General features: G+C 39.3%; 2 protein-coding genes across 3 annotated transcripts in view; both read left to right on the top strand.

Annotated features, from left to right (window-relative positions):
- Positions 1-26561: 26561 nt before the first annotated feature.
- FAM241A (family with sequence similarity 241 member A) lies at positions 26562-56620 on the top strand. Its single transcript, XM_069459081.1, has 2 exons — positions 26562-26825; positions 55971-56620. The coding sequence occupies exons 1-2, from the start codon at positions 26664-26666 to the stop codon at positions 56214-56216; spliced, it is 408 nt and encodes a 135-aa protein (XP_069315182.1). The 5' UTR covers positions 26562-26663; the 3' UTR covers positions 56217-56620.
- Positions 56621-68566: 11946 nt separating this feature from the next.
- The window catches only part of AP1AR (adaptor related protein complex 1 associated regulatory protein), a 22724-nt gene continuing 19201 nt past the window's right edge, over positions 68567-72089 (top strand). For both annotated transcript variants that reach the window (XM_069459094.1, XM_069459093.1), the window contains exon 1: positions 68567-68929. In XM_069459094.1, the coding sequence (XP_069315195.1) occupies positions 68844-68929 (86 nt within the window). In that variant the 5' untranslated portion in view covers positions 68567-68843. The remainder of the gene's footprint in view (positions 68930-72089) is intronic.

Genomic DNA, 72089 nt, shown 5'->3' with positions numbered 1-72089 from the left:
GGGCAAGCCTAACCAATCACTTTCAGGACTTATTAAACACCATGATGGGGAACGTGGCATTTCTGCCTGATCAATATTGGCGAAGGGGAGCCGGATATTAAAATAGGACTCTTTGGTCTTGGAGTTTCTTTCACCTGAGGCTCCGAAGTCTGAGAACAATCTGAGCTGATGTGCTAGACCACCGAAGCGATACAGCCTAAGGATTGTGAAACTGATTCCACCAACGTTGCCCAAACTCCGAACCATCTCAATAAATGCTGAAGCCGAAGAAGATTCTAGAGAGATTCCTTTGGAAAGACTTCCGAGGAGATGGCTGGGGGAATGGAGGAGAAAGTTCTTTCCCTCACCTCCATCCTGGCGACAGGGAGCTTCCACGAACCTCTCAAAGAACTTGGCCTACAAGCTCTGGAGATGGAAGACCCCAAGAATGGCCCCTGCCTTTGCTGTGAGAAGTCTGCAGACGCAAGGCTGGGACTAGAGCAGCCTGACAGTGAAGAGCAAAGAGCAAAGGGCTCGGATAGATGAGACTAAGTTTCCAAGGACAGTGGGCAAAGGCGTCTGTCTTTTGGGACCCAGCTGTGGATCCTGGGACAAAGAGGCAGCCTTAGCTCGGAGAGGTCAACTGGAGAAGCCAAAGGTTCGCCATGGAGAGGTGTCTTATTAGAAGCTTAGGGCTAAAGACACAGAACATTCCCTGTTTAAAGGCAACTGCAGTTTAAAGGGACAAAAAGCACCCCAACAGAGGGAGTCCACAATTGTGTATCTATCACCGTTGACACTTTTGTTTCTAATCTGTGTTTCCTGACCTTGACTCTGGGTGTGCACGTGACTCACTTCTCTCCAATAGAATGCAGCATCGGTGACATTGCAGGACTTCTAAGCTCCCTCTTGGTCACCGGAGACACAATATCGGTCAAATAACACCTTTCTTCTCCAGAGGAGGAGGAGGAAATCATACCTAGGAATAGAAGAGGAAGCAGAAATAGGATATCAGGAAGGGGCAGAGCATGCTTCTCCCGGTCAGGCCTCAACTGGCAGACAGGAGATCATAAATTAGATAAGAATCCTAAATTTTAATATTATACCTGATTGGAATTTTTATCGGCTACCATGAGACTTCCTGGTGATTGAAGCAACCCGCAAGCTATCATACCCGCCAAATATTTCATCCAGGGCAGGATGAGTAAGTCCAAAGGTAGGTTTGAAAGGGAAGACTAGAAAATAATTTGTTTCCTACAGAGTCCAGCCTTGTTTGATAAAATGGCTACGCAAGTTATAATGTGTTCTGAAGCAGAGATAAGAAAATAACTACGGAGTCAACAGAGAGCTGGAATTACATAGAAAGTGAAGGCCATCTGGTGGCTATAGCAAAGCCAGTTAAAATTCATAGTCTGTTCAGGGTTTATACGAAATAAATAAATTAGCTAGTGCAATCATTTGGACGAGTCATGAAACCTCTCCCCCGCAAAGAAAAAGCCTGGGGTATACTTACTCTTCTTTATTTTATATTTTTCTGTTAAAAAGTTATTAGAGGCTGGGCGAGGTGGCTCACACCCGTAATCCTAGCACTCTGGGAGGCCAAGGCGGGAGGATCGCTCGAGGTCAGGAGTTCGAGACCAGCCTGAGCAAGAGTGAGACTCCCCCCCCCATCTCTACTAAAAATAGAAAGAATTTATATGGACAGCTAAACATATACAGAAAAAATTAGGCGGGCATGGTGGCGCATGCCTGTAGTCCCAGCTACTCGGGAGGCTGAGGCAGGAGGATCGCTTGAGCCCAGGAGTTGGAGGTTGCTGTGAGCTAGGCTGATGCCACGGCACTCACTCTAGCCTGGGCAACAGTGAGACTCTGTCTCAAAAAAAAAACTTATTAGAATTCTTTTTTCCCCCCACCCCTTTGCTGTTTGGTTTCTTGTAATTCCTAAAAGCCCAGGGGATGTTGAAGAACATGAGATTAAAGGCAAAAATTACTCTATGTTGTGGGAAGACACACATGACCAGTAGATGAACTGGCCTTAGGAAGCCAGAGGAAGCCCTACGCAGGCCTCTTTTTTCTGCACGAAGTCTGTCTTCTATTGCTTCCTGAAAGCAAGACAAGCAGAAGCTTATTTTTCTCTTAGGAAGTCTTCACAATATGTTCTACAATTTACATTCTCTTTAAATAGAGATGTGTTCTTTTTTTGTCATCGTCAGAAATTCTCTTGTCAAGAGAAACATGGGGCCTATATTCGTTCTTAACCAATCGAATGCAGCACAAATGGCATTTTGTGACCTCCAAGGCTAGGTTAGAAAAGACAACGCTTCCTCTGTTTTTTTTTTTTTTCTGAGACACTAACTTCGGAAGTCCTGGCTATTTGGAGGTTGCCGTACTTTGAGGAAGCCCAGGCAAGAATAAGAGGCCACGTGGAGGTATTTTAATAGATGCTTCTACTGACGTTGCAGCTGACACGTGACTTCAACCACCAGACAAGTGCATGAAGACACCTCCGGGTGAGTCCAGTCCCCAGCCCTTGAGTCTGAGCAGGGACGAGTCATTTGAACTACGCCTTGTCCAAATTCCTGATCTACAGAATCAGTGAGGACAATAAAATGTTTGTTCTAAGCTGCTAATAGTAAATACAACAATAGAAGTTTTGCAAAATTTTGACTGGCCGGGATAATTCCTAGCATTCATGAGCTCTACCAGTCTCTTTATCCTATTAGTCCAATTTTCCCTCATACATCTGTTATGACTTGAATTGTGTCCCCCTCCCACCCAAATTCATATATAGTCTTAACCCCTCGGACCTCAGATTGTGACCTTATTTGAAGATAAAGTCCTTCCAGAGGTAATCAGGTTAAAATGAGGTCATTGGGATAAGCCCTTATCCAATATGATAGGGTCCTTATAGAAAGGGGAAATTTGGAGGCAGAAGGCCATTGAACACAAAGGTAGCTGTCTATAAGCCAGGGATAGAATCCTGGAAGAGATCCTTCATTCGCAGACCTCAAAAGGAACCAACACTGCCAACGACTTGATTTCAGACTTCTTGCCTTCAGAACTGTGACACAAGAAATTTCTGTTGTTAAGCCAACCAGTTGGTGGTCCTTTGTATCAGCATCCTGAGAAAACTAATCCGACACACAATCTAGGGCCCGCAGGCAGGGGGGATCCCCAGGGGCCGGGAACAGATGGAAGTTAGAAGAAGGCAGATCTCATAGGGTCACGTAATCTATTGTTGGAACTGGACCAATGCATGAGCATCATCTACAGTAGCTCCACCGAGTGGCCTGCTACCCTGCTTCTCCCTGCTGTGGTCAGGATCTCACTATTGCCCAAAGCAGCCATCTATCCTTAGCTGATTCTGTTAAGAACACCTTTAGTAAGCCAAAGCCACCTTTGGGATCCAACAGACTGGACTTAATCCACCTTACATAAGACGATCCTTTACATACTCGCAGATAGCCGTCTGCTTCCCCTGAGTATATACTCTTCAACAAAAGAAACATCCCCAGACTCTTGCAAACATTCTTTCCACGATGTGACCCCATGTCCCTCCACTATCATGATTATCCTCCTCTGAATTTGAGTCCATTTAGGCCAAAATGAGAAAGACATTTCGTATATAATAAAAACGGTCTGGCACTATCATTGACTCACCTTCTAAAGAAGAGAGGTTACTGTCCCTGAAAAAAAGAGCTTTGAAGACTCGTTTAAGGATGTTGTAAAGAGATTACTAAATCAGAAAAGACGTTAGACTGATTGTCCTAAGGATGCCTTTCAATTTTATGATTTTGTAACAATTCATGCCCCTGAAACTCTGTTTATATTCTCTCATAAACTGCGTAGTAAATGAAGTACAGCGGGGACGCACACGAGAAAACTTGGATACTAGTATATTTTAGTAAGGCTTCACAGAGAGGAAAACTGCAGAAAAAGTACCAAGAGCATTTTGAACAACAAGCAAGCTAGTTGTTTATCACAGCATCTCACCTTCTTGCATAAGCTAGGTCTTTACTTAATCCTGCTACCATAGAGGCTCATGAGACTATTTTTACAAAAGCAAGTTTTATGAAATTATATCTACTTGCTTGATTCTTTATGTCAATATTGAGGTAAGAAGTCTCCGAGGAAGATTTCTTTCGTATGGCTCGTCCCATGACATTTTCATACAAAACCTGTCTACAGATCAATCTCTGAAATATGGTTCTTTTCAGTATAACATATTTGAACAAAGATTTTTATCCTTGAATAAATAATGAAAAGGTGAAAAGGAAGTTTCCTGTGCCCGACCCGATGCCCAACTAGGCTGTGAGTGTTTCTAAGCTGCTCAGCTTCCTACCAGTTTTCGTAAGCGAGCCGCTAAACCAGAGAGCTAGTCTACAGACTGGAGATTTCTGAGATTCTATGTGTCTGCATCCAAACTTTTATTCTACTTATAAAGTTCATAAATGAGCTTCCACTGCGACCTACAGAAAATGAATTCCAGATGGATTGCAGAGTTGACTGAGACACAGGAAAAAAAAGTAAGCTTCTAAAGAAAAGCATGGGAGAATATCTTTGAAACTTAAGAGTAGCAAAAGATTCCTTAAACAGGACTTAAAGACTATTAAACAATTTTTTGAAATATTGGATAATATTAAAATTAGGAACTTTTCTCTTTCAAAGACACTAGTAATAGAGTAAAAAGACAATTTATGGACGGAGAGAAGATATTCACAATGAATATATCTGGCAAAGGATCAATATCCCGAATATATAGAGAACTCCTGCAAATCAGGATAAAAAAAATCAGACAACCCACTGGAAAAATGGACAAATGGCCTGCACAGACATTTTACAAAAAGCTATACCCGAGTAGCCAATAAATTTATATAGATCTGCTGAACTTCATTAGTTGTCAGGGAAATGCAAATAAAATCACAACGAGATGCCACTGCACACCCACGAGAATAGCTAAGACGATAGCATGTATGTGAAGCGGCTGGGACTTTCATATACTTCTGGTGAGAATCTATAAGTTGGTGTAACTTTGAAAACTGTTTAAGAATATCTACTGAAACTAAATATATGCATAGTCTGTGAACCGGCAGTTATGGTCCTGGATATAAACCCGAGAGAACTGTACACATGTTTACCAAAGTGCATGTACTAGAATATTCAAGGCAACACTATTGATGCTTTGATCAGGATGTTTGTGTACCTTGAAAGTTCATATGCTGAAACCTCAGTGTGCTGGTATGGAGAGGCAGGGCCTTTAGAAGATGACTAAGTCATGAGGGCAGTCCCTCGTGAATGGGATTAGTGTCCCTATAAAGGGGCCTGTGAGAGCTTGCTTGTCCCTTCCTCCATGTGAGGACACATAGAAGGTGTCATCTTTGAAGCAGAGAGAGAGCCCTCACCAGACACCAAATCTGTTGGCGCCTTGATCTTGGAATTCCCAGCCTCCAGAACTATGAGCAATAAATTCCTGTTTTCTATAAGTTACCCATTCTCGGATGTTCTGTTATAGCAGCCCCAGGGGACTGTGACAATTGGTAGTAGCGAAAACCTAGAAACCACATTGCGCTGGTTTTCCAGTTAGTGTGTTCAGCTCCAAAACTACCACGTTGCCTTGTCACGCTAAGGCAGGAATTCCGCAAACCGTGTGTCTACTCTGCTGGGTAAATCTATGTTGGGTTCTACCAATGGAAATGGCAAAGAGAGACTAGAGGACTCGAAGAGGGAGAAGGGACTAGATTCCTTCCTGTTTTGCTCCCTGTTTCTGTCAGCATCATCCCAACAATGATTCTTCACTCTGGCATTGGCAGTCGGTTGCAGTTGCTGGTGTTTTCCATACTCCCAGAGCCAGCGTCCTCTTCACCCTCAGATACATCGGCAGCACTCAGGTCCCTTAGAGTCCCCTTCTCCACGGGCTTGAGGCACCAGCTGAGCCACAAGCCTTCTTCAGAAGTCTTGACTGCAGCCCTGGCAAACTACTCCCCCAAACGTTTAGGTTCTAATAATTTCAACTTCTTTCCTTTGTCTACAAGCCTTCCAGGTGCTCCCTGCAGCTACTATCTTTGTATTACCTTATTGTTCCCTTTGTCTTTTCAGTTCTCCGACACCCATTTAACCAATTCTTTATATTAAATTTTCTCTTTTAAAAGAACTGGTATGTTTATAGTCCACCAACAATAGAATGGATAAAGTATAATATATTCTCAATGTGGGAAACTATGCAGAAATGAGAATGAATGATCTATACTGTGACTAACGACACGGAAGAATCTCATAAACAATGGAGAGTGAAAGAAGCCAAACACACGAACAGTAGCGAATATGATTCTATTAATACAAAATACAAAAACAGGTAAAACTAGAGCACAAGCTTTACCAGTCAGGATAGCATTTGCTCTTGGTGGGATGGTGGGAGGGCGGGTTAGTGGCTTTAGGGCATAAGAAGCGCTTCTGCAATGCTGGTACTATTCTGTGTCTTGGTCTGGGTTTCATGAACAAAAAGCATTCAGTTTGCAAAAATTCACTAAGTTTTACAATTATAATATGAATTGCTTTTCTGTATGTTTATCATACTTTCATAAAATATTTAAACACTAATGCAGCGATCGGTTGTAAGCTAAAGTTTGCAATCCTATTAGACATTGTCAGTAATTGCATTTATGTTGCAAAATATTTTTATGTATTTGAAAAAGTGAAAGGATCATAAGTAAGTTATATTTTTAAAAATTAAAATGGTCTAAAAATTAAAAGAGTACATAAAAATAAGCACAGAACTTTCTCTTAACAGTCTTCCACTTAACACATCACGTTTGTTTTTGTCCTCTTGTCTCGTTTCTTTTATAAACTACGATGTATAAACTAAAACATCCGTCATACCTTGAGAGCACCCAAGCTAGTTTTAGCACCACAATTGTACAAGGATAGGAGAAAACTTGAGATGGTTGAAGAAATTAATCATAAATTTATTTTTGAAAGCCTACCAACACCTTAGATCTTATTTCCTGTCTTCGCTTCCAGGCTGTAGACTCTAATATCTGCTAATATTGTACAATATGTGTTTTATCTGCTTTAATTCTAGCTTTTTATATTCCTTTTCCCCCCACTCCACCTGCTTAACCACACTTGTGACATATTCAGTCTCAATGGGCCTAGAATACGTTATTTAAACTTTCTGAGTCTCAATTTCTGCACATGTGAAAATGTATTAAAATATTTCCAAAGTGTCCCAATGACCTAAAGGAAAATCAAATGAGCCTTACTGAGAAAATGCGGGTTGTGAGGGAAAAAGCACAAACGTGCAGTTAGTACAGTTAATTGAACGTGTTTCTATTTCTTCTTTTTTCACAAATCCCACAAAAATGGAGGAAAAAAAGGGAAGGATTGAAAGGCGATAAAGTATAAGAAAAAAAGAAAAGAATGGACAAGAGGAGATGGGAAATAGCAAATTCAGTGGAGAAGGGGCGGGAGCAGAGGTAACTCATTTATTAATAGCAGTGTGACCTCGGGGTCCACAGAGAGGGACACTAGCAGAACGAGCCAGTTTGTTCCCTGAGCTCAGGGCTAGGACATGAGCGTTCCCATGGGAAGTGGGGGAAGGCTGAGGCTGAAATCAGGGCCACCCTGGAAGTCTGTCTAGTAGGAAGTCCAGGTCCCCTTTCCACCTGATCTCACCCACCCAGGACCAGCAATTGACTCCGAGAAGCACTAGACTAGTGAAACCAAAACACAGCATGGGGGCTGGGCAGCTGGAAAGAGAAGAGGGAATTAAGTGAAAATCTGAATACTGAAAGTGGAGACTTTCAGCTGCTTTTTCTGCTCTATTTCCAGAACAGTTGTTCTCAAAACAGCAGTGAGACTTACGCACCACCTCCCTCACGTTTATTCCTCCGGCCCTAATTCACGCTGCGTTTCAGTCTATTCAAAACCTTGTGTTGCGAGGCATGTGACAGTGACTGCCCTGAGATTTGGAAAAATCAGCAAGAAGATCTTAACGGACTTGGCAAATGACAAGCTGAGAGAATTATTAACTGCAGGGAAAAAAAAAAGCAGTATGTGAGAGAGAGGTGTGGTGTCGTGCACAACAGCGCATAACATTTTCACAGTCTCCATAAGGTACACAATGAGTGGTGGCTGAGCCAAAAATGGTAGTGTAACTATGTTGGGGGATGGGGGAATGTTCTAGATATGATCACTTGGCCTTTAACGTATATTCTCACCCTTTTCATGTCCTCCTTTAATCACAGAGGCTGGGGAGCTAAAAACACCACGTTTCCCCCAAAAGTGGGAAATCCTGTCCCAGCTACAGCTCTGGACAGGATTTAAATTCTGTCGTGAGATGCAATCGTTGGAGATTTGGAAGGCAGAAGTGAGGCAAAGGCCGTTTCCTTGTGGCTGTGGTTGCTGGTAAACAAGGTTAGACAGATAAGAATGTTTGCTGTGGGCAAGCTGCACATTCCAAAGTCTCTCCAGGGCGTCTGCAGAGGTGACAGCAGCACCTTTTTGAGCTCTGTGTCAGCAGGACACGGTATGGACCCAGTAGCCCTGTGGCAGCCTTTGCCCCCCATTCAAATACTGCTTTCCCCAATCCCTCACCCCCAACCATTTGGTAATCGCCGAATTCCCTACACTGAATTCCCACAACGGTTGCAGTTCCCTAAATTGAACACTCACTGATACAGAGAGAGAAAACTAATTCCCAAATGACAAATTGAGAAACGGCATTATGAGCACATGATTTAGAAATCCAGAATTACCAGGGAAATGAGCTCGCAGACCAGACATGATTAACCTAGGAGAGCAAGACTGGGAATAGGGAGAAGTGAACATAATTTATAAATTATATTAATTACATTATAACTTATATTTAGGTATCCTAAAAGGATAACTCGGATCTGACCTCATTCATGTAATCTTGTTGTAACGTTAAATATAATATGACCACAGGGCAGTTTTAAACACATTCATGTATGTCAATTTTCTTCTGTAAAAGTTTTTCTTACGTCAGGTTTATTGTAGGAATATGGCCTAAGGAAGAAGTAGATCCAAGCCTTTCACAATATGCGTCTTACCATACATTCCTTTACTGGCCTCTGAAAACAAAATAAATAATCAGTCTGTGTTAATACAAACAGGATGTTTTGATGCTTTCGTTTTAACCTGTCTACAGGTAGTCTAACTCTTCCTCCGTCATTTCTAAGGATTTTCAGGAAGCTTACGTTTCTGTGATCACTTTTGGTTCTGTTTCCACTGAATGACCATTTTGCATTCGCTAACTCTTGCCAGCCTGGATAAGTTCACACAAGGAGCTCAGCTACTTTTCTTACTTTTCTCCATCCTACCCCTTAACCCCCAATAAAAAAAAAACACATACTTTCCCACAAGCTTTTGAGAGAAGTTGACTTTGCTGAAGTTTTAGGAAAAGGGAAGGAATTTACTTTGGAGAAATAGAAACATCTAGAACAATAAAGTTTTAGATTCCTATTCCTAAAAAGTCTTGTAATCATTTCTGCAACTTGGCCGACAAACTCCTGCCGTGAGAAACTTAGGCTTCTTAGCTATTCTCTCTTCTGGACTCCACCCCTCATAGAAAAAAGAAAGTCATATTTTCTTATACAGAAAAATTGGAGTCACTCCAACTTTCTCCTTCAAACTCACCCGATGGCCTCCCAGTACATAAAGGGTGAATAGAAACTTTGAAATTGCTGCTGTTGGGTCAGCCAAAGCACATTCTCAGAACAGATCCAAATCTTTTCCCATTTTTGATCCCAAGGTAGGTTACAGGAAGAGAGGTTTTAATTCAAATTACATGAAGACTGACCTCCTGGTTATCAGAAAAATCAAATAATAAAAGTAATGCCAAGAAGAAATTATAATGTGCCATATTTGAAAATATTATGGGAAGATAAATAGCAATCTCTCCTACATGGAGTACATAAAATAAGATTAGGTAAAGAAACCCAACGTTACTCTCAAAAATAAACTTCTTACTGTATGTGTGCATGCATTTCCATGTGTTTTTATTTAATCATGTCTTTAGATCATTAAAAGTTCGTCCACTTTGGCAAACATAGCATCGACAATATCTCTCAATTTTGTTTGTGATGGTTACTTTCCACGTAAACAGTCAGTGGACTATAACATAACTCTAAAATATTTTCATTCGGTAGGCTAGATTCTGAAACTGAAGAAGAGTAAATATCTTTGTCTTTTGAAAAGTATACACATGCAATATTTCTGGATTCACTTTCCTCATCAAAGATTGAGGCATGCAGATGAAGGCAGCTGAAAACTGAAAGCTTAAACTCCTCGAATACTTATTAATTCATTTTACTTATTAGTGAGAAATATGGAAGTGAATTTGTGACTTTTGGGCTTTTTTTTTTTTTTGAGACAGAGTCTCACTCCATTGCCCGGGCTAGAGTGTCATGGCGTCAGCCTAGCTCACAGCAACCTCCAACTCCTGGGCTCAAGCGATCCTCCTGCCTCAGCCTCCAGAGTAGCTGGGACTACAGGCATGTGCCACCATGCCTGGCTAATTTTTCTATATATATTTTTAGCTGCCCATATAATTTCTTTCTATTTTTAGTAGAGACGGGGTCTTGCTCTTGCTCAGGCTGGTCTCGAACTCCTGAGCTCAAACAATCCACCCGCCTCGGCCTCCCAGAGTGCTAGGATTACAGGCGTGAGCCACCGTGCCCAGCCTCAAATGAAATCTTAATAGAAGCCTTCTCAAACTTTAGTGTGCACGTGCATTGCCTGGAGAGCGAGTTAAAACATACATTCAGGACCCACCCCCTCAGATTCTAATCCAATAAGTCCAAGATGGGGCCCCCAAATTTGCTTTTTTAATAAGCTCCCAAATGATGCTGATTCTGCTGTTCCAAGAACCATGCTTGGAATAGCCCTGCAAAGTATAATTATTTATTAGATATTTTTGAAGAGATGAAAGAAAACCAAAAGGCTTTGGCAAGCAAAAAGAAGTGAAAAGTAATGTATACTTGGCATTCGTATAGGAAATAAGATAGTGTCATGACTACTTCAAAGGGAAAAAAAAATCCTTCCAAAATATAGACCACATCTACCCAACAGTATGAAAACATTTGGAAAGGAAATTAATTGGTACATATGGCTGTGGGTGTTCATTTCTAACCACACGAAACATTGCATCAAAGCCTTTCTTTCAAACATTTGATTAAGTAATTCCAAGAAGACGATGCCATTTAAAAATCTTCTGTTTGGGGGTTAGGGACCCACTCGAGCTCAGGTATCTCTTCCACTTGTCTCTAAGACCTTCTCTAGCAACTCCACCCAGACCACCGACAAAACCCACGGTGAGCTTGGCAGTTAGGAGTGAATGAGAGTTTTTTGCGACAAATAGTACAATTCAGTTCGTGACTGTCTTTACCCTTGAAGTGGAGATCTGAGGAAATCATCTTAAAAATATAAGCTCTTCAGTGTCAAGTTCAAAGGAAATCCTTACCCATCTTTCAAGGTTCATCTTAAAGTGCACTCCATCATTAAACCCTTCCTGATTCCATCAACAGACTGAGCTCCAAATCCTAATCTCACTTTCAGATCTCTTAAGATGGTACCTACTAATTCTGACTTTTAATGTTATATGGATCTAATCATGCAGGGCGTGAAACAGACGTATAATACAAATAATTATTAAACTCTGATAAATGACTATACAGAAACAAATACAGTATCCGAATACTATGAGGTACCCCAGGGCTGACGGAGAGTGGCCGAGAAGGAACAAAGTTGGAAGGGGCCCTCTCCCCAAAGCTGGGGTTCAGACCTCGCTGGGGAAAGTGTAGTTCAACCTGAGGGCGGACACAGAAAAGTTCAATATCATTAATTATTAGGGAAATGCACACATATCAAAACCTCAATGATCGGCAACTTCACATCCACTAAGATAGCTGTAATCAAAAAATACTAACAAGTGCTGGGGAGAGAAGTTGGAACCCTTGTGAATTGCTGATGGGAATGTAAAATGGTACAATGATTTCAGAAAATAATCTGGTGCTTTCTCAAAATGTTAACCATAGAATTGCCATCAATTCCATTCCTAGGCATATGCAACAAGAGAATTAAAAAAAAATATGTCCACGCAAAAACTTGACGTGAATGTTTGTAGCAGCATTATTCACAATAGTCAAAAGTGGAAACAACTCAAAAGTCCGTTAACTGATGAATGGCTAAACAAAATGTTGTGGCCGGGCGCGGTGGCTCACGCCTGTAATCCTAGCACTCTGGGAGGCCGAGGTGGGCGGATCGTTTGAGCTCAGGAGTTCGAGACCAGCCTGAGCAAGAGCGAAACCCCATCTCTACTAAAAATAGAAAGAAATTATATGGACAGCTAAAAATATATATAGAAAAAATTAGCCGGGCATGGTGGTGCATGCCTGTAGTCCCAGCTACTCGGGAGGCTGAGACAGGAGGATCGCTTGAGCTCAGGAGTTTGAGGTTGCTGTGAGCTAGGCTGACGCCACGGCACTCACTCTAGACTGGGCAACAGAGTGAGACTCTGTCTCAAAAAAAAAAAAAAAAAAAACAAAATGTTGTAGGTCACATACAATGGAATACCTTTGTGTGACCATTAAAAGGACTTAAGTCCTGAGACATGCCACACCCAAAAGGCCACGAATTGTATGATTCCATTTCTATCAAATGTGGCAGGAGGTGGGGAGGGAGAATGACTGTCAGTGGATTTGGGATTTGGGGAGGGAGAGACAAAAATGTTCTGGAAATTAGAAGAAATGATGCCTGTACACTAACAACTGTTGAATTGTACACGTTAAAAGAAGCCCTGGGCTTCCAATTTCTCAACTGTGAAATAGCAAAGTTGGGACAGATGACGTCAGTCCCAACTGAGGTCATTTGCTCTAGAAAATTAGCTTTAAAATCAAAATTGCAAAGCCCTTTAATGTTTATACAGACATAAATTATAACAGGAATTACTTTCTGCCAAAAATAATTCATATTAAGTGTGGGTGCAACTGCATGCTATGGTTTTCTTTTCCTCCTGATACAGCCTGTGTCTCTTTCTCACTGGGTGAAAATATATAATTCTGGGTGAAATATTATTATATGGGAATTTTTCGATATTATTTGAAGGAATTCTTTACGCACTTAACAACTTAGGCCCTCTAATTCTATACATACTTGTATATACTTTGATTATACAGAGTTCATTTTTCTCTGAATAAAGTTAAAAGACAGGCAGTTAAAAAAAGCAAGAGCTATTTCTGGCAGCCATCTCCTGGGACTCGGCTCCCTCGTTAGACAGTTATTTAAAATTGAGCAATTTCACTGTCTTTTCTCCTAATAGCTATCATTTTTAAAACTCGTCGCACTTTTCTTTAAAGAAACACAGACGCTCAAACAAATCTCGCTCAAGCGGTCAGTGTGCTCCGCTGAAACCCAGCAGATACTCTTCTGCCTATCTATATTTGGATTTAAGTATATATTTAGAGTCTTTATCCTAGGGAACTAAGTGATTTGCACTCTGAAAGCATGTGCTCTTCTGTTAGTCATTTTTTTTTTTTTTTTTTTTTTTTTTTTGTTGAGACAGAGTCTCACTTTGTTGCCCAGGCTAGAGTGAGTGCCGTGGCGTCAGCTTAGCTCACAGCAACCTCAAACTCCTGGGCTTAAGCGATCCTACTGCCTCAGCCTCCCGAGTAGCTGGGACTACAGGCATGCGCCACTATGCCCGGCTAATTTTTTTTTTCTATATAGATTTTTAGGTGTCCATATAATGTCTTTCTATTTTTAGTAGAGACGGGGTCTCGCTCAGGCTGGTCTCGAACTCCTGACCTTGAGCAATCCACCCGCCTCGGCCTCCCAGAGTGCTAGGATTACAGGCGTGAGCCACCGCGCCCGGCCTTCTGTTAGTCATTTTAAGAAACTTTTTTTTCCTGCCCACTTCAAAAAAAAAAAAAAACATATATATATATGGGGGCTAAGAATGAAGAAATAATTTGATTAGGAGCAGGAAGGGAGGGTAACCAGAGAGAGAAAATCACAGCAAATCAAGTTCCTCAATCTGTTGTATCCATCCATCTGCTCCCCCCAATCCTGTTGTTCACAGCCTGCTCATCAAGCCCCCCACCTTTCCTCTGTGTACCCACAGATGCTACTGAACGTTTGCTTTACTCTGCTGTGCGTTATATTAGTTAGATGTCTGTCTCCCCGACTAGAACTGTACTTCCTTGAGTATTGACCAAGATCGCGAGCCACACTGAATAAAAATCTGCCCATTTCCCAATTTAAAACACTCCTAATTCTCCTAAAACGGGAAGGGACATATATTCCTTGAACAGCCCTTTGTACAATGATTTCATAGAGTGGGGTTTCGATATGATTTGTTGAATTAAATTCACTCGTGAGATCACTCAGTTAAAACATAGGAAATGGTCATATTCTCAGGTCAAAATCTGGCAAGAATTCTATTTCCCTGGCGCAGAGGAATTTCAGAAACCCGTTATTCAGTGTTGCCTTCTTCCTCTCTTGGGAGGGAGCTCTCCTATCAAGCACCTCAACTTCAAGGGATTTTGTCAAAATTCCACACGGTTCATTTTAATCATTTTCACTGAAGAGTCTTAAATTTATAGATGTATATTAACTATAAAAGCACTCTTTGAAATTAATTTTCTCCTGTCACTTACAGATTTGACGATAAAGACCAAAACAGGGCAACGGAGGCTGGGAATTTGTGAAAAGGAGCATAAGGTAGAGCAATGGTTCTTAGTCTTTACGGTATCACAGAACCTTTGAGAATCTAACAGAAGATATGGACACACTTGCCAGGAAAAATGCTCACATACACACTCACCATGTTGTATTTAATTCCAGCAGGTTAATAGAACTTTCTATCCCCATCAAGCCATTAATGAATAATCCCTCTTCTAGAAGACTACCCTCAGAAGATGAAGGAAGTGTTGAGCAATTGCCCAGTAATTGCAGCTATTCTCCAGTTTTAGAACATGAAAAAACACAGTCTATTTTGGGATCTACCCAGTCCACAATTTACCAGATGGTTGCTATTCTTTGCCCGTATAAACACAATCCAACAGGAAGAGCACATAATATATTACCCAAACTGGTAATAGTTACACCAAAACAACAGAAATACGGTCTATGTAAAGGAAATATTAATTATTTGGAGAGTTTATTTTGAAAACATGTATCATATCTCTGTTTTCCAGATGATTGTCCCATTTTTCCACTTTCCATAAGGGGCTAATATCCACGACCAAAAAAACAAAATAATGATCAAAGTCATATATTTCTTCCTTTTAGACTTCAGTTTTGAGTAAGTCAGTTAAATACTACAGGGCTCAGCCTCCTCACCAATAAATGCATAGGCAGAATAAATGTCCTTTTAAGGCTTTTCTTCAAGCTCAACCATCCTATAAATTCAATTTTTTTATTAATTTTTATTTGTATTACTATTATTATTATTTTTTTTTTTTGAGACACAATCTCACTCTGTTGCCTGGGCTAGAGTGCCTGGCATCTGCCTAGCTCACAGCAACCTCAAACTCCTGGGCTCAAGCGATCCTCCTGCCTCAGCCTCCCCAGTAGCTGGGACTACAGTCATGCGCCACCATACCCGGCTAATTTTTTCTATATATAGTTTCAGTTGGCCAGATAATTTCTTTCTATTTTTAGTAGAGACGGGGTCTCACTCTTGCTCAGGCTGGTCTCGAACTCCTGACCTCGAGCGATCCACCTGCCTCAGCCTCCCAGAGTGCTAGGATGACAGGCGTGAGCCACTACGCCCGGCCTATTTTGTGCGTTTTATCTGGAATGTAACATACGATCACATAAATCCTAATAGTAATGAAAATTATAACAAATTTATTTCCCCACACAGACACACAATTAGGGCAAGAGTAATAGAAACTTCTATTGGGAAATCACTGGATTTGTACCAAATTGCATGATCAAAACTAAAAATAGTAGACATTTGCATAAAATGTATCTAATGAAAACCAAAGCCAGAGATATAACTGTCTTGTAAACTGCATCAAAATATAGGCCCCAAACCAATGGCAATCTTTAACGCAGACCATTGGAAATCCTATTAAATCGATGGTAAAACTTGAAGGTTGTTTAGCGCTACCATCCGGAAACTGAAAACCAGCTGGGTACAGGAGAAACAGAGGGAGATTTCTTCAACACCACCCACACAGGGGCTGTCTTCCTGCTCCTAGGTCTGGCGGTGGAGACCAGCTTCCTGCTCAAGCATGAGGAGCATAGGGTGCATATGGACAACCGCGGAGTCAGCCAAATTACCACCCACACGGGCTCCTCTCCTGGGAGTCACCCTGACAACCCACAGAAACCAATCAGCTTCATGTGATGGCCAGAAGAAACCCAGGACCTGCTTCCCTCCTAAATGGAAATCTTTGGGTGTGTTGCAAAGACTCAACCAACCCACAGAGCAGTTGAATGAAGTATCACAGGTTCCGGAAAGCAAAGACTGAACAGATACGTTTCATCAGGAAAAGAGACTTGAGATAATAAAGGAATGGAGTTTTCCTAATTACAGGAGAAAGGGGCACAAGATGCTAAGCAGCAGTTGCACAAAGACAACCAATAGAAGAAATGAAATCCATCCCAGAGGAGCTAGGAAAGGAAGAAGTATACATAATTGAGTGATGTAAACACAAATTAAAATCTTGTCTCCCCAGAATCCTGAGCGAATGAATTAGGCTGACGTGCAGAGTTTTCTAGAGAGCTGAGGTTTATCCTTCAGCTCTGCGGTCCCCAATCCCCAGGCCGCGGCTGGTACCCTGAGCCTCTAAGCGAACCTCTAATTCTAAAAGTCTATGAATTATTACGATACCAGTTACTACCTTACTCAATGATGTCCTCAAAGCTTTTGAACGTTGGCCCTACACTTAGTGGCTCCTGGACATTTTAAGTTCAGGTCCCTGCCGTCTTAAAGTGCTGCTGAATTCTCCCTTGAGGTTAACTTGTCAATGGTAACAGCAGCTGCTGGTGGCACGCCTGCTCACGGCCGTCCCCTCTTCTGTTAATAAATTTGCTATTTCAGTTGCATTCTATAGGTATGGACGTTAGGTAACGAAGCAGTCTTGCCCTCTTCTGCACTACGAGGCACTTCATTTGTAATCCTCTGTGAGACTCTCCTCGTTCTACACTGCTTCACTTTTAGTTGTGTACGCGCTTTCTATCTCCTGTTAGGGCTCAAGCATCTGAGAACAGAAAAGGTCTCCTTAATATGCTTTGTGCCCCTTCATATAACTCGTCCCATACAGTGCTTTGCATGCAGGACTTAAACAACATATAGGTGTCTTTTTGCACCCAGACTGTTAGGATCGTGACTAGATTAGGAAGAAACAGACTCGGAGTGAGGACCCAAGAAGCATTTTTTTTTTTTCTGCGTAGATGCATAATGCTCAGCTGGTTCCAAAGTCATTCAGAATACCTTTCGCTTAGTTCCTTGTTCTTGACTTTCTTCTAGATAGATAAGGTATTTAGATAGATTAGAGGCAGAGGTATGGAACAGCAAGATATTATTAAAGCAGGAAAAACTGACGATAATTCAAGTACATTTTGGCAGCTATCACAGCAAAATAAAAATAAGCAGTCATCTACCTTTTAATAGAATGGATTTTGGACGATCTATGTGAGAGTCAAATGTGTACACAGTCAGAAGGCTAATAACTATAAAATCTTTTAGGGAATCTCATGGGTGTGATTTGGAGATACATATCTAGCAATTTGTATCAGCTCTTTAATTTCATTATCTTCCATAATAACTAAAACACATAGATAAACAAATTAAGGCGAAAGAGTGTATGTTAACGCCAAACTTGTGTCACTGGGGACAGCCCTAGTGATTTTGACCTTTGCTCAACTTCAGTTAACTTTATGGGGCCTTAACCTCTTACACATTTCAACAGAATTTTTATGGCACATTTCCTTGTATATCTATAAAAGTTTATGACAAAATTAAATTAAATACTTAAATTGTCACTATTCAGAAAAAGAAGGCTGTGAGGCCAAAACTGAGCAATTGGCTCCCTTCCTCTAATGGCTCAAAATAATCATTCTGCACCTGCTGAATACAATGGTACACATTTTTTTTTTTTTTTTAGGAGTGCCAATTAATGATGTGGAAATGCTAAGTTTGACAAAATTTTAGAAATTGAGAGTAAAGGACTGCTTATAATTTAGATATCTGAGAAGACAAAGAATCATAGAATTTTGACTTTGGTTTTTAGTTTCTAACAGGTTGCAGAAACAGAAAGGAGCTGGTTAGAATTCACAGAGGACCTAAAATTTATGTCTCTAGGGGATCTTTATGTCTCTCTATTCCCTACCAAACTTCTACCCTACATGAGTTCTTGGCTTAGCGATCATGGTCTAAGCACATATTGCTCTTTCTCTATGTTGATTCAAGTTTGGCACGTATCTTTTTGCTCTTCATTTACTTAAAACAATATTGGACTTTTCCAAAGATATTTTTAATTGGAAATTAAGCAGAGTAGGAGGCTTCAAAATAAGCATAAAAATGAGATGCGTTTTACAAGGTAAGGACTTTCAACCCAAACCTAATCAAAATTCAGATATAGCTGAATCAGCTCCAATATTGATTGTATACCTACTACGTACCTGACACTTTGTGAAACAAAGGAATGGTAGTGGATCCTCCCTCCAGAAACTTATAGTCTAATTAGACAGGAAAACAAAACCAAAGGAGTTACTATAATGTAGTAAACACTAGGATAGGTGTATACACATAGTACTGGTTTCCTAAGAGGCTTGATGGAATACTTTCTTGCAACCTACCAATTTTTTTTCTCTCCTCTTAGCCTTGACAGCATTTACTAGCCAGTAGTCAAGTTCACTCCCTTTTCCTGAAACTTGCCTTCTTTGCCTTCCATACCTAGACTAGAATTGGCAAATCCATGTGTCTTGGTCCATTTGTGCTGCTATAACGAAATACCTGAGACTAGCTAAGTCATAAATGATAGAAATTTATTTCTCACAGTTCTGGTGATGGGGAAGTCCAAGGTGAAGGCACTGGGAAGTTCGTTGTCTGGGGCAGGCCCAGTCTCTTCTTCCAACATGGTGTCTCGAACGCTGTGCGGCAGAAGGCGGAGGAGCCAAGGGAATGAACCCTGTGTCCTCTCCTGGTGGAAGAGCAGAAGAGAACAAACTCACTCCTCCCAAGTCCTTTTATAAAGGCCCCTAATCCCATCCACGAGAGTTCTGCCCTCATGACTTAATGGCCTCCAAAAGGCCCTCCCTCTTACTACTATCACATTGACCATTAAGTTTCATGAACTTTAGGGGACACATTCAGACCCTAACAACATGCATTGTGCCATCACTTCTATCTCTATACCATGGCAATCATCCTTTCCCAATAAACTCTCACAAACCCTCTTAGACAGCGTGCCAGGCAACCGCTACCGTTAATTGGCATACGAGATTAAACCCATCTGCCTCCCTGGGTCTAGACTTACGTCTGCTGGTACCATGTTGGCAGATACTATTTGGGATCTGATTTCTTGCCCAGCTAGAAATACGTACAGTATTCTTTAATCTTGTTTCAGCTTTTTGCATTCCCTTTGAAGTCAATCACTAATTTATTTCCTATGTAAGGAAACTCAAGATCCAAACTCATTTGCAGAGCAGAGATAAATAAGTTTTCCCATATAAAATTAAAAAAAATCAAGAACACCTCATGTTATCTGCTCCACTCACATAATATTAATGTTAACTATTAGGTTTTGAGTATGAACTTAGGTAGAAATAATACCTGTATTTGCATGTAAGAAAATTGAGGATTAGAGAGAGCCAGGATTGGAAGGCAGAGTCAAGTCTTAGAATTGTTTTTTTTTTTTGAGACAGGTCTCACTCTGTTGCCCAGGCTAGAGTGCCGTGGCATCAGCCTAGCTCACAGCAACCTCAAACTCCTGGGCTCAAGCGATCCTCCTGCCTCAGCCTCCCGAGTAGCTGGGACTACAGGCACACCACCACGCCCACCCAGCTAATTTTTCTATTTTTAGAAGAGGTGGGGTCTTACTCTTGCTCAGGCTGGTCTTGAACTCCTGACCTCAAGGGATCCTCCTGCCTCGGCCTCCCAGAGTGCTAGGATTACAGGCGTGAGCCACTGCACCACTTCCACTTCTCCAGATCCTTCTAAATGTCCCCAGAGAAAGGTAACACTCCTCTCAAAAGTGCAATTTTCTTCATACACGCAATTTTAAAAACTCGTTGAGAGTAACAGACTTAGGAAAACACACACGGGAAAGCAAACACAGAAAAATATTAACAACTGGCCATTCTAAGTGAAAACTCTACGAGTGTTCGCAGTGCTATGCTTGCAACTTTTCTGAAGATGTGAATTTTTTCAGAATAAAAATTTGCAGGTAAAAGAGTAATAAACCTAATTGTTATTGAGTAAAAGGGTTTATTTCATTGCAAAGTATTAAAATTACACATGCCTTAGAATTATAATGGGACAGCTTATATGTACATCAAAACATTTAGAAAGATCTTTGGGGATGGCGATAGGGGAAAATAACCCTAGATAATTTAATTGTGAGTGATAAAGGAAAACACTACAGGAGAAAAGGAGTTATCCTTTTAATTTTGAGAATTAACATCTCCAATCAGAACTCAAATAATTGGAATAAATGTGAAGGATTGCAGCCAATACATTTTAGATCTAATATTCAGGTTAGATCTAAAAGCAAAGTCATAAAGAAATCATAGAATTTTAAAGCAGAAAGAGATTTTTTCAAATTGTCTGGTTCAACCTGCTTATCTTACTGATGATGAAATTCAGTAGCAGAGACTTTGAATGAACTGCCCAAATTTCCGCAGCCTGATAGTAGCAGAACTATTTATTTCTCTTGTATCCCAGTTTAGAGCTTGTATCATTCTGATTCCTTTTGTAAGTGATGAAAAGTCAACAGCATGGCTTATAAGGGGGGAAAAAAAGAGGGGTAGCATTATGATGATAGAGTTATTGGCTGATGTAACTGATAAAAGCCTACAGGGGTAACTGTAACTTTTGGAGTAGCTGGCTAGAATGTTCTCTCAATCATGTATTCTGCTGTATCGACTTCATTCTTAGGCCTTACGTGGTGGTCCTCCTGCAGTTCCAAGCTCATATCATCACAGGCCAATCCCACAGACAAGACTTTGCTTTTCCTACAATACAAACAAAAGTCCCCAAATTGAGTTTCATTGGCCCTAATTAGCCTGACTTGTGCCCATTCTTGCACCAATCACAGTGGCCATGGGAGGTGCGGAGTGTGAAATGCATTTGATTTACTAAGTAAAGATCATATTGTCCACTTCTGGACTCAGGAATAGAGTCATTTCACTGAAATCACAGACTGAGAGTGGAAGAGAGATGGATCAATAAGAAGAGCTGGGGTACCGTTAACACAAGAAGTAGGTGCATCTTGCTGCATATCTGTAATAAATACGCATTGCCCCAAAAAAGAAAGTAGGTACACATAACAATAGCAAAAGCCAAAGTCTATCCATAAATAACAGTTGAAAGAACGAACTCTAAGAAAAGACAGAATCACTTTGTAAAAAAAATTTCAAAGGACTATCACGAGGGGGGGGGGAAGGATTAATTTGTTCTCTTGTACTTCAGGAATGAATTAAGAGCAACAGGCAGAGGAAATGAGGATACAGATTCAATTCAGTAGATGGAAGGAACTTTCTAACAAGTAGCGGCATCCAGGAATTGAGTAGGTGGTATCATGAAATAATGAGTTTCCCAGAGTTGGAGGCCTTCAGTCGGAAGGAGGTGACCATCTGCCAGAAATGTTACAGAAGGGATCCCTGCATTGGGTGGGAGTTTGCTCTAAACTGCCTCTGAGTTTCCTTCCAAATCCAAGATTCTAAATTATTGAGAACAGCATGAATAAAAGATCCAAACTCACTCAAGAAACTAAATCATTCAGCAAAAGGTAATAGAACTTACAGCTATGAAGTTGAAACAACCAGCGATCCCATTTTACAACGAAAGCAGATGCAGATCTTTAGAAATGATTTATTTTTAAGTTGCGACATTACAATTAATTTTACAAGAAAACAGATCACCCACAATTACATCAGCCGAAAAACGTTTTAAAAATTTGACCTATATATTCACATAATTTCACTTCTGTAATGCTTATTCCCTTAGCGGAGCAAAGACGAAGTCCCAGCTTACTCTTTTTACGTGCCTTGCTCCTGGGGTACAGGATAGCTGAGTGGCTCTGCCACTATCAGTCTTCATTTTTCCCTTAACATTATGCAAAAAATATGTATTAATGTTTATCACATTAACACAAAATCTTTCCTGTTTTAAGGCCTTACACATTTGTGCTGGTATACCATAGTTTACTTAGGCATCTTCCTACTAGAGGACATTGATGCTACTTTTACCTTTTCTCTACAGTTCTGCCTTGAACATCTTTATACAAACAACTTTTTCCCTCCTTTTTTGATAATTTTTGTTTTTAATTGACAAATAATAATTGTATATATTTACGAGGTTCAGTGTGATGTTTTGATATATGTATACATTGTGGAATGATTATAGCAAAGTAATTAACATACCCATCACCCTCACACACTTACCATTTTTTGGCAGTGAGAACATTTGAAATGTACTCTTGTAGCAGTTTTGAAATATACAGTACAATATTATTAAGTATGGTCGCTACACTATTTAATAGATCTCAGAAACTTATTCCTCCTGTCTAACTGAAACTTTGTACCCTGAGACCAATATCTCCCCATTCCCCACCTCGACCCCTTTTGAATTATTTCCTATGTCTGGGGTTAGTGGGCCAATGGGTATGGATATCTTTACGTTTCAAAATATGTACTGCCAAAAGAATGCTATCAGTTTGCAGAACAACTAGCAATGACTGAGTTCAACCATTTCCCTAAAGTATTGTCCACATTAGGTTTTATTCAAAATTTAAAAAATTGCCAACAGATATTAAATAGTGCTTTATAATTGTTTGCATTTCCATTTTTTTTCTCTAGTAGTGAATTTGAATAGACTTCTTAATTTTTTTTTTAATGAAAACAACTCTTAATCTACGTTCCTTATGTAGGGAGAACTAACTCAATAGTGCATCTAGACACAAAGAAATCTCAACAGAGAAAGTGGATAAAGCAGAGAAGATGAAAATTAATTTCAAGAGGGTTAGCATGCCCCTGATACGGCTTCCTTAAACTGAAGGGACACTAAAAGAAGTGAGGGTTCCCCAATAAGATCTTTTTCCTTTAAATTCACATAAATTGTGCGAAGACCATAGCGTTTCCTGGATTTTTGGTTAAGATTTCAAACATCTCAAAAATAATTTCCCATGCCGAAGGCCCTACTAAATAGGAAGGAAGCAGATGAAAATTACATGAAAGGCAAAAATTACAGCATAGGAAGCTTATAATAAAATAACATCACAATCTGTCAAAAATCTAACTGACAAACGAAGTTTGGGGTAGTTTTCACACATGGCTGCATTTGTTTTTCTAAGATTATACTTCTAAGGGAATACAGATCTCTCTGATTTGATCATTTTTCCCTCTGAAAAGATGTACAAATGAAACGAGTAGAAGAACATTAAAAATTAAGAGAATAAAAACATGAAAGTGAGGCATTAAAAGTCCTTGTTTCCATAGTAACCGCACAAGCCACCTTTGCACTAGACAGGCCACTCCTTAGACATGCATGTGTTTCCTGCCACTTGTTAAATCCCCGGAAAGCGCAAGATAAATACACTAATATAATCACAATTCAACTACATACAATTTGAGACCAACATGTTACAGTTGCCTAGGTAATAGTAATCTTCTATTTCCCATGGGAAACTGGCAGTTCTAGCTATACGTGTATATTATTTATTAATACATTGTGCAGCAGAGTGAAAACAGCCATCTCCTTCTGTAAGATGTGCTTGAAAGTGTATTATAATCTGAGTAATATCTTTTGTGTAAAATGCTATTCGATTTGCTTAAAGAGGTGGTTCTCTCTAGATCTCTAGGGAGAACCAAAGTCTCCATGAAAAAAAGAGTAACAGTTCAAAGAAAAACTCACTCACTAAATGAAAGGTAGATGATACTAGGAAAAAGAAGAGGTCTGACTTCAGTTCTAGGAATCACAAGATTCTGGCCGCTCCTTGGTGAAAGTTCTTGGCTTTTGCCAAGAGAAGCAGACAAGAATTAGGAGGAGATTAAAACGGAAGCTTCATGAGAGTAGGGACCCAGAGCTGGACCTAAGGCCTAGTAGTGTTCAATAAATACCTGCTAAAACGCTGAATGAAAATACTTCTCAAAGAATTGAGAATCCCAAATCTACAAAAGACTGGACAGTATATTTTAGACTAAAGGACTTCTGTAAGACTTGTCCCCTAAACTGAACAAAGCTAAGTTCTGTATTACTTTTTACATTCCCAGATATATATATATATTCTGTGCATTCTAAATCCTCATACATTTAAGGAGTTTCTGTTCACTTTTTAGCCTGAATGATCACTTATCGAGTTAATAGACATGAGCCAAAAGACAGAGAATTTCAAAATGCTTCTTAAGTTCACAGGATTGGCAGCAAAGAGCTGATGTTCTCTGTGCCACTGTATACAATCGTAAAGTGTTGTATAAAAACATAAGGTCATTTTTATAAGAAACATGGAGAATAGACAAACTAAAATTTCAAGAATGAAAATGGTGTCATTAGAGGAAAAAAGTGAAGCCCATCAGGGGTGTTTCTGTGTTCCCCTGGGGCCATTTGTTCCTGATCATTCATATATATTAAATACTGTCCTCTGGGGTCTTAAAGGCTTTTAATAAAGGAAATACACGATATTCTTTTTTTCTGGTTTGTGATATCCAAAAACATAGCTTCTAGTCCCTGGGGAGATTGTGCGTGGGGGAGAGGTAATTAGAGAGGGTTTGTGTGACACAGAGTGACTACGTGTGAGAGAGGCTGTGTGTATGTGAGATCATGATCATGTGTGTGAGAGAGAGATTGTGGGTGTGTGAGATCATGATCATGTGTGTCAGAGAGAGATTGTGGGTGTGTGAGATCATGATCATGCGATTGTGGGTGTGTCAGAGTCTCCGGACTACAAAAAACAGGAAACAGGTCTATAAAATAAGCCTATGGGCCGGGCGCGGTGGCTCACGCCTGTGATCCCAGCACTCTGGGAGGCCGAGGCAGGAGGATGGCTCGAGGTCAGGAGTTCGAGACCAGCCTGAGCAAGAGCAAGACCCCATCTCTATTAAAAATAGAAAGAAATGATCTGGACAGCTAAAAATATATAGAAAAAATTAGCCGGGCATGGTGGCACATGCCTGTAGTCCCAGCTACTCGGGAGGCTGAGGCAGGAGGATCACTTGAGCCAGGAGTTTGAGGTTGCTGTGAGCGAGGCTGACGCCACGGCACTCTAGCCCAGGGAACAGAGCAAGACTTTGTTTCAAAAAAAATAAAAATAAAAATAATAAAATAAGCCTACGACTTTCTGCCTATTTCAATTCCCTCTCTGAGCCTAAAAAATTTTACTAGAAGACCCTAAATAACTCTTATCCTTCCTCACACCAATGCATATTTACTTTGCATTGACAGATAGCCTGATATTTTCTCTAAATGATACTCATTTTCTCAACATACAGGTGACAGAGAGACACAAAAATTTGATATTTTATTTACATTTCGATCTCCCACCATTTCCCTTAACAAAATGGATGGCTTAGTAAAAAAAAAAAAAAAAAAGAATTATAAATTGGATGTGGCCCCCTTGCCACGCACTAAGACATATTCTTGCCCGTTTCTAGAAATATATACGAAGTCAGATACACGATCAAGTAATCCCAAGGCTCCAAAACCAGCACGCGCCAGGAAGCGTCACAGACCTCCAGGGGGATAGTGTGAGGGGAGCCACAAGGAACAAAAGGGACAGAGAGATGTTTTCCTTGCAAAGGACGGACAGCGATGGGGACAGGCAGACAGGACACAGCCGGGTGCCAGGCGACACAGAGAGACCCCGCTGGGGAGCGCGACTGGGGGGGTGCGTGTGCGTGTTTGCCTCTCTCACACCACACGCCCTCTCCTCCCCTACAGATGTCGTCTCTGTCACACGCACTGTCCCTCTCTCACGCACTGTCCCTCTCACACAAGTACATTCTAGTCTCCCTCACGGCCTCGCTCTTTCTCACACACAGTCTCTCACACAGTCTCACACGCGTGATGTCACCTACACAGTCTCTTGTGCACACTCTCTCTTTCACAGTCTTTCTTATGTAGAGTCACACACAGTGTCTCTTTGTCCCTCATACCCGCAGAGCCTCTCATCATACACAACCCCCCTCACACACACACACAGTCTCTCACACGCCCCCCACACGCCCCGCTGGCCCCGCCCCCGCCTTGGCCCCGCCCCCGCCTTGGCCCCGCCCCCCGCATGGGCTCCGCCCGGCGGCCGGGGGCGGGGCGAGCCAGTGACAGGAGGGGCCGGGCCGGCTGTAGAGGCGCCCAGGCCGGCGGCGGGGCGCGCTCCGGCGGTTCCCGTCAGCGGCCGGCGCGGCGGATCCCACAGCGGCCCTCAGGCGGCGGCGCTGCCCGGAGCGTCGCGGCGTGGCCCTCCGGTGGCCGCACCGGGCGGCCGGAGTTTGGTGGCGGGATGTGTTCAGCCGGGGAGCTGCTGCGGGGCGACGGCGGCGGCGGGGAGCGCGACGAGGACGGGGACGCGCTGGCGGAGCGGGCGGCGGCGGCGGCGGGGACGGAGCGGGAGCCCGGGGCGAGCCCGCGGCGGCGGCTGCGGCCGCAGGAGGAAAGTGAGCAGGTGAGCGCGGGCGGCGGCGGCGCGCCCAGCCCCGGCGCGAGCCCCACCCGGCGGCGGAGGGAAGTGGCCCGGGGCCGGGCGCTGCCCCGCGCGGGGCTCGGGCCGCCGCGGCGCGCGGGAGAGCGGCCCGCGGGGCGGTTGGACGGCGCGGCCGGGCGGGGCTGCGGCGTCGCGCGAGTGCCGGCCCGGGTCGCGCGTGCGGCGGGGGCAGCACGGCCGTTCCGCTGCCGTCGGGCGGGTGGTTCCCGGGCCGGCGCCGGGGGCTCCGTGCAGATGCCCCCCATAGCGGTCACCGGTTTAAAATCCTAACTTGCGAACGCTTGTTTCCAACTTGGAGCGGGTCCCCTCCGCCCTCCATCTTGCGTCCGCGAGCGCTCGCCTGGGGTCCGCGGGGGGCGGCGGCTCCTCCCCGGGGGGGTCCCGTCGCGGCACGTGGGGGAGCGCGCGCCGCCCCGGGGGCCGCACGGGGACTCGCCCGCGCCAAGGTCACGTGAACACAGCGAGCGCTAAACTTCATCTTAGAAGTGAAGCAGCAAGAAAATTGCTTTCGGTTGACGCCGAAAGGAAAGCAGTGGAAGAGGCCGGGCGTAATAAGGAAAAAGAGAAGTTGAGTCATTATTTTAAAGTCTTCAGTTTGAGCTCATTAAATGAGGTGTGATCGTGGGCATTATGACATCACATATATTCAAGATTAGGCAAGAAATTTAATTTAGAAACTTCAATTACATGTGGGGTGAATTCTCGCCAGCAAATACAGGAATTGTTTTGGTTTTTTTTTATTCTTATTTCAGCATATTGTGGGGGAAATAACGGGAATTAGACCTTCCAAAATACCCCAGATAAGCCCATCTTTAGAATCACGTTAAGGAGTAGGAATTCAAGTGATTATTGGCCTTAATTGCAGCCTGTGCTATTGGGACAATCCATTAATACCTGTCTCTTCTCGTCCTTCTCCATCCGTCCTTCCGGTCACATTCCATAAACTCCAGTGTCATCAGTAAATGCATCAGTAAAAGAAGTATAACTTCTATTATTGCAATGTTTACTTAGGAAACAAACTACAGCATGTGGCCCACAAAATATGCCTTGGCATTAGGTTTGATCACCATAGAGGAGTGTGATTCTTCACGTGTGACAATGTAAGAGATGGCAACTGAAGCAAATAATTGTAGCTAGAAGATCTTCCTGATGCCCTTCCTGGTGGTTTTTCCGGTTAACTGTACCATCATGACTCAGTAGCTGAAAGGTTGGGTTTCCTCTTACCTAAGTTGCTCAACTGGAAAAGTGAAGAAAACAGCAACAAGAACTCCTTTGGTGGTGGGGGGTGGTAAACGTGAGCAGGAGTTTCCAAAGTACATTTGCAAATGACTGTAAAGGAGCATGTGAAATACGAAATTTAAGCTGTGGATTTCACCAGTATGACAATGTGTACATCATCAGTAGCTGTGGTCTTTCCAAAATTGCGTATGGTACAAAGAAAAAAGGATGAAAATAAAAGGATGAAATGTGTATCCTAGAAAACAGATACCACTTTGCATACCTGCTTCCTTCATTGCATGTCATGAAAATTCGTTTTCCTAAACTCCTTTGAAAGTGTTATTGTTATTTTATTTTGACTTCATGATTTACTAATGCACTCTAAGCCTACATACACAATAATTGAAAATCACACCTGAGATATGTATTTCCTACTGCATCAGCACCAAAGAAGAGCTTCTTATCAAAAAGCCAAAAAATAAGCAAAAAATTGGTGCAACCCAAACCATCGGTGTAAGAAGCAAGCTTTTGTGATAACTCATTTCTTGGTAAAATTATCACTAAGCCTTGTTTTCTAGTTTTTTTCAAGTTCTTCCAATGAAATTTAAAATTGTTATGCACTGCCATGTAATGATAGTGGAGAAAATTTTACATGTATAAAGATATGTGAGGGAGAAGTAAATGAAATTAACTATAAAACATATCCCAAGGAGTTGTGAGATGACTTTTTTGTTTATTTTTGTTGGTTTTGTTGGTTATTTTAAGGCTACAAGGGCTCCAAATTGTAAATGGAGTGTTTCTGAAAATTTGATTCCTAAGCGAGCGATTTAGAACTTCAAGTGAACCTCTCCATAAAAACAATGACATACACAGAAACAGAACCAAAACTAATTAGCTGGAAATGAGGCAGAGGCTGTCTTCCTGCTGGCCTTTCTGCTTGTCACGCTCACTTGGTGTTCCAGAGTCTCTGTAGCCTCATGGATGTCGAGAGGGAATCGTAGGCAGCAGCCAGCAGAGCCTCCCTCCAGCCTGGGTCAGGACCGCGGTGCTGGTTGTGCTCTTGAGCTCAGCAACTGCAGAGGCACCTGACTTGTGCTCCTTCAGCCCTCTCAATTTTGTCAGCACCTAATTTCCTATACTAAATCCCTTTGTATTCGTATGTCCTTCACAGAGTTTTGCCCTCTCCTGATAATTTGATGAAGCCGGTTTCTTTCTTGGGCTATTTCCCAGGCTAAAGGCTCCTCCACATACTGATTTCCTTCGCTGATTTTTCTTTCCACTCCTATCCGAAAGGCTCATTCTTTCCCATCAATCCGGAAGCCTCTTGTGTCAGCTTTGACTATACAGAATCTATCTCTGGCTCATTGTTATTATAATACCGGATCAAAATGTATCTGTATGTTGGTATTTATTTTACGTATTAATAATACTGAGATACTGGTATTAATACAGGTGCTCTGTTATAATAATAAGATACGTCATTTTTTACAATCTGTCCTTAGATGCTACTCCATTTGAGACAAAACTAAGGTTCCTTTGTTCTTCTGGCCAGGGTCCTTCCAGGTAGGATGACTGACACAGGAGGCCTGGTTAAAATCAAGTATCCGAAGAAAGGAGGCCTTGAGAGAACAGATCAAGTACCCTAGATGAAGGAACTGTGTCAGGTTTGAGGTAGGAGTCAGGCCTCTGAGAGGGATGAGCAAGGGCGAGAAGCAATTTCAGGGGATGCCCAAGGAACTGCAGGGACAGGACACAGCTATTCCATATGTGTGTTGGTAACTGCGTACATGAGACATGATCCAAGTATGTTCACAATGGTGAATGCCAGGTGGTTTTGTGTGAGAGATTCCGTGCCCTGCTGCATAGCTGGAAGGCCAGACATCACCAGTCCCTTTGTTGTAAGTCTGTCATATCAATGGCATCTGCTCAGATGAGGCAGGTCACAGCGTGAATAACCTAAGGTGGCCCCACTTACGGAGAGCACAGGGAGTTCCCATTGTTCTTAGATTTCTTAGATTGACTTTAGAATCATTAACTCTAGCTTTACGGTCTTTCTTTATGATTGTAAAAAGTAATATATGCTTTAGAAAATTAAAACTGTAGGACGATATAAAGAAGAAAATAAAAGCATTTGAAATCCGACTCTGGGTAATATTTTGATATCAAATATCAAACATTTGGCATTACTACAGTATAGTCATATATTAATATCTCTCCATAGGTATATACACATTTATACACACATATTTTTAAGATGCTTTAATATAAATAGAATTTTGTATCTTCTTTTATCTACTTGGAAGGTTGTGTCATTTTCCATGTTATGAAAATTCTATGTGAAAACTGTGTTTCTTAGGGCTGCCTAATATTCATTCTCCTAACAGTGCGCATTTGAGTTGCTTCAAACTTTCTTTTACAAATAATGCTGTATGAAAATCTTTGCTTACAATTCCTCACACTTACTCCTCGGAATAGATTCCTAGCAGTGGAAGAACTAGGTCACTGAGTCAAACTCTTTGAAGCCTCTTAAACATTCTAAAGAATTTTGTTCAAGAAAGGTTATACCCAAGTACACTTCCAGCATTGGTGTGTAAGAATGCCAATTGGAAACCATCCATGCCAGCAATGAACAATAAGATTTGTAGATTAATCTTTGTCAATTTGATAGGCTAAAATTTTATCTTATTGTTGTAAGATACTGCCGGAGAGGTTTACTAAAACATTCATATATTTATTGGGTATTTGTACGTCTTTTTAATCATGTTCTTTGACCATTTTTTTCCTTTTGGTATTATTATAAGGATATTAATCCCTTATTTCACATTAATTGTAAATATTTTCCCTGCTTGCTATTTACTTTATAATTTTATTTATATTTGTAATTTAGAAATGCTTTAAATTTTTATTAGCAAAGGAATTTCTTTTTTGATAATTTCATACACACACATGTACACATCGCACATATCTCTCTATATATTTGTTTAGAAATTCTTTCTAATCCTGCAATCAGTTAAATATCTACCGATGTTTTCTTTTGTATATGTTCATTTATGGTTTTTGTTTTTTTTTTAACTCTTAAGTATTTAATCTCTTTAGAATGACTTTATGTATTGTGTGAGGTGTGGAGCTAGTCTTTTTTTTTCTAATCATTGACTAATCTGTTTTCTCCCTTGCTTGGCAATCCTTTATAATAGCTATACATATGCTACATATAATCTATTTAGGGCATATATACATACATGCATTTATATATATATTCACTATAAGTCTGTATTAAGTTTTTATATTTTTGTTGGCATCATGGAAAAGATTTTTTTCCATATCGCGTTTTCTTGCCACTGGTTTCTAGATATTGGCTTTTATGTACTCAATTTTTAACTGGTTACCTTTCTAAATTTTATTCCAATACTAATAAATAATAATATCTCTTAGACTTGATTCTTTTGCATTTTCTAGGTACATAATCATCCAGTCTATAGATAAGAATGCTTTTGTTTCCTTTCATTACATCTTGATGCCTCATTTCTATTTCTTGCCTTTTGCAGTGCCTGGAACTTTCAGAACAATGCTGGTTCATAGATATTTCAGTAAATAAGTGAAAGAACTTCTATAACAGCATTTATCAAATTGTGTTCCACAAGATGATCTGTAAAAGAAAAAGCTAAAAGCAAAAATCAAAATGGTGGAGAGGGGTTACGTATCCTCTTTGATCTATCAGTAGAAATATGATTAGCAGTGTGGAGTCTAGCTCAAGAATACCGAGGTTTGCCACTTACTAACTGTAGGTGATTTAATTAATCCCTCTGGGCTGCAGCTTCTTCAGCCATATAATGGGAATAATAATTATATCAACCTCATGGGATTATTGGGAGGATTACATGAGTTAATAAAACATAAAAAGTGCTCAGAGAAGCTAGCATGTGAGTGTTGGCTGTTGGACCTAACTGAAAAGAAGTCTGAGGAAGGCACTTTTAAGTTTCACAGCCAATGCAGTTAGAAAGGCACCCTAGGAGGAAAGCAGAATAGAACAGTGCTTCTCAACTTTAACGTGCATAGGAATCGTCTCTTATTGAATGGAAATTTTGATTCAGTTGGTGTTGGGTAAGGTTTGAGATTTTGCATCTCTGACAAACTCCTAAGTGAATCTGATGCTGTGCTCACAAGCCATACTTTGGCAAGGAAATAGAGGGTGAGCAAGCTGATAGATACACAGTATTCCCCATACTTGCCCTTCAACATAGTATCAGTAATAGATAATATGTAGGGGAGTTATTTAACCGTTTCCTCAGAAGCGTATATGTGAACTCTTGGTAAGGTATGAGAAGCCAACAGTTGTTCCCTTAGGCCAAGTGATTGGCTGTAGCTCCTACAACTCACTCATGCTAGAGCAGACCAGAACCAGGTCTCTGAACTCCAAAGCCAATGTTCTTTTTATATACACAAAGAGCCCATCAGACGACGGAAGAACAGTCACAGTCTGACAAATCTGCTGCCCTCCTTTAGATTGTGTAGTTCAAAGCTAGATAATCATTTATACCTACTTCCTTTCACATCTTTTAAAAGTCGTTTGCAGGCAATACTGTAAGTGATGCTACCCTAACTTAATCTCATCTTGTTCCAGTCACTGGAGTAACTCAAGTAATAATTTTGCATGGGGTAGGCATCCTTTGTTCATTTTTTACCCTTTCACTTTCCTTTTCTGCCTCGCTTTCCTACTGTGCCATCTCTTTTCCACCCCTGTTGAGTCTCATTCTCCCGCGTGCTTTATTCTTCCCCACTCATCGCAGCCACTTTATCTTTTTCTCCATATCTTCCCCCCCCCCCCACCTCTTCCTCTTCTCTGTAGAAGCAGAGCATCATGGAACAATGAAAAAGGTTTTGGGATGTGTGACAGTTCTAATTTTGAATCTTGGCTTTACTATTAGACTTTATCAGCCCTGTGATCCTGATTAGTTATCCCTCAGAGACTCAGTTTCCCCATTTGTTATGGGTATACTGCTCCCCACCTCTTTATAGGTCTTGTGAGGATTCTGTGAAATTTTGCATGCAAAATGCCTAACACGTAGTAGGTGTGCCCTCAGTAAATGTTAGCTCCCTATTTCTCCCTCACGTTTTCTGTTTCTCATCTTCTTCTCTGGTTCTCCTCTTATTTTCCTCTACTAACCACATCATCAACTGTATTTTTAGTAGCAATTCTCAGATTTATAGAATAAATATTACTAATTGAATAAAGTATTAATATTTTCTATTCTAAAATTCAGATACATTGTTTCATGTTAAATAATTTCTAAGGGGAAAAAAAACTGAAACCTAAATTATGTTCCTTTTATGCAGATCTTTGGTAGATTTTTTTTGTTTCTTCTTGTGGGTCACTGATTCTTGACAGGAAAAATAATACCCACCCTCCTTGATAAAAGTTATTCTGAGTCTCCTGTTCAAAAGAAGTGATAAAGCAATGTTCAAGGGAAAAATTCAAAGTACCGTGACATCAGGCTTGCCCTAAGAGGCTTAAGTAGAAACTCTGCGTCTTTTTTGTTTTTTATTTCAGCATATTGTGGGGGTACAAAAGTTTAGGTTACATATATTGCCCTTACCCCCCTCAACCCCCCAAGTCAGAGCTTCAAGCATGTCCATCCCCTAGACAGTGCGCATGGCACTCATTATGTATGTATACACCCATCCCCTCCCCCCACATCTGCCCGACACCCGATTAATGTTATTCCTAAATGTGCTCTTAGGTGATGATCAGTGAAACCAATTTGATGGTGAGTACATGTGGTCCTTATTTTTCCATTCTTGGGATTCTTCACTTAGTAGAATGGGTTCCAGCTCTACCCAGGAGAACATAAGAGATTCTATATCCCCATTATTTCTTATAGCTGAGTAATACTCCATGGTATACATAGACCACATTTTATTAATCCACTCATGTATTGATGGGCACTTGGGTTGTTTCCACATCTTTGCGATTGTGAATTGTGCTGCTGTAAACATTCGGGTGCAGGTGTCTTTTTTATAGAATGTCTTTTGTTCTTTTGGGTAGATGCCCAGTAATGGGATTGCTGGATCAGAGACTCTGCATCTTTATTTATACTTCCTTTAAGCCCTGTGACCACACTATCTTCAGTGTCTGTCTTCTCTACAGTCACAATCTTATCTTGCAATAGCAGCCACCTATTTTCAAAAACCGTTAAGAGTTCCTCCTAGTTATATTTTGGTACATTAAGTGTGTTTGTGTGTGTTCAAGGAAATTAATAAGACATTTGAAGTATGGCTTCATTTGAACAGAAAACTGAATTTCCAATTAACTTTATGCAGGGGATACTTTCTATCTTCTGATCTAATTTTTTTCCCTATATGCAGTGGGTGTTTTTGTTTTGTTTTGTTTTGTTTTTCATTTAACTTCATTGGCTGCTAAGCCTTATTTTGGCATAGGAAGAAGAAATGACTGGCTTAATTTGGTGTTGCTGGCCGGGTACAGGGGCTCACATCTGTAATCCTAGCACTCTGGGAGGCTCAGGTGAGAGGATCACTTGAGGTCAGGAGTTTGAGACCAGCCTGAGCAAGAGCGAGACACCATTTCTACTAAAAATTAAAAAAATAATAATAATAATTTGGTGTTACTGTTTTCTTCTAGCAACAATTGTAGCTTATAGGAGTTCTGATCAAAGAGAAAGCATGGTGCAAATATTTTGAACTTCGTGGAAAATGAAGGATAAAATTATTAATAGTTAATATCTAAACAATGTTAAGAAAAATAAATTCCCATTTGTGGCTTTTACTGTATTTTCTTTGTTATATTGTTTCTAATATCTATGTTTGTGGATTTTTTCATTCCCTCTTCCAGTTAATCCAAAAAATTTGTTTTCTGTTTTTTATTCTTTTTTTTTTTTTTTTCCCTCTCTTCTGACTGTCTTTTTTTTTTTTTTTTTTTTTGGACAGAGTCTCACTCTGTTGCTCGGGCTAGAGTGAGTGCCGTGGCATCAGCCTAGCTCACAGCAACCTCAAATTCCTGGACTCAAGGAATTCTACTGCCTCAACCTCCCGAGTAGCTGGGACTACAGGCATGCGCCACCATGCCCGGCTAATTTTTTCTGTATATATTTTAGCTGTCCATATAATTTCTTTCTATTTTTTTTTTTTAGTAGAGACGAGGTCTCGCTCTTGCTCAGGCTGGTCTCGAACTCCTGAGCTCAAACAGTCTGCCCACCTCGGCCTCCCAGAGTGCTAGGATTACAGGTGTGAGCCACCGCACCCGGCCTGTTTTTTATTTTTGATCAAAATTTTACTTGGATGCCTGCAGACCATCTACAGAGGTATAAGTTTGATGTCCCGTGAACTGCAAATTCTGTCAGTCTGACTGAATTCAGAATTCCATATTCTGTGATTTTTAGAGATAGTAACATAGCAGAAGCAAAATTTTCACAGCTACAAATTGAACATTGAGAAGGAAAGTCATTTTTCAGGAAAGATGGTTGATTTGGGCTACTTTCAATAGATAAGCTCACTCATCTTGTGGTAGCGTCACCCTGCACACACAAGGTACTCAGTAATGTCATCAGATATTTAAAAAAAAAAAAAAAAGAAGTAGATTTTTGGAAAAGTACAAAATATAGAAATTTTTTTAACCTGCAGTTTGAATTAAGAGAGAGGCTTGAAGTAGTCATATTCTTTACTTCATGACCCACTGTTGTCTGTCATTAGTTCATGCAAAGCCCTTTTCTTACTTAATTTATTTTTCATTGCCTAACTATTTCCTTCCACTGTCGTAGCCAGCTGTTTTAATATGCTTGATAGATATCACTGAAATTGAGTGTTTGCCTTTTTTAATATCTGGTGGTTTCATTTGTTTGTGTTTGCATCTATCACTTGTGATTGATAACATTGAATTATCTTAGTTAAAATGAAAAATGAATAAAAATTTTGGTATTTTTCAGTTTATGATCATTTCAAAGACTACGTTTCTTTTCCTCATAGCTCTTCTCACTATTTGAAATTATTTGTTTGTTAATATTGTTAATATTGTTAATTGTTTGTTAATATTGTTTGTTAATATTTGTTTGTTAATATTTATTCTCTGCCACGCCCTGCCCCCCCACCACAGGCATACTCTAAAACACAATCTCCATGAGAACAGAGATTACATTATACAGCAAATGCTGCAGAAAATTATTTTGGCATCCCTGAGGTAGTAGAGATGAGTTTGTAAAAACTTCTGTCCAAAACACACTGCTGGTAAAAACTCAGTTGATGTTTTCTGCTGAAGCAGTACGTCTTCCCACATGAAATTACCATGACAGAAATTAGTTTGCAAGAAGGAGAAACTTGAAATTTGTATTTAACAGGGACATACTCTCTTGTCAGAATCAACAGAAAAGAACTGGTGATGTTAGTTGTGCATTGAGCTTAAATGATCCCTATGAAACAGTTATAAAAATCTTGGCAAGGATTGTAGTCCTTGATATGCAGTATTTAAAAACCAGCACATGTGAAGAAGATGAAAGGCTGACAAACATAGAAACTGGGAATATTAACTGGTATGTAATTGGTCTAAATTTGCAATTCTGATTTTTATTTTTCTTGAACACAGGATAGTAAGAAATCCCGATAGTCAATGAAACCTAGAGCTAAGAGATAGTAAATGAAACCAAGAACTAATGTAAAGTAAAATTCAGGTCGGCCATTTCAATTGTGATGATGTTAAAGCATAATTTTCAAAAAGAGGTAAAATTATGGCTCCCAAATATTAAAATGAACTTGTGTTAAAAATTTTACTTAACTCATCATTAATGAGGGAACCCAGCAAATGTTACAACGGGGTCAAAGGTGAAATCAAAAAACCAAAAATGTTTACAGAGAAGATATGTCAAAATGGATTTACAAACTGGCCTTTTCCACAGGCAGAGGAGGAAGTCAATTGAACCTCCACTGGAACAGAGTTATTCTTATGGATAAGAATAATTTTGCATTGCTCTCAATTATCTGTAATTTACAGACTGTGAAACAGCTCAAAGACTATGAAGGCTAAACAATGTTCTAAACAATGCATAGTTTTCCATGGAGACAATCACTAGTGTTCCCCCCACCCTTTATTCTAAATAGAGAAGAAAGAAAGACAATACAGTAATAGAAAAAGATAATTTCTTAAATTTGCTACCCAAAGTAGATTAATGGTGGATAGTGAGGGTACTTAATCTCTTCCTCTACAGTGTCTTGAGCTACTAGAAAATATCAATTCTATTTCCATCTTCTTCCCTGGTACCATTGAATGCATACATTCAACATACATGTGAAAATACATGGTTGACATATGTGTGAAAAGCAAGTGTTGATTTCTTTTTGACATTCTTTCTGTTGAGTTATATAACTAAAATTAACCTGACACTGAGATCACTCATGAAAAAACAAATGTTGGTGAGAACAGGATTGCTGCTCCAAGGATTCCACATCTACGTCTAGTTTTTATATTTCACAGAAATCCCAATCGCTTGTTCATGTCATCCTAAGTGTATTTCTTCATGTGTTGAGTGGTAACTGGTTTCAGAGACAACTTTGTCTCCTCAAGAGTTTCACAGGAGTGTAGAAGCATATTTAGGTTAAGCTTGTAAATTTAAAAAAGGGCAAGAACGAAGTGATTTTTTTTCATAGAGAATTAACCAATTAGCATGACTGTCCTTGCTATCAATAAAAATACCCAGTATGAAACACTTGATGAGAAAAATTATATGAAGAAAAAAATTAAATACCAAACTTAGTTCTTCATCATTTGTTTTATTAGTTATAATTATTATAGTTTAACAGTAATGTAATGAAAAGGCATAATAGTTCTGCCATTTCTAGATGATAAAACTTATTTCTTGAAGTTTAAATAATTGGCTATTGGGAATTGAAAGTCTTTGGGCACTCTATATTTGGCTACTATTTTAAGACTTCAGTTGCTCTAACAATCTGGACATATACTGAAGGTATTTTCTTTCTTCATTTATATCATGTTGAACATCAATTGCTTTAACAACTGATTATAACCATTGTATTAGAGAAAGGTTTTTTGTATTTACTATTTGTTCATTATTTTTTTGGCTAGCATGTACTTTCTTAATAGTTTTTCATCCGTTCATTTAAGAAGTTCATTGAGCTCTTATTATTTTCCAGGCACTGTGCTAGGCCAGAACACAAAGAAACAAACAAAACCAGGCCCAGATTTCTTCTCTCATTAATCTTGTGTTGTAGTTGGGAGAGAAAGACAATGAATAAATGAACAAGTACATCAGCGAACAAGTACATCAGCGAACAAGCACATCAGTGGGGTTATAAGTGCTATGAAAAAAACTCAAAGCAGGGAATGTGGGTATGGGGTAGAGTTGCTATTTTTAAATTGTTATTTCTTTTTCTTTTTTATTGATACATAGTATTTCAACATAGTTGTAGGGTACATTTTGATGGGGTGATATTTTGATACATGCATACAATGCATAATGATCAAATCAAAGTATTTAGGATATCTGTCACCTCAAACATTTATTTCTTCATGTTGGAAGCATTCCAAATCTTCTCTTCTAGCTATTTTGAAATATACACTACACTGCTGTTAAATACAGTCACTCCACAGTGCCACTGAAGACTGGAACTTATTCCTTCTATCTAACTGTATGTTCATACGCATTAACTAAACTCCTTCATACCCCCTACACACACACACACACACACACACACACACACACAGTTTTGCCAGCCTCTCGTAACCATCATTCTCTCTACCTCCATGAAATCAACATTTTTAGCTCCTGCATATGAGTGAGAACATGCAATATTTGTCTTTCTATACCTGGCTTATTTCACTTTTATGTAAGGTAGTCATGGAAGAGCTCACTGAGGTGATAGTTGAGCGAAGACCTAAAGGAAGTGAAAATTACCTACTTGCCGATGCCCCTTGTTTTGCTTTGACTTGGAAGAGGGTAGAGCCAAGTTTGAGCCCCAGTCTTAGTAATTGTGGTAACATATCTTTCTCCAATCTAGATTCTCAATTCTTTCTCACCCATCCCCACTTCCAGTTCTCTATATTTTATTCATTTGTTCCTACTGTAAGCAAATGCAAGTCCTTTGTGAAACAATGAAAGGAAAAAATTGATTAATTAATTATGGACTTATTTTAGTTAGCAAATTCCATCTTTTAAAAAGTATATTTCTTAAGGAGGATTATATAATCATACCTTATAATGAATTTATTTAAAGATTTTGCTTTGTTTTTAATACTTGGTTCACTTCCTTTGCAAGGTTTGATTACTTGATATGAAGAGGTGAGGATAAGAAAGACGATGTAAGTTATTTAGATTAAGCACATTTTCCAAAAAAAGGTATTTTCAAAAAAGCTATGGTAAAGTTTATTAGAATGAGCTCAGAATTTGTTGTCAGAATACTCCTGGCTGGCTGTCTGATTCTGGAGAAGTCCCAGAGTCTATTAGCACCAACCTCACTGCATTTTTGTGAGGAGCACATGCTTGGAATATATGTATTTAATAAGTTTATTGAACAAATAGGTAATAAGGAAAATGGGGGAAAAAAATGAAACTAAAACTACAAAGATTTTTTTCTGAAAAGATCACTACTTCACTGAAGCCAAGGGGTTTGAGGCCAGTTTGGGTGATATAACAAGACCCCATCCCTCCTCCAAAAAAAATGAAAAAAAAAAAAAAATAGCCAATGTGGTGGCATGCACCTGTAATCTCAGGTACTTGGGAGGCTGAGGCAGGAGGATCACTTGAGTCCAGGAGTTTGAGGCTGCAGTGAACTATGATTGCTCCACTCCACTGCATCCTGGGTGACAGAGCATAGACCTCATTTCTATTAAAAAAAAAGAAAAGTACTTCACTAGTACTTTTCTCTTGGCCAAGGTATGATTTCAAAATTAAGAGTCTTTAGCATATAAACTATATATCAAAAAAATCATTGGAGAAGGTGAAATCTCCATCAGAAGAGAATATAGAGTAGAATGATAAGGTGGCCTACAGATAAGTCCCTGAGAAGTTTTAACACATAAACTCAGAGGGAAATGAGCCAGCAAAAATAAACCAAAGAGGACAAAGGAGATGAAGACATTTGGAACGAGTAGCGGTTTTTAGCTTGCCCTGTGGGTTGTGCCATTCATGGAGGCAGCGGATCCTAGAGGAAGACCTAATTTAGGGCAGGTGATTATGAATTTGGGACTAGGCATGTTGAATTTGAGGTTCCTACAAGACATCCACGTGGGAATGTTGAATTTGTAGCTGAGCATACAAGTCTAGAAACCTGAAGAGTTGCCTGAGCTGAGAAGTAATGCTGAGAAAGATAAGAAGAAAACTATGAATCTTTTCCAAAACATGGGTCATTTTAATTAGGAAGGGATAGTGCAGCAGTGTTTTGGGTACGTATCTTTCCTTATACTTACTAAGCAGCTTAATAGGGAATATGGGTTATTTATTTTGTGCTACTGAGAACCACTTAGCTTGCTCACGGTAGGCATTCAGTTATTATTCGTTGAATTGAACTGAATTGACTAACGTGTTTTGCAAGCCAGCATGTTCTGTAAATCAAGGATTATGAATTATTGGAGTTGGAGTTCAGTAATCAAAGATCCGTGGTACTCAGGGAGGACGTGACTCATACCGAGAACCAGAGTGTGGTTTCCTGAAAGTAAGCAGCCACCAGTCAGTCTGGCAGACCAGTCAGGTCTGCGCTGGCTTGCCACAAGCAGGGCACAACACAGCTTGCATAAAACGCAGGTGCAAAACTTGCTGAGAGGAGAGGATCATCTGATCACCTTGGAGTGTGAGTGCAGACTTTATCACAGTAAGCAGAAAACTTCTAGTAATTTCCACTGTGTCACCTAATTCATCTAATATTAAAATAACTAATACAGTTTGTTATAAAATAAGGCTTTATGTAGGTATACAGTTTTTCAAAGAATTTCTTCCATAAGAAATGTCATAGACACACATCCTTTTTTAATCTAGAAGACTAGATTCCTATAGATTCTTCAGTGCTATAAATAATGAAAAGCAATTAAACTTGTTTCCTTACTTAGTCCAAATGATTGATAACTTTATAATAGACATTTCATTTAATAAGAATTACACAGCGGTGATTATTTCAGAACTGCAAAGAAAAAAATTAGCCAACTCACTAGATTTGACAAAAAGTGCAATGTACAGAACAAGAAGCTATTATTGTACAGGACACAATAAACAACTCCCAAACATTTGAGATATATGAATGGCATCTTCATGGCTTTTTGAAAAATTGTCAAATTCATATGTACTGTTAACTTTGCTATGAGACAAAATTGCATTATAGATCTTAGTAAGAAATTAATGGCAAGTTAATTTTAAAGGAAACTTAATTCTAACAAGCATAATTCTTGTATTTCCATATGGGAAAAAGATATATAACAGCACAAGCAAATAGAGTTTTCAAACTTCCATAAAGCTATACTTCTTTGTCCTAGATACAAACTTAAAACTCCTATCCTAAAATTTAATTTAAAAGAGAGTATTTACAAAGTCGTAAATGTTGATGATTCTTTCAATAGATTATTGTCAAACAACCAGAACAGCAGCATCAGTGATACACTCACTGTTTTAAAAACCAGTCCTCATCTAGTTAGCACCTCACATTCTATGTGGTACCTATGACTTTGACTATCTTTGCTTTTCATGGTTTTGTCCTAAAAGGAAGCATGACTTGCCTAATACACAAATGTTCCAGTTCCAATGAGGATCTGTATTTTGCTTCTTTTTCTTAGAAGTTAAAAAGTATGTGTGACAGTATAAAATCCTTTTTGTACTTAGATGAATGAATAAGAGGATTTAGGATTATGAGTAAAAGTTAACCTTGAAATGAAATAGCAATCTCTCTAGGAAGGAGTAGATAAAAGAGTGGGAAAGATTTGACACTATCATCAGAAATTGGATGCACAGTTATCCAGAGGTGACTGAAAGGATTCGGGAGTACAGAAAGAATACCAGGAACACTGACACGTGATTTTATTAGGAGGCACCCAAGTTCAATATTTATCAACACTTAGCAGCCTGGAAGAGGAAGGAGGAAACCTGGAGACTGCTGAAAGTCAGGGACTGGGGAGGAACGTGTGGCTATGAATTCATGATTGAAATTGTAGACTATAGATTCTACACTGCAAGGAGAAAATAAAACCCAAAGGGCTAACTGTAATATATAACTAATCCGGAGGCTTTTAAAATGCATAACTGCTTCTTTCTTAGTATATATTTTCATGTATTTATCTTCCCTTTCCTGTATGAGACCGTCTCACTGGTGTTTCACAAATGTGAGACTCCTGCCCTTTTGTAAGAAGGTAACAAGGCTTTTTTCAAAAACCTTTCATTTGAGAGGTTGAGTGGGATGGTGGAGTGGATTATATGGAGCTAAATTCCAGTTATTTTGGAGGAAAAGACTTTTTAGTCTAAAAATTCCTCTGAGACTGACTGCCAACTTCTTTCTTTCTGTCATTCTCCTTCCTCCTCCTTTTGGTCTCTCCATAACTATATTCAGTCAAAAATCGTATTGTCTATAAAGGCAGCCTTGCCATGGTCATTGGAGCACATTCTGCTCGTATTACTACAGAAGTTCATTGTTCTTTGTTCCGAGTCATTACTGAGTACAGGCAGTGGTCCTCCCTAATTCACAGCTACATGGTCTCCCCACCCCCTGACCTTCAGCAGTCTCCTGGTTCCCTCCGTCCCCTCCCAGGCTGCTAAGTGGTGATGAAAATTGAACTTGGATTCCTCATAATAAAATCATGTGTCAGTGTTCCTGCTACTCCTGTATTCCCAAATCCTTATCAAGGGATACATTTCAAGACTTTCATTGGATGCCTGGAACTGAGAATAGTACCAAACCCTATATTTACTGTTTTTTCATATATATATACACACACAAACCTATGATAAAGTTTAACTTATAAATTAGGCACAGTAAGAGATTAACAACAAGAATAATAAAATAGAACAATTATAACAATACACTGTAATAAAAGCTGTGTAAACGTGCACTCTCTCTGCCTGTCTCTCTCAGAATATCTTACTGCACTGTACTCACCCTTCTCGTGATGTCAGTCTGAGAGCTAAGCAGCTAATGGGTGAGTAGCGTCTGCAGTGTGGATACACTGGACAAAGGGAAGATTCATGTTCAGAGCAGGACAGAGTGGGATGACATGAGATTTCATCACACTACTCAGAGTGGCCCAGAATTTAAAACTTCTGCATTATTTCTGGAATTTTCCGTTTAATGTTTTCAGACCATGGTTGATCACAGGTAACTGAAATAGCAGAGAGTGAAGCTGTGGATAAGGGGAGGGCCACTGTACTACTAAGGCAACAAAATTTCAGGGAGAAAAACAGTGGTTATCTTCTGGCCAAAAAAAGATACAGTTTTCTCTCTTAATTGGATATAGTTAGAAATATGGAAGAAAATATCCACCTATGAAGTGTTCTAGGAGGTACTGAGTCTTTATGCCAACTTCTGTTGCTTTTCTTGTCTTCTTGGGGGCAAAGGGGTATTAAAAGATTATAAATTGGCTTTGGTTTTTATTTTTGAGAAAAGGGGAAAAATTTTAAATCCTGGTCACATAGTAAGTATCACAATTGAGACCAGGTGCTATATTATATATTGAGCCCAATGCAAAAACCACAAAACCGTTTTTTAAATTAATTATTATTTTTGCTGAATAGAAGTAAATCAAGACAAGTGTAACTGTTTGAACTGCTGTTAAAAACTGATATATTCAAACAAAAGAATATATATCATCACAAGATTGATTTTATATTCCTAAGAAAGCATATAATGTAGGGCTTTAGAATGTAGGCTTTAGAGCCAAATTGCCTGAATGTGTGTCTTCACTCCACCAATTACTAGGTGATTTTTACTAAATTACATAATCTTTCTTCTTCCATTTCCTTTGTTTTGAAGATCATAGTACTTAAAACATTGCCCAACACATAGTAGAATTCAATGAATCTTAGTGATTTTTATTAATAAATGTGTTGTGAAATCAGTTAAAAACTTCATTTAAACATTATTTATTTGTTGTTTTCAAAGCATACATATTTCAGAGCATATCTACATAGGGCCAGCCTTTCAGATAAAGAGGATTAGAAAGCAAGAAATGAGTCTTTGCAGGTGACTAAATGCTGAAGGTGTTTCTGAAACCACAGAATCAGTTTGTGGTATATCAGTAGTATAAACAGCTATCCTATTATATAACAATACAAAAGCAGTTAAACATATGATATCGCTTTTTAAAAATGTTATCTAGCTAAATATTTGAAAATATTGCATTAATGGCTTTTTTTTTTTGCCAACTCTCCTGGTTTTTGACCAAACTGACCTTTTTTGAACTGAATGCCAAGCATTTTGCAACTCTTAAACACCATCATCACATTTTGCCTTAAAATATACTTATTTGTATATATATGGTAGCCACCATACTAGACTGTTAACTTCTTGAAGTTAAGAATGTAATCTTATTTATCTAATACATCATATAGGCACCAAGAAAATGTTTGTTGAATTAAACTGGTTCCATAAAATAAAAGCGTTGTTAAAGCAAAATAATTATATATGTTGTATTGAATACAAATGGCAGTTTCATGTAGTTTTATTTGTTCTTAGGTGTGTTGGTATGTTTATTTCTATGTTGTTTTTTCTTTCTGGGATGCCAGGGATTTAATGTGAGGAGTACAAAGGAGACCATTTTAATGGTCACAGAGCATTCTTGACTGACTTCTGACATTTCTACATTTTTAAAAAACTTCTCCAGAGGGTTATAAATAATGATAGATAGTATTTTAATTATTCTACAAATTGTTCTAAAAGACATACTTGGGTGTGATATTTAATGTATTGAAAGCAACTAAGGAAAAATCAGGACTATTCTGAGATTTGAATTTCTGGTTAACTTTTCTTAGGCTTAATGGAAAAAATGAGTTAATTACCAGCTAAAGTACTTGGTAGGTTCTGCTGAACAAAGAAGGAAAATTGCCTATTTAATGCTATGTGTGAAAGGATAATGAGGAAGGAGAAAAAGGAAGCTGTTGGTTTTTATTCATTTAAACTTTAAGTAAATATTTAAGACTTTTTTATTTTTATTTTTTTTTTTACTATAAAAGGGGGAGTGAGGAGGACGGTTCAATTTCTTTCTTTCTTTCTGGTTTTTTTTTTTTTTTTTTTTTGAGACAGAATCTCACTCTGTTGCCCTGGCTAGCACCCTCTGATTCAACCTTACAGAAATTGTCCTACAGTTCACCATCAAAAGTAATTAATGTCCCAAAACAGCCAAGGCAGGGTTTCAAGAATAATGAAGTAAGGAATTCAGCAGACTCTCTCCCCAGCAATACAGCAATTTAACTCATGAAAATTATTAAACAAAACAAAACTATTTTTTAAAGTCTCTTGGAATCATCCTCAAGGCTTACAGCAAATGGAGAAACATGCATTGGAGAAAGTCTACTAAATCTCGGTAAGAACAGTGAGTATTTGTGCCATTTGAACCACAACCCACTCCATTACCGCCCCCTCACCGTGCTGTGTTACAGACGTTCTACCTCAGCATATGTAGCCAAAAAGAGGGAGTTCACTCTCCCCCCACTTCCCAGTATAAGGCTGTAGTTTCACCCTGGAGGGGCAGACCTGCAGCGTTTCCCATCCCTTCCCTCTCTCCTCCCAGCTTCATGTTTGTAGAAGCTCTATTCCAGGTAGGCATGGCTGAGAAAATCAAATCTCTCCTCCCACGACCAGCCCCTACTGTAGGCACAGCAAGCTAAGAACACCGAGGCCCAGTCCCCGCTGCTCCCCCCCAACCCCCTGTAGGACAGAGGTTCCACACCAGGAGAGGCAACCCAGGAAGACGAAAACAAATCCAACATTTGCATGTAGTGCAGTCATGATGTGCCATCGTATAATCCGTGTTATCTTAATGATACTATAATTTTGTACTGGGTGGGGATTTTAGCATTATAACTAGCTAAAAGGTATTTTAGGACAACTAAAGCAGTTCTGAAGCAGTCAGGGCTGGTTTGAGCCAGCCACCTCCTGCCAAAAAGCGCTGAAGAACATCTCTTGTGCCCACTGGTGGTTATCTTAATCTGTTGTGTAACAATTTTGTTGAACACTCCCAAGCAGCATAGTGTTTTTCTCTGTGTGGTGGGGAATTTGTATTTTTTCCTCATAGATGAAGAGAAATTACAGGTCAGTAGAGTATAATCCCAGCAAAGTTGAAAAATATTCAATGTAAGTTGTTGAAACTACGCTGTCTATAAATTATTTCCCTTTTGTTTGGTATGCATCCTGACATGTACACTGTGGTAAATTTACCTTCCTAGTTACGATTTCCATGGGCTGGCGTTACTGGGGCTGGCACCGCTTGGTAGCTAGAGAAAGCCAGCTACAATGGCAAGGAGAAAGCAACATCTCAGTTTTTACTCTGTATTCTTTTGTGTTGTCTGAATATTTACAATAGCGATTTACCCATGTATTCTTACGTAGTTTTTAAAAACAAGTTTTTGAAGTTGTGTCTAAAATTTTCCACTTGGCTAACCCCCATTAATTTCTTTAATATTAGTAATACATTCTTCACATTAATTATTGCTAGTAACAATAAAACCAAATGAATGAGGAAGCACTTGAGCACTGTAGTTAAGAACACAGGCTTTGGGATTACCTAAAAAATACCTACTGTAATAAATAAGATTAAATAGCATAAAGAATATAAAGTGCTTAACACAGTATCCAGCATATGATAAACATTTGATGAATGGTAACTATTATTATTATTGTCATTATCATCATCATCTATAGTCAGAACTCTTGGTTTCAAGTGAGAAAAATTCAACTCCTACTAGATTTTGGAAAATAGGAATTTATTGGCTCACGTTATTAAAAAGACAAGAGGCAGATGCACTAGCTGGATCCAAGTACTCCAACTGTATCAATGAGACTCTGTCTCTGTCCATTTCTTGACTTTTCTTTCTGTTGGCTTCATTCTTAACAAGCTTTCTCCTCATAGTAATAAGATGCCCTACATCTTACCAGCTAACTAAAGCACAGTTTTGTTTTAAAGTGTCTCTTTTTTAATAGATGTGATACAGCTTTTATTGGCCTGTCTTGGGTTACATGCACACTCCTTAATTAATCCTGTGCCCAAGAAAATGAAACGTTCTTATTGGGCAGACATGGAGCTAGGGAATGGGAATATCTGCAGCCTACATGTGGACTAAGAGCAGGTAAGGGATGCTTTCTCCAAAGTTAGATCAAGGTGCTGCAAGTAGAAGAAAGTGAAATAAACACCAGGCAGGCAAAAACAGCAGATTTCCAATATTGCATATGTAATAACGTGAATTAATACAACAACGTGTAATACTGGACACAGGAAAACAGTTAAATGTGAATCTTAAATTGTTACCCACTCAAGGAAAGCCTGTTTATGGAATGTAGCTTGTGCTCTTCTAAAAGTAAGTGAACAGAAGTTCTCCCATGCTAATGTGCACAAATTGTTCCGTGGGTAAGGGTGTTCCATAGAAAACATCCCACCTCAATTTCTATGTAATTAAATTGTCATAACAGTTGAAGAAAAATACAACTGAATTTAATTATCACGAGAGAGATGATCACTATGGTATTAATTACTCAGGCAACGTGGTACAAAAGAAAGAGAAGTAGAAATCACAAGACATAAATTCTACCAAAAATATAGTAATAATAATAGTTACCATATATTGAGTGCTTACTGTGTGTATTCAAAAAGGTTTTTATCTGTTTCCTTATATTATTATTGCAACAACTCTATGGGGTAGGTATTGTTGGTCTCCTTTTATGGATGGGGAAACTGAGGGTCAGCGTGTAAGTAATTTGCCCAGTGTCACATAGCTGATACAGACAGAGCAGGATTTGATTCTGTCATATTTCCTTCCAAAGCCTGTGTTTTTTGTTAATAGGCCGTGTTACTTAAACTCTTCATTCCTTGTTTCTAAAATAAGAGACTTTGGTCAGGCATGGTAGCTCATACCTGTAAACGCAGCTCTTTGGGAAGCTGAAGTGGGAGGATCATTTGAGGCCAGGAGTTGGAGACCAGCCTGGGCCAAAGACCCTGTCTTGGCAAAATTTCTTTAAAAACATTAGCCGGACATGGTGGTGCTTGCATGTTGTCCCAGCTACTTGGGAGGCTGAGGCAGGAGGATCCCTTGAACCCAGGAGTTCAAGGCTGCAGTGAGCTATGATTGTGCCACTGAATCGCAGTCTAGGGCGACAGAGCAAGACCCTGCCTCAAAAGAAAGAAAGAAAGAAAGGAGGGAGGAAGGGAGGGAGGGAGGGGGAGGGAGGAGAGAGAGAGAGAGAAAGAAAGAGACTTTAATATAATTATCTTTAAGAATCCTTCTCAAAAATTCCATGATTATTTAAGGGTTCACCTTTAATTTCTCATCAGTAATTTTGGGTATCTTTTAAGAAGGATTTTGAATCAATTAGAATACCCCTTTAATCATGGAGACAAAATATCATTATTTTTATGAAAAACACTCTTCGATGTGCATGTCGTAGTCAATACTCTCTGTGTAACCATAAAGGAAACATATTTGATAAATGTTCTTCCATTGGAGCCTCACATGCAGAGAGTAAAATTTGGCAAGGACAAAGTGATTCATGTTAGAACAGGAGAAAAAGCTCCATCCGCATTTCCACACCATCGTACTGTTGTGAAGTATTATGGGTGGGGTTTTCTTCTTTGTTTATTTTGCCCTATTGCAATTTTGCTAAACATATCTCTTCATTCTGGCTTGGAGTCTTTGTTTTTCACATTTGAATCTAAATTCTAGTCACTACTTAAAATGCTATGAAAATGTATTAACATACTGCAGATAGCTTCACTTTGTTTAAATTTTTATAGAAGATTAAAATAAAAATTTGAGCAACTTTTCTGCTTGATAAACTTATTTCTAAGTATATTATAAACTGAGAAAAAATGTAAAACAATAAAGATACTGATTGATGTTCATTTTGCTGTGTTAAATGTACTCATTTTGTGTAAAATGAAAGTGTGTTTTCATAGCTTTTCCTTTTTCAGAGATATGTAAAATTTCCCTGAAAACTGAGCAGCATTAGACAGATGTTAGGTATTCACATAAAAATAACTGGCGGGTGTATAATATGGGGATTAATGATGTGGACTCTAAGAATGCCTGGTTTCATCTCTCAGATCCTTCAATTCCTAAGTGTAAGTCAATGTGTAGACATTTAATTCTTCTCAAACCTTATTGTTTCCTTATCTGTAAATGGGAAACCATAGTGCCTCGCTCACAGGGTGTTGGAAAGATCAAACAGGATAATGCATGTAAAGCACAGTGCCTGCTACATAGTAGCCATGCAGTGTTAGCTCTTCTATGACACCGTTAATAACACTATCACTACTGTTACTCTGAAAATTACAAACATCTTGAGAGAGAATCTGGACCCTAAGAACTCATCTTTTCATAATAGTCTCTGCTCTTCAAATGCAATGGTTTAGGAAATAAGCTCAGCATGTAAATGTTAGCTAGCAGCTGTCATATCCTATAATTCAGTCTAGAACTTATTTACAAATATTTGAAAAAATTTACAACTGTGCTTATGGGAGAATAAATATTGATGTTACATTTAAGTTTGTTTTTAATTTATGTGGGGTTTTTCTGCCTAATATGTTATTATTGTAGACTATTTCTGTTGTCCATCCAAGAAATATTTATTATGAGCCTACAGTGAGCTAGGCACCTTGCAATATACTAAGTATTAATGTACAATTTATAAGACATAGTTCTTACCCTTAATAACCTTAACAAGTTCTCCTCACTTAAAGAGTATATTTGTGGAGAAATAGGAGAAGATAAGGATCACTTTCCAAAGTTGTCCCAGAATTTCAAGGAAGAATTTTTTCAGAAGACATACAAAACTCATTGTTCCAAAGTGAATCACGTGTGCTTTCCCAAACCAGCTTCTGGTAAAGAAAACATTACTCTTAGACCTGTCATCTCTGGAGCCATAGGTGGTATCACCTCACCTGAAGAATGTGGACTGGATTAAGGTTCTGATAAGAGAAAAGAAGGAATGGATGCTAAATAATGACCACATCAGAGATTCTGCTGGTCCCATAAAATTCTATACATTGTTTTGAGACTACTATAATAAATAATTCTTTGGAAAATAAAGACCCTCTTTTGTTTAGCAAAAAGTGAGCAAGGTAGAAGATCTGTCAAGTATTGCCCTAATGCTTGCCAGAAAGACACATGTGAAATTCTTCTTATTTATTGAACAAATATATTTGTTGAGCTCCTTCTATGTGCTGCTATTCCCAGCCCATAGCCCCTGTTATATACTGATATCAGAGGATATCGGTGACCAGCAAAAATAGATATTGCTCCTACCTCATGGAGTTTACATTATAGTTAGAGAGCCATCAAATTATCACACAGACATTTACACTGAATGTGAATTAGAATGCATTGAAAGAGCATTGCCTGATTATATGAGACTGAGCTGAGGTTTAAACTAAGACTAAAAGGAGCATGACTTAACGAAGCAAAGCAGAGAGGAAAGAGTGTTTTAGGCAAAGAAAACACGTGCAAATCCCCGTGGCGGGCAGGAGCATGTCCTATTTAAGAAGCTTAAAGAAAGACCTGTGTGGCTGAAACGGAAAGAGGAGGGTTGGTGACAGAATGAGGCCAGAGACCCAGATGGAAGCCAGACCAAGCAGGGCCTCATAGATCACGTTAAAGATCTTGGCCGTGATCCTAAAAGCAGGGTGGAGATGGCATGATTGCATTTGCAGTTTGAATCACTGGCTGCACTGTGGTCTGTAGATCATAGGGGCGCTAATGGATGCGTGCAAGAGCAGTGTTAGGAACGTACTGGACTAGTCCAGGCAAGAGATGTTAGTGCATTGTCTTAGGATTATAGCAGATGGAATGGTGTACTCACTTTAAGGAAATATTTAGAAGGTAAAACAAAGAGGATATGGTCATAGGCTGGATATGGGACATATTGAAGGAGGAGGAGGAGGAGGTCAAGAATCCTTCATGTTTCTGGCCTTTGGATCCGACGTATGGACGGTGGGCCATTCACTGAGCTAGGGACCATTGGGAGAGTACTGCCTCCTCACCAGTCATCCAGGTGGTTTAAATGTTATTTTAAATAAGGATGTCTAAAAATTATTGAATTAGATGCCCTTTTGACATCTACATGAAACAGACTAGAAAAAGCAAAATGCTGTTACTTATAGCGGTCACTACACACATTTCATTCAATCTAACCACAGTCACTATTCATCATAAAATATTTCTTTCTTTATACAGCTTTCCAATTTCAATATATTTGTAATTAAGTAGTGGTTCTACTTAATTATCCCAACTCGTCCATTTCATAAACTTAAAAAAAAAACAACATAAAAATGTACCAGTTGATGGAAACAAGAGGGATCAAAATAATTAATTATAGACATGCAAGTCTTTATCTCAGCTTATCTCAAGTACTGTTCCTACAGTGAAGTGCTCGTGTGGGCTCCTACCAGACCTTAAAAGCTAATTGTTAAATTTTCAGAAACCTTGTGAGCTGGCTGTCAATAGTCTGAAATTGGCCACAATGGGGAGCATTAAAACTATACAAACTGGAAAACATTACAGCATTGGCAAAAAGGGCTTCCCCCGGCCCTCTACAAAGCCCATTGTTAAGCATTTATCAACACGCCACCGTCTGTACCCTTTAGAATTGTGGTATTTGAGGGAATACCCTAGATACACAGAGTACTGTAATGAGATTGACTGTGTCATCTCACTGGTATAAAAATACTGCCCATTTTCTTTTCCCAATTCTTAATGTCTTTTTTTTTTTTTTTTTTTTTGAGACAGAGTCTCACTCTGTCACCCGGGCTAGAGTGCCGTGGCGTCAGCCTAGCTCACAGCAACCTCAAACTCCTGGGCTCAAGCCATCCTCCTGCCTCAGCCTCCCGAGTAGCTGGGACTACAGGCATGTGCCACCATGCCCGGCTAATTTTTTTCTATATATTGTTAGTTGTCCAGCTAATTTCTTTCTATTTTTTTTTAGTAGAGACGGGATCTCGCTCTTGCTCAGGCTGGTCTCGAACTCCTGACCTCGAGCGATCCTCCCACCTCGGCCTCCCAGAGTGCTGGGATGACAGGCGTGAGCCACCACGCCCGGCCTCTTAATGTCTTCTTTTACGATTGTTCGAACCCCTTATCCAATTCATTGCTAGATATCTTCGCTGTTTCTATAGAATTTCATTTGTGGAGATATGTTACTTTTAAGCATTCTAGTGAGATTTTTTTTTTTTTTTAACTTTTTCCTCTCTATTAGATTGTCCACAATAAGAAATACTTCACTAAGGAGGCAAAATTTTAGTAGTTACTGAATCTGGCTGATAGATATATAGGGGTTTATTGTATTATTTTCTCTAATTTTGTGTGTGCTTGAAATTTTTTATAATAAAAAAAGAAGCAGCAGGCTGCAACAGCCACAGCTTGCCCACACCAGTCCCCACTGGGTGTTCCGCTTCTGGTCTCCATCCCAGGATCTGAGACGATGTGATCCTCACCTGGCCTGAGTTAACTGACTCCCTATCTTGATTTAAGTGTTGCAACACCCACTTCTTCCCCTGAAAAACCCACAAGCATCTGTAAATTTAATTCATTTTACAAAGAATTTAAAGTAAACCTTCAGAGAGTACCTACTGTCATCAGATTAGGGTAATTTCTTTGTACTAAAACCACAAAAATACTGAAGAAAAAAAAAAAGTCTTAAAAAGCTTTAGTAACAACAGAAAACCCCAAAGTAAAATGAGTGCATAACAAGAAATTGGGAAGAGTAAAAAAAAATTTTTTTGAAGAACTTTAATAAAGAATGAAAAAGGCCAGAATCAATACCAACAATGCTAAACACTAGAGGAGTAGGAAGGGGTAAAGGACCAGAAGAATTACAGATTAAACCAAGGACTCTACAGATTCTACCCTGAAGAAAAGAAAGGCTTAGTACCAGGCAAGAACAAGTTTGTGTTTTTTTTTTTAATGTAGTATATTATCATGGATCACATAAAAGTATAGGAAACCCAGAAACATAAAATAGACCCAATCACAGCATATTAGTGAAGGAAAAAGTAATTTAGAAATCAAAGTTTTCTTTAAAAAGGGAAGATTAACAAATTACAATTTAATGGAAAACTATCAGTAACAAAAAAAGATCATATAGATACATTTTATGGATGAGAAAACCTAGGCTCAAGAAAGTGAAGTGGTCTGCCCAAGTCACTTAGCTAGTTCAAGTGCTGCAGCCTGGACTTGGACTCGAACTACATCATTTTGTTTTTCCCACTCTTTTTTTGGTAGACAGAAGTGAAAATCCAAAAGTAATTTCTAAAATCATATAAAAGTATAGCTCAAAAGTGAATCTGGCTTGAACACATACACTTAGCAATGGTGCCCCACTGAGTCTCATTTTCTGTTACCTCATCAGTCTCCCAGAGTACTCTGTGCTTTACATAAATTACTGGTGCGTGGGAAAAGCCCACTGCTTATAGTCATACTGAAAATCATTTTTTCTGACTATTTCAAACAGAAGTTAAATTTTCTTTACTCTGTCTTCCCTTGAAGATGTATTTTTAACTATATATGTAGAATAGAAAATAAGGCTTTTTGTAGCCCTCATTTTTAAAATGAAAGAATATTTTTAGTAATTTGTTGACTTAGGACTGAAATAATCAAGCTTTGGTTTCTACTACAGGGATGTAAGTTTGATTCAGATGGTTGAAGAGTGTCTTTAAAACTTCCTCAAATTCATTGGCTCTTTGTAGCATGTGATTTTTATGGCACTCCCTTTTTAAGATAATTTTGCTTTCCTTTGGCTTGGAGAGTCTATTTAATGTTATTTAACACTTACTGACTTGTTACTATGTGAAACTATATCTGAAGGCCATTTTTTAACATATGAGGAAGTCTCCATCTTGCACCTACTATGAGCAAGTAGATGTTCAATAATTATTTGACTTCTGACTCCTAAAAATATATTTAATAAATTATAATTACAATTATGGCACTTTCATAACATAGTTTTTATTTTGTGATTGTACCGGAGTCTAGTGAGGAGAGAGAAACTATACCAATTATTTTAACAAAGATAAAATAAATAATTGTTAACTAGGTATTAAAGCATGGAAAAGGCAGAAAGAAAACATAAAAGGCAATGTTTTCAAAGGATGGTCACCAGTCCAGCATTATAAGCACCACTTGGAAACGTATTAGAAATGCAAATTCTCAGACTCCAAGCCCCACCCCTGATTTACTGAATCAGAAACTCTGGTAGTGGGCCAAGCAAGCTGTGCTTTACCAAGCCCTCCGAGGGATTCTAATGTACGCTAAAGTTCAAAAACTACTGCACTAAAGTATCACCAAGACAACAGCTGGGAGCAGCCACCACTCCTAGGACTGGGCAGCCAAGAAAAAAAATGGACTTATTAACATTGAGAAGATTGAGAAAAGGCCCCCAAGGAGGTGAAATTCAGACTGGCAAGAGCGGGTCACTGCTCACCTGGTGCTGGTGTCTCTAAGTTCAGAGGAGAGACCCCAAGGACCTGGGAACCAGATATCTGAGGACGGAGCACCCGTGAGTTGGAGCTGGTATCTCAACAAGGCACATGGAGATTGGTTCTACAAGCGTCAGAAATCTCAACAAGGCACGTGGAGATTGGTTCTACGAGCGTCAGAAAATCTCAACAAGGCACATGGAGATTGGTTCTACGAGCGTCAGAAAATCTCAACAAGGCACATGGAGATTGGTTCTACGAGCGTCAGAAAAATCTCAACAAGGCACGTGGAGATTGGTTCTACGAGCGTCAGAAAAATCTCAACAAGGCACATGGAGATTGGTTCTACAAGCGTCAGAAAACCCTGCAAATTGCAATTGGCTGCTGCTTCTAGAAAGAACCACTGCTGCCACAGCGAAGTGTGCTAGAGTGAGACTAACGGGATCAAGGAACCCATCCGAAGGAAACGAGAGCAAATCCCTCCTTCCTTCTCTACCTATGCAGTGTGCCTGTGGTGCCTGTATTGCAGAGCTAACTCGGAGGCAGAAATGTTTGCAGAGTTCCAAAGGGTGGGTTTGAAGCCGAGAGACAGTAGCTTAATGACTGGCATGATGGCCTTAATTGTAATAAGACTGGGAAATAATGGAAATAATAAATATTTTTGGTATGTATAATGGGGTACACATAGACATTTTTGGGGACACTAAGTTCTAGGTGGACTTCTGGCCTTATTGTAAAAAATTATTCGTATTTAAAAACTATTTGTTTCTCCTGATGAGATTAACAGAGGCATTTAAGACATTTGTAGAATGGACAGGAAATTTGCAAAGGCCTACACTGGAGTCCTTTTAGCTGGGCCTAAGAATAAAAGCTCACAGCAGTAATGGGTGAGGATTGCTCAAGAGTAACACCAAGACATGCTTCAGTGAACTGAGGCTTGGTTTCTTAAAGTCGTAGTGTCAAAGGAACACCCTGAAAAGAAGCTTACTAGGACACAGCAACCAGGGACCCTGCCTCATAAAACAAGAGAGTGGCAGAAAAGGTTGTTCTGAAATCATGGACGCTGCCAAGAGAAATATAAACATGATTCTTCATTTAAGCAGCTGTCTTTGCAATTCCAGGGTGAAAAAGAACATTCCCATTGTTTTTAGTTAATAAACATTTATTGAATAATTAACAGAAATATGCCCAGTGCCTTGGGAGATAGAGAACTATAAGATATAAGATAGTTATTACTCTTCAAGACCTTTACCTATTTCTCATTTTATGTTTTTTTTTTTTTTAAGGATGTTGAAGAATCACAAAACCACACTGGTGAGCCTGTTGGAGACGACTACAAAAAGATGGGAACACTTTTTGGCGAACTAAACAAAAGTCTCATCAACATGGGCTTCACACGGATGTATTTTGGAGAACGAATTGTGGAACCAGTAGTAGTCATTTTCTTTTGGGTTATGCTGTGGTTCCTTGGCCTACAAGCGCTTGGACTGGTTGCCGTTCTCTGTCTTGTCATTATTTATGTACAACAGTAAACATGGCCGAATGAGCTGTTGTTTCACAATTGGTAGCCATATATGTAACTGAAGAAGTTATATATTTCACTATTTGACAACCAAAAAAGTTTGCCTTGTTTCAAATTGTGTAACTAGCTGTTTGTAATTAAATTTATATGTGGATGTTGTTTAAAACTAAACTCAACTCTTGATTATAACAGGATTGAATATATATATTTTGAATATACATTAGCGTATTCAAAACTCTTGTTTCACTACTGTGATCTCTGTCCCCTTTAGACATCTTTATCTCCCTGCCAAATCTTAAATAACACCACCAAAAAGCGAGCAGGGAAAATAACAGGATATGGAATTCAAATCAAGCAACAGAGTTCTTGTAAAAAGTTCCGGTAAAACGTTTTTGAAGAAAAAGGATGAAACAAGTTAAAAAATAAGTTTTAATTGGAAAACGGCTCCCCATGTACCCCCACCAAATAATCTCATATTATTTGGGCAATACTTGGATTTCTGTTGTCCCTGCTCAGCCCAAACCAAGGTAAATGATAATTAGCATACACTACCTTAATATTGTGGTAAAAATCAGTAAAGCTAGCTCATTTTCTAAAAGTTGAAAAGGATATATTTATTATTGTCAGGGAAAGCTTCCAGGTTAAATATAACTTTTTTATAATGTAACACTGGGGCCTGGAATTACTTCAGTATATCATTTGAAGTTGTAGACAGTTTTGGTGCTAATTACTTTTTGTGAGTTTTTTAAGTCTCCTAAACCTAGTTGATTGCACCCTATGGTAATGCTATATATATTTTCTTGTCTCTGACAAGTTATGTATTTTTTTCCTAGAGAGACATTTTCAGTGTAACTTTTTTTTCAGAATTTTATAATTTTGTACTTTTTACTAACAATTATTCTGAGATTTGAAACAACGTATTTCCTATCTTGGCATGGATATTTTTCTGCAAAAAAATTATTTATACTTTACTGTTGTTTTCAGAAAAAAAAAATCAGATCAGTTTTCTTTGATATCTGTATTGGAAAGTACAATATTACAGTATAAAACCAAACGCTTAAATTTGGAACTTAACAGCCAATTGTAATAATAATCTTCTAAGGCTAAAGCAAAGTCAGTAGTTGGCTAACCATGTTATTAATGTGTCTTAATTCAGCACTTTGAGGTTTTATATTGAAATAAGTATTTCCTTAAGTATACTTTGAAAGCAGAAAATGGCTTTAGTGATATTTTGGGTTTTATGAGAGCACCTAAAATCTTTATAATTTTGTCTCAGAGACTGTATAAACAAAGGAGAGGTAGTTAAGATAAATAAGAAATTAAATACAAGAAAAATGGGGCAGTGCGGCATTTTTGTCTTTGGTAGGGCAATAGTTAAAGCATGTAGAGTGCTTACTACCCCACTTCATAAAGTTTTTACCTAATCCTATTTTAAAAATTTATTCTCTGAGTTCTCAGTGTCTTTCCATTCTGAAGCAGAAAATAATGAGAAACATTTAACTTAGATTTCTAAAACCAGAAAATCCTAAATAGAAGTATCAGTCAGGGGGTACTAATAAATATTGTGCATTTGTATAAATACAGGCCTTTTAAAATTTGACTTTTTAAAAACAAAAGAATTTGTACTATATCATTGTGTTTTTATTGGGTTTGCAATATTTTTATAGTAACTTTTATGAACTCAGTACATGTGTAAGTTGTTTGAAAAGGTGTTTTCATTTGTGCACAGTAGAATTGTGCGGTTTTCAGAAGTCACGAGATTTTGTATATCTGCATAAAATATTAATAAGTATATTCTTTTCTAATGCTACCAGGAATTTTAATTTTCCTTTGGAATGCAAACAAAGATAGAGTGTACAAAATAACAGCTCTGGTTCTACCAGTGCCTAATGTTGAAAATATTTTAAAGGTAAATTTTAATAGTAATTATTTAGTATACTGTTGATACTATGCATCTACACACTGCTGTTAATATGGCGTATATTAAATTATATAAAGAAATAAGATATTTTGCTGGTATTCTTTCTACATATGTTATTGGTTAGTGCAGTGTACCATCAAATCTTTTGCTTTGAAATGGAAAAAACAAACTTTGCTCATTTAATGGAGATAAAATATTTTCTTTTTTGCTCATTTAATGGAGATAAAATATTTTCTTTTGTGATATACATTAGAGTGCAGATTATACTAATATCCTGAAAGGAAACTGATAATTTCTTTGGTTCGTGGTACACGGAATTAGGTTGAAAACAATTCGTACTCATTTCAATCTCATATATAAGCCAATTTTAGAAGCTGTTATTGCTTATGAATAAAGAAATAGAAGTTACAGTGCTAAGGTTATTAGATTATATAATGTATATTCATACTTCCAGCCCTCAATTCAAAAGAAACGGTCAAAGTCTACAAATAAACTGACTGTAGATAAGTAAATCAATTTTTCTTCAAGTAAAAACTTTGTATTTTGTAGAACTCAGTTCTCTCATATCTTAAGCTATCATATACAAGGTGTATTCCTATTCCTGGCTACCAGTCAGATCATTTTTAGTTCAGTAGTGCGCTGTAGCCAGCTTGTAGAGGCTTACAAGAGCCAACTGCATACATTTTTTTCTGCCTTTAGTGACATCAAGTTGGTAGTTTGAAATTGGCTATGATGGGAATATTTATACCAAAAAAAAAATTGCCACACACTACAAATCAGGGCTCTTTTTTCCTGGAAAGCCAGTTATTAAACATACATCAGCAAATCACTGATTAGCCACCCTATGGACCACATTCCCATTTCTACTCTTACCGATATAAAAGGAAAATGCATTTTTGTATAATAAGAGAAAGCACATGAGGTAAATCGCCATCGACCCATCCAAAACCGTATTTGGATCTTTTCAATGTGGGGGTTATGGGCCATGGTTATCTTCTGACCAGCATGTCTCTATTCAATCACGTGGGGGGTTGGGGGGGGTTAAAATAATTTTTAATTTATTTTTTCTTTATTTTTTTCTATCAGACTCTGCTTGACATAATCACATGTTTCGATCAGAGAAAATCTCTCTGGGTTGCCACTGAGCTGCAAATCCATTAAAGACTATCCAGACAATCGGCAAAGGAGAACCTGGTACAGCACTGATGGAGGGCAAATTGCAGTATAAGTAAAGGTCTGTTGTGATACGGAAAGCTCAAAATAGTCAAAGCTAGGTATTGAGCCAGCAGGAGCTGTCTGTTTGGTTTGTAGGTTATATTGTAAAAGTTATTTTACAATGTTTATTGATTTAAGCTTACTTAAAATGTTTTCGTTACCAATTCATGGCTTTACAAGGTGAAGGAAGAAGAAAAAAATGAAAACTTTCATACCCATTAGTCCCTCTAGTAATGGACTTGGCCAAGAAAAATATAAGCTACTATACCAATTATGGCTTCAGGATTATTGGTGGATTTGGGGTCTTTTGAAAGTCCTATTTCTGTGCCCAACATTTAATTTTTGGTGTGCCCAATATTTGTACTTGGTTATTCCACAGACCTCAAATTCAGCATAGCAAATGACACAATCCTGTCCCTAACTGCTCAAGCAGGAATTGTAGGTGACATCTGTGACTTTTGTCTCTCTTATACCACCTACATATAACCAGTTACCAAGTCCTATTTTATTTCCAAACATTTCTTTAACCTATGAATACTTCTCTTCATTCCCAGTTTCACTTAGTTCGTGCTACCACATCTCACCTGGGATGCTATCTCAGAATCCTGATTGGCCGCCCTGCCTTTATTTTCCACTTCATGACTACAATAATCTTTCTAAAACATGACTCTGATCTCCTTGACCTAAATCTTTTCAATGACTTCCTGTTGCCATTATGATAAAGTCCTTATTTCTTGATATGTTTTACAGGGCTCTTCATGTACCGGTTCTTGCATACCTCATCTCTATATTACCACCCTCCGTTTCCAAGATTCAGCTACACTGAACGTTTTTTTTTGTTTGTTTTTTTGTTTGTTTTTTTTTTCAGTTCCTTGAAAGAGACATGCTTTCTTATTCCCAGAACTTTGTACATACTTTACCTTCTTTGTTTAATCTCTCCCCACCAGACTGATCAACACCCATACAGCCTTAAGACCTCATCTTAGACAACATGTGCTCCAGGAAAACTTCGCTGACACCGTTAAATCCAGTGTTACGAGCTCATTGTGTGCTTGGTTTCTCATTACGTGGAACCCTGTACTTACCCTATTAGAATTTCTCACATTATATTACTTCTTTGTCAGCTTCTTCCATTAACCAGTGGGCTTCACAGGGAAGAGAATATGTCTATCAAATCCATAATTGCAATGCTAGTGCCTAACACAATGCCTGCCACACAATAGGTGCTCAACATATTTGTCAAATGAATAAATCAACTCCGTTCACTTACGTTCTCTCTATCGTCCACTAACAAAGAAGATCTAGAGTTGGTTGTATTGTAGAGTTCTTTGACTCCAAAAATATGCATAAAGAGAGTGTATTGATGTATACATTATAAAGCCTATTCACTTTTGATAAACGAATAGTGCTGTTATTTATATACATACACAGTATTGCTACTATATACTTGCATTTTTTTAGGAGAAAATGTATTTTCAGTGTTGTGCTTGCTCGATTCACTATTTCTTTAAAAAAAGATATTTTACCATACATATGGTCACTGCTGCCACCAAAATTTTATATTTTTTCAGTGTTTTTCAATAGACCTTTACTAAATTTTAATTTTTTATTAAAAAAAAAAACAAAACTCTTAAGCTGTAATAGGAATTCTCAAGTCTGTTACAGTTGGTATTTTAGGCTCCAGAATAAATTAACCACTAGAATGTCCTAGTAACCCAAACCTATATGTTAAATAATATGTATATAAAGTACTCTGTTATTCTTTCTAATAAATAATACTCTTTGACAACGCTGTATTCTGAATATCTCTTCTGACTCCCTATAGTATGTTCTAGTTACCAGTTAGTGGCTGCCACATCCAGTTTGGAAACTGCCAAAGCAACAACACACCTAAGAGTGAACAGAGCTTGTCTGTTTTCCTCATTCCTCATGCTGGAGCAGAATGCCAAGACCTGACATGTATGGCTTCCCAGGCAAAGAGAAGTAGGAAAAACAAGATCAAGATCAACCTCTGCCTTCAAGCTGTGTTTCTTCTTTCTGTCGCCTTGACTATTGTGTAAGTTAGAATTATTGAGTGAACCGTTCAGAAGCCAGCTGAAGACCGGAACGTAGTCATTTATATTCTTGTTAAATTTATCTTTTCAGCAATTAAAGTTTTCTCATTTAACATTTTGTTTTCCTCAGTTATTATTTGTTTGTTTGTTTATTTTTGGCTTGAGGCGAAGGCTCAAAACTTTACATTTCATATTAACTCTGTGTCTTTGATTTTTTTTTTTTTAGTATTTGAGCTCGGAGGATGTTGTGTTACAGCTTCAGGTATTTTGGGTTCATCTTTGATTCATCTCTGGCAGGGCCCGGAATCCAAGCACTGGGAGGATACAGAAGCATGTGTATTATGTTTGTTTTCCAGCCTGTCCTCCACAACTGCTTTTGTGGCAGTACTTGGATACGAGTGGTGCGTGGGAAGAGAAAAATGCTCCAGATGAGTAATTTATCTTCAGATCTGGGGCTTATTCTGATCATTTAATGCCCTATCACACATTATCTCAAATTTAGCAGTGTAAACATTTGAAATGAAGAAATTTCAATTGAAATAAAACATTTAACATAAAACAAAACATTTTATTATGCTCAAGGATTAGATGGACAGGCTGGAGGTGACCCAAAGGCAAGGAGCAGGAATCTTCTGGAGCTGGCTTTAATCACATACTGGCTGATTGATGCTGACTGCTGGCTGGGACCTCAACTAGGGATGACCCAGAGCATCTTCATATGACCTCTTCTCACACCACGGCAGCTGTGGACTCCTTCCCTACATGACAACCAGGTTTGCAAAGTCATGTATCCCTTACCACTTTCTATGACCTAGCCTCAGAATTAACATGTCGTTATTTCTGCCATTGTCACAAACTTGACATTCAGCAGAGGGATCATGGACCCTATACCACTCAATAGGAGGAATGTCAACGTCACATGGTAGAAGAGAATGTACGATAGGAGATGTTGTTGAGGACATTTTTGGAAAACTCAATCTACTACAGACTTCTTCCAGATTCTAGTGCATCCCACAAGCCCACACTGCTGTCTGAATCTTGGTTGGTTTCTCCTCATCTCCATCTTTAGCAGGCCAACTGTCCATCGGCCCATATTTAGACCAGCCACCCACTCCCAAGTAGGAAGCTGCTGGGGCTTTCTATGTATTTGCTTCATTTCTCTTCGAAAATCAGTTCATCTAGGCTTTCTTTTATTCATCACTCCTTGCTGACCTCATAGAAAAATATGACTTTAATTTTCTTGGAGTTTATCTTGTTGTTACCATGTGTCTTTCATGTCCTACATATTATTTACCTGGAAGCAGAAATCTCCCCAGTAATTGTTTAATTTCAAAATCTTTATTTTTCATTGCTATTAGTTCTATTTTAATTAACAATTCTTTTGTATTTCCTTGCCTTCTTTTTTATGACATTAACTATGGTAAACATGCTTATAGTGCCCATCTGATTGCTTTACTATATTTATTCTATAAAATTGATGGGCTTTCTTCCCCCCTGCTATTCCTCAATGTCTGCCAATACGCAGTCGCAGCATTTTGTTTGTAGTGTGTGACTGCAAGCTCATTTTCAGTGTGGCTTTGTATCCATGGGAATCCTGTGCAACCTAGATGGAACATATGTCCTCCCAGAGTGACTCTGTTTTTGCTTTCCAAGAAATCTCAAGGACATCGCTGCTCCCAAACCACCTTTTATGTTAATTTTTTTGGCCTGGCGTTCTAAGACTCTGAGGTTAATATAAATTGCAACTCCTTAACTAGAAAGAAGGCAGGCCTTTTCCCCCAACCCTGATCGCATCAATATTAACAAAATTCTTTTTGATTTCCCAGTGGACTGTGTAGCTTCCCCCCCGCAACCCCCAACCAACCTCCCCCCCCATCATTTCCTTAAGGCTGAGTGAAATCTTCTAAGGGTTCTGGCTTTACACAGGTTCTCAGTCTCAACTCTTCCCCTTGTGTGGGTCCAAGGCTTTGTCTCTTGTCCCAAAGTGGATGTTAAAATTTGTGCCAGTTATTTATTACCCAACCTTCTTTGCCCTGACTTTGGATTCTAGAATCCACTCTGCAGACAACCTTTCTCTTTTCCAGGCTGGTTCTATGTTAGGATCGTCCACTAGAGGGTGCTGCAGGGCCATTGTAACGGTGGAAGAAGTAACATTCGTTTTCCACTGTGCTGTTGATACAGTGGCAAGTGGATCAGCAGGAAGGAGTCCTGGCAGTGTTTCCCACTGTGGCCACAGCCTTCCTGCATCAGGGGTGAGTGCCCCCTGGCCCACACAGGTGGGTTCACAGGTGGGCATCTTCCATTACACTTCCCCCTGACCACAGTGGCAGGCGGTATGTTTCTATGGCATCCATACATCTCAGAAACGTGAATATCTACCTTATGAGGCCTTCCTCTAAATTTTAAAATTCCTTCCTTGTTCACTTTTCCTTAGTTCAGGGATGGTAGATGCTCCCTGCCATGGCTAGATCTGTTCGACCTGAGAGTTTCCTCCTAGCATTAACCCCCACTGACCTACTTCATGATTCCCTATGTTAAATTTTCCCTGTTCCAATTACTCCTGTGTTTTCCCACTAAGCAAGAGAGATATGAAACAAACTCTGCCCAGTGGAAGGACTGTATGTTAATCACATAACTGTTTCTATTTGTCCCTCTCTTTGTGAAATGTAAATGTTGGGTAAGCAAAGAAGGAAGCAAATCACTTAGTGTGCACTGTGCTCAGTGGTACTGACCAATCAGTGAAGCTGATCACAAACCCAAAAGCCAGAAAAAATGGGTTGCTGGTGATGGAGCCAAGAGTTAAGTAATTTTCCCTTGTATCTTTAAGCACACCTTTGTGTGCCTTTTTTCTTGGAAAAATCACTCAAATGGCCCCTTAACCATTTAGTTATGCAAAAGTAAAAAAAAAAAAAGAACATCATAAGAAATAAAGGCATTTGAGAGCAGTCATTTTAAAGAGCTAAATGCTCCATATGGTAATGTAACAAGTTATTTATGTTATAGGAAGGATTAGTTCTTTTTTTTTTTTTTTTGGAGACACGTTTGTTTTTTAAGTAAGAATTTAAGTTGTGAGGTGCCTGCAAAGTGTTATTGATTGTTGTGAAAATTTCCTCTTGTACAAGCCATTATTGGGTGCTACGAGTAGCTGAAACTAGACTTAGTGCATCTAAATTCTCGCTCATAATAGAGGTAAATACATACAAAAGAATTAGGCTTGCTGGGGCTGGGTCCATTTAAACCTGAACTGGTCTATTTTTCACATGGTATTATTTATTTAAGACTGAATAAATAAGACTTTTAGAACAATAATGATACTGGATTGTCATATTAAGATGAAATGATTCTATTTGGGTTCCCAGGGCAAGATACTGCTAATTGGTAAGGAACAAGGTTTTCCCTTACATCACTGACACCTGTGAGTTAGGAAACTTTTTTCCTCCATCTAGACCACGTTTTCTTGGAGTCTAGCTTCAAGGAGTGGTGTGGAGTGTGCCTGGGGGCATGTTTAAGACGTTAAATTTTGAAACCACTAGCATTTTTCCCAGGGTGCCAGGGATGTAGTTACAAAGGAAAGTATAATTTGTTGATGAGACAGCTAACATTTATATGTCTAGTATTATAGATAATTATAGTATATATAGTATACTATTGTGTATATATATTATGGGAATGGTACTATATTATATTAAGCACTTGATAGGTGCTTAATCATTTATCCTGACAACAAAGGTTAATTTTATTATCCCATTATCTCCATTTTACAGTGGTCATATCTAGTACCCTGTGTTAAGTTTTGGTAATCTAAACTATGCCCCAATAAAGTAAAAAGATGAGTTTATGTTCATGTTTGGACCAGTGTGGTAATGGAAAGCACAGAATTGTTCCCTGTGCAGGGACCACAACCTCCAGTACAAACGTAGTAACAACTGATCTCAAAATGATAAAAGTAAATAGGCCAGGCATGATGGCTCACGCCTATAATCCTAGCACTCTGGTAGGCTGAGGTGGGAGGACTGTTTGAGCCCAGGAGTTCAAGACCAGTCTGAGCAAGAGCAAGACCCATCTCTACCAAAAAGTTGAAAAAAATTAGCCAGGTGCAGTGGTGTATGTCTGTAGTCACAGCTACTCGGGAGGCTGAGGCAGGAGGATCACCTGAGCCCAGGAGTTTGAGGTTGCAGTGAACTGTGCTGATGCCACTGCACTCTAGCAGGGTGACAGAATAAGACTCTGTCTCAAAAAAAAAAAAAAAAAAAAAAAAGTAATAAATAACCAATACAGAAGAAATTGAGCAAAGAGAAGAGATTCAGATTTGGAACCACATAATCCAGAAGACAGTTGGAGGTACACACTGCGTCCTGACTGAGTCCAGATCATTTATGAGAAAAACTCTCCCTTCAACTTCAGAATAAAATACTAGAGAGAAGGGAATTTTGAAAAGGGATGGGGAAGGAGAGAGGTTCTGCTACCTGGAAGGTGGGCAGGTGGGGTGTCTTTAGCAAGCCGACATTAAGTGGTCATCACTGTAGATTATCTAGTGTGTGTGTCTCTTACTGGTAAATTGAATATTCTGCCTGGCCAATTGTCACATAAATGAACTCTCTATAGGTGATGAATTAAACACATAAATCTTATCAGAATGTAGCTGACTATGGTCTTTACCGATTTTATACCCATGCCCAAACATAAGGGTTGGGTAAGCAGTATTGTACCATGGCAGGGACACAAGTCAGGAGGCCTGAGTTTCCTTCATGTTATTCTTTTAATTCATTGTATGACATTGGAAAAACCATTTAATTCCTCTAAGTGCTCTTTTTTTCATGTGCAAAACAAAGGAGTTCATATATCTCACGAATATCCCATCCAGTTATGGAGTTTCTTCCTGCTAATTTTGCTTAATTAATAGCAGATCATCACTTAATCATAACTGAATGATTAAAAAGTTTAACACTACATTCAATGAAGAAAAGATTCTTGATGTCAAATTTGGTGAAAAAGTGCATGATGATAAATTTCAATAACCTCTTAGATTACCTTGGTAATTTACTACATTTCTATCCTGATTTTTTTCATACGTTATTCAGCCAGCATTTTCCACATTAAAGTTTTTCCAAAAATATTTGATGGCTACACAAGGTTACAAGAATATACCAGCAAATTTAGCCATCCTTCAATTCTTGAGCATTTAGTTTGTTTCTGACTCTTGAGAAATATTTCCAAATGATTTTTCAGAATGAGTTTCACCATCCACAGCAGTTTAGGAGAGTACCTTTTCACTGTCCCCTGGCAAATACTGAACATTTCATTGTAAATCTTTGTTAACCTGACAAGTGAACAATGACTTCTCATTGCATTTTAATTTGCATTATTTTGCTTAGTGAATTTGATTTTTTCTAAATTATTTTTTAAACGAGATTTACCTTTAATAAAGGTGTATAAGAATGCCCTATCAACTCCATAGCTACATTTTTTAATCACAATTGAGATAATTGTGGCGTCACATGCAGTAAAAAATAATATAGAGAGATCACCACATGTACTCTTAACCTAGTTTACCCCAGTGGTGACATCTTGCAAGGCTACGTAGCAAGACGACAACCAGGATATTGACATTAATATAGCCAAGATATAGGATTTCCAGCACACAGATCCACTCCCCATTCCCCAACCCCCGGCAACCACTTATTCTGTTGTCCATTTATATAATTTTTTCATTTCTAGAATGTTATATAAATAGAATTATACAACATGTAAGCTTTTGAGATTGGCTTTTTCATTCAGCATAGTTTCCTGGAGATGCATTCAAGGTGTGTTCATTAAAAGTGTGCTTTTTTGTTGTTGCTGAATGGTATTCCATAGGATGAATATACCAGTTTCTTTAAACATCCATAGTTGAATCGTAAAGACTATTTCACCAATATATTTGCCTAACTTCACAGATTGGAGGGGGAAAGAAAACGCAGTCACTATTCAGGAAGTTATTCAGCCATTCCACAAACATTCACTGAGAGCAGACCACTGGGCCACATATTAACCTATGCTCTTGATTATAAAAACAACTAAGATCCAAATAAAATCAAAATTAGTTAAGTAGTATTGCTAAGATTGAAATCCACATAGGTCTGGACTTCAAGAAGCAAGAAAATGAGTAGTTCAAAGGACATTTTATCATTAATGACAATTTTCTAAACTATAACAATTTCTCTAGGTTTAATTAAAACAGGCTAAAAATTGATGTGTCTCTTTAGTCCTTAAGAGCATCTTCATATCTACTGGACTGGGCGTCCACTAAGCCATGCCTTATGTCCGATCTGAAGGCCAACTGCTGACAAAAACTGAGTTTTAAAGTAGCACTTGGGGACGGGGCTGCAGATGAGGACCCGTCAGAGCAGCTTTCTCTCCTCGTCTTACAACAAACAGTTCTGGCCGCAGGCTTGGATTAGCAAGGCCGACGCGCCTGAAAAACCCCAGCTCTCCTGCCGATTTCTTCTGGACCCTAAATTATTTGAAAATGTGATTTTAATAAAAGAAAATAAGGCCAGTGGTGCACCATTAATAAGTTTCCCTACAATGTCGACAGTATGAAGACTGAAACGCAAACCAGAGATTGGGGGAAAAAAAAAATTCTTGGTGCGTTCAAAGTAACGTCCATCAGCTCCCCTGACTCTATTTCCCACGTACGGTGCAATATTAGCAAAAACTAATAAGCGCACGCTGCAAAGAGAAATGCCCCTCCACACTCCCCATGACATCCTGAGTCTCTAGGTAAGTCGCTCCCAAGACTTTGGTACAAAGTTCGAAGGTCAAGCCTTAACCTTGCGACACCCGGCGCGCTCGCGACTAAGAGGCTGGAAACAGCAAGGAGAGGAGGAAATTCTCTAGTCAGGTCAAGGTCCAACAAACAACATCCACAACCACGAGGAAACGAGCCGCTAGCACGGCTGAGGCAAGCGCTGGCGGAAGTGACGTAAAGATCGGTCTCCGGAAGAGGCGGGGCCGCCGAGAAAGCGCGTCCAATTGGGGCCCGGGAGAGGCCGGGGGGTGTGGCGGCGTCGGCGGCGAGGCGCGGGCCTGGGCGCGCGGGAAGGCGGGGCCCGGCGTACGGCTCGCGGGGACTGGCCTCCTCGGCAGGTGGAGGCGGTCACTAGGGCTGGCCTGGGAGCTGAGGCGACAGGGGCCATGCGGACAGCGAGGGGCTCCAGTGCCCGCAGCCCTGCGCTCCTCCCTCGCGCGGCGGCGGCTCGGCTCCCGCCGGAGTAAGCGCCGCCTTTGTTCCGGGCGCCTTTTCCCTCACGTCTCCTCGGACAGACCCCCGCGCCGCCGCGCTCCGGCCGGCCCGCCCTCGGTCCCCGAACCCCACTTCGGCTCGTGCCGCGCGGATGCGGCTGCCGGGCCCGGGTTTGGGCTTTGAGCGGGAGGAGGAAGAGCAGCAGCGCCCGGGCGGCATGCGATGGGGAACTGCTGCTGGACGCAGTGCTTCGGGCTGCTCCGCAAGGAAGCGGGGCGGCTGCAGCGCGTAGGCGGCGGCGGCGGCGGGTAAGACCGCGGGGGAGGGGCCCGGCCCCCGGTGGCTCCTCCCGTTCGGCTTCGGACTGGGAACCCCTTTCCCCGCCCCGCAGCGAGCGCGGGTGGGGGCCGAGAGCCCCGCTACCCTCCGGGCTCGACAGACGGCGAGCGGGTGGTCGTCGCGGAGGCCCCGGGCAGGGCGGGGAGACCGGGTCTCGGGGCCTCCTCCGGGAACAAGCAGAGGAGGGGGCGGGGTGTCACTCCTGTCGCTCCCAGCAAGACTCCTGCCGGGCGCCCTGTCATGCGGGGAAGGAGTCGCAGGAGACGTCATCTCGGGAAAGTAAGGGGCACCCCCGCGCCAGTGGGCGGCAGGTCACCTGGACACGCCCTGCGTGGACCCGGGGTTCAGTGCTAAAGCTGGTGTCTCTGCATTTGACCCTTGCTTTGGTCCTGGCAGGGCAGGTGAGGACCTGGCGCTAAAGTTGATGCCTCAGATGGATTTTACGCAGAAGTCATTTATTTGGGTGCTGGAGTAGAATAAGGTTCCAGACACCGATGAACTCTTTGATAGGTACAAAGACTTGCCAAATAGCTGGGTTTCCTTCCAGGAGGCATTCAGGTTCTTGGTGCTGATAGCAAGAGAGGCGGCGTGCAGTTTTTTCCTACTAATTTTTTGAAATTTCAAGAGGAATGCCATGTCTTGACTGCTCCCCACACGCTGTAAGTCTAGGTGAATCGCAGTCCTGAACTCGCTTCTCTTGAGTGAAACCGGGCTATGCTTAGGTGTTTCTATGCACACCGTACACGGAATAGAATTTCAGAATTCCATTTTTGTGTTTTTTGTTTTTTTTTTTTATTTCATGGGATATTGGAAAAGTGAGAGTAGATTCCTTTGGGGTTGGCCTTGTTGTTGCTGTTATTAAATATCCCCCAGGAATTCAAACCTAGAATTGAAAATCTGAGTCAAGCCACTTTGTGTAAGGAATAAGAGTATTTCTGCTTTCTAAAACAGATTCCTACAGTTTCAGGATTTGTCCCATTTAATCAGCATTATTAGGTAATAAGGTGTCCAGCATAAACAAACTAAGACCAAATGGTCTATAATTTGAATCATTTGGTAATGGAGATCTTAAAATATGATTTTCTCGTTCATTCACTGGGCACTGTGTCACACCTCTTTGATACAAAGTAGCTAAGGTTTTACCCTAAGTATTCCTAGAATGGAAGAGTAAGGATTTTCAGGTTTTGTGCTTAGTTTAATATTTTGATTTGCCTGATTTATGGGCTCTTATTGTTCATGGGGACATGGCAGCTGTTTTATCTTGTCATCTAATATATGTACTTCTAATTTTTGTGTGTTAATGCAACCGTAAAGTCAAGCTGCTTAAGTAGACTTGCCTAAGATGACACACAGTCTTTGGCTTTATTATAATCTGTCGTTGTGTTGTACTAAATTCTAACACAACTTGTGTTAAATTCTAACTTTTAAAAAAGTTTCTTACGTTCTAAATGGTTTAAAAAAAAAAACCATAGTTGGCATTATATGTTATCTGTGGGATTTTTGGCTTTTTTCATATAATTTTACAAACTAATTGTGTTTTCCTTAGAGTATAGCATTAAAGTTGTAGATTCTACTCCCTGAGCACATGAGCTTGGCAGCACAGGGAAGCAGCAGGAGGAAATCAGTGAATCACTGAGTGATAATTGTCTGTAGATGTGCTATAAAAACATAATACAGGTTGGGTATCTCCTATCTGAAATGCTTGGGGACCAGAAGTGTTTTGGATTTTGAATTTTTTCAGATTTTGGAATATTTGCATTATCTGAAAATCCAAAATCCGAAATTCTCCAATTTGCATTTCCTTTGAGCATCGTGTTGGCACTCAAAAAAATAATTTTGGAGCATTTTGGATTTTTCTGATTAAGTATACTCAATCTGTAGTTGGATCTATACTCTGTAGGCAAAACTCCTTGAACAAGTCCTGTTGAGACAAGGAGAGTCTGTGAGTTGTGAACACTGTTATCTAAAACCATGTAATGGTGAGATTGATCCTGTTACTTTTAATCCATAAACATAGGTTTTGACAGTTTCATTACTGGAATCTTCTGATTAACATATTGTTTAACATTGATTTTGATGTTGTGTTAGCAGCTTCCAGTAAGCATGTAGAGATAGGTAGATACAGTTATTTACATAATAAAATTAAACTTTGCCTCTCAGTTTAGTTGGTGTTTTTTTTTTTTTTTTCATCACTTGTTACCTTTGATTTTCTTTCAAGCATAGGTCTCGATAGTTAACCAGTAAACCAGTAGTTCTAAGGGTGAAAAAGTTTCGGAGTAATCACAAAAACTTGGTTTGGTCTTGTATGTCACTGTAGTGACCACAGTTAGAAGAGGGCATCCTTGGCTTTAAAGCCTGATTTAAGCTGGACTTCACAGGAGTGCTTTATGAGCTCAGGCTTGGTTTCTCAGCCTTGCAGATTTCCAGGGGCATCTCAAAATCAGATCACTCACTTTACACTATTCAATCTTAAAACTAGAATTACCAATTTTTTTAAATTATAAAATACTGGGTAGCTGTAGTATTTTATATTCTAGAATATCTGACTGACCAGTCAAGATATAAATATCAGTGTTGAGATATGTTATTTGGTGACTAAAGCAGAGGAGATTAAATATCTTTAAGGAAGAAAATTTAAACATCTTAATGAGTCATACTTCTTCACCAGGGGGTTTTGCCTACCAACACATTCTCCAGGGCATCATCTAGTGGTCAGTTCTGTTTATCTGGGTGAGTCTTTCGTGTAGAGTTTTATCATGTCCCTTTCTTAGGTTTTTTTTTTTCCCCTCATACTGAAGACCCGATTAAGTTTCGTCGTTTTGTATTTTAATTCCCATCTTTATATTACTGTATAATTCCACACAGTGGTTCCGGTTAAGATACATTACAGTTTTTATGTAAAGGTATGATCGTGTTTTGTATCCTTATTGATATTTAACATTTGTTGGCCTTTTGGCTCCAGCAGCAAAGTACCTTTCAGGCAATACTTTACAATGATTTGCTTTTCCTTTCCTGGTAAAACTGATCTTAATAAGAGCTGCCAACATTCAGTTACTTCCTATGTGCCAGGGCTGTTCTAAGTACTTTACGTTATCTCATTTATTCCTCCGCACAATCCTACGAGGTGGA

The sequence above is a fragment of the Eulemur rufifrons genome, chromosome 26, assembly GCF_041146395.1.
Source record: "Eulemur rufifrons isolate Redbay chromosome 26, OSU_ERuf_1, whole genome shotgun sequence".
Lineage (NCBI taxonomy): Eukaryota > Metazoa > Chordata > Mammalia > Primates > Lemuridae > Eulemur > Eulemur rufifrons.
The sequence above is the reverse complement of the archived record's forward strand: the minus strand, read 5'-3'. Positions and strand labels throughout refer to the sequence as shown.

Bases quoted from the DNA above. Each gene is read 5' to 3' on its own strand.
- FAM241A (XM_069459081.1), top strand. From the start codon at position 26,664: ATGTGTTCAGCCGGGGAGCTGCTGCGGGGCGACGGCGGCGGCGGGGAG. The intron at 26,826-55,970 runs GTGAGCGCGGGC...TTTTTTTTTAAG, and splicing joins CGCAGGAGGAAAGTGAGCAG to GATGTTGAAGAATCACAAAA.